Genomic DNA, 71,797 nt, shown 5'->3' on the forward strand with positions numbered 1-71,797 from the left:
AGGCAACAAAGCGCGGTTGATAGAGAAGAGATAGCAACTAGTGGCAGGAAAGCAAAAAGTACATTTTCCGCAAAAGATGGAAAGAAGGGAACCCAATCACTATGGTTACCTACGAGAGCCTTTCTGGAATCAAACTGTCCAATGACGCATACGAAGACGAACATCAGATTTATTCGTCTAACTTAGACTCACTTGCACCGGAAAAGTGCATTTTTCAAGAATTTAATGTCGCAAATCAGTGGTATATAAACAATGGCATGATTTTTAACGAGAAAAAGCACCAAGCTCTAATCCTGGGAAAAAACTGAGCACAATTTTTGTTTCCCAGTAAATAATTCGATAGATATATTTGGAATGACAATAGATAATAGGCTTTCTTCTAATAATCACGTATCAGTTATCTGTAAGAAAATAAATAATCAATTTAACGTAGTGCTTAGATTTCGGAAACTTATTAATAAGGAGACGCTATTGAAGCTTTATGAAGCCTTTATTTTGCCGCATTCTTACTACTGTTCTTCTGTTTGGCATTTCTGTGGTGTGCGCAATGCCGACAAAGTAGATAATCTAAATAAGTGCATTCTTAGGTTTATACTACAGGACTACAGCTCTCCATATGACATTTTACTATGCAAAGTTAACTTAAAATCTCTATTCATTAGACGCCTTCAGAACTTCACGATCACGATATATAATTAAGACTCTGATCTTTACGAATTATCCAGTTTAAAAGATATGTTCAACGTACGGTCTTCATCCTACAATTTGCGCGGAAATCATATCATGTCCCTTCCCAAACCAAAAACAACGACATACGGTCTGCACTCTTTTTCATACTTAGCTAGCAAAATATTGAACTCTCTCCCAAACACTTACAAAACATTAAATTTTCTATAATTCAAGCAGGAGATCTTTACATATGAAGCTTTTCCACAGCAGATCTACAAGTTATATTTCCCTCTGCATGCATAATGTTGCATATAGTTTATAAATAATATTGGAATTGTAAGATAGCATATTTTCATTTTATTTTAGCTTATTTTTCGAAGATATTAGCTCTACAGCTACACTGAATTTCGAGCATAAATAAAGTATATGTATGTAATGACCAGAGATTCAGAGAAAACTAAGAAAGCTGTAAGAGAATGGTTCAATAATATCATACGGGAAGCGAATAATAAATTGGCCAGAGAGCAAAAAAATCAGCAATTTGGAAAGCACTGACGACATTGAAAGGAAAAAATACTTTGATGGTGGAAAAAAAGAGCAAGTCACTCTCCGAGAGAGACAATAGCTTCCCTTCAGGAAAAGATCTCGAACGATGGTTCAAAACTTACGGAGCAACACCACGAAACCTCTTCCTCTCGCCTGGGGAAAAAAAACCAGGAGTCTTGGCAGACAGGAGCCCTTTAGAACAGCTGAACATACCACAAAATAATTTTTTGTTTCCCAAGCAAAACTTGGCAGCTAAACAGCATCCTATACAGCAGGATGAGGTAACCCCGGTTAGGAAAGACTCAAACCTGGCGACTTACAATTCACTTGACTCCTGTGTTGCATCATTTGATTTCCCCTTTTTTACCCATTTCGGCGTCGTAGACTTTTTAACCGCCGACCTTATTGACTGTGTTGAGTCATTTAGTGAAGATTATCTTCCGTGGTTAGATTGGATACCGGACAAACACGGAGGAATTACGGCGAAAAGTTAGGAGGGAGGGTCAACATTCTACACACAAAGTCAGTCTCAACAAATTCCTCTCATCAAGCGTTGCAAAGACACGAAGCTCAGGGAATTCAAAAATTGAACGGCCCATAGGTATGCCATATTAGAATCTTGATACGCGGACGAATTATGCTTTGTAACATCACAATCAAGCAGTGTTACTTTTTGTCTAGAATTTTTAAATTTCAGAGGTAAGCCATGCTCAAAGGGAAAGTCACAATATTTCTTTCGTTTTTACATTGTTCATTGTTCGCCAAAGGCGAAATGAATATTGATGAGTAATCCCCGGATGAATTCGACACTATTCACTGACCCTGAGACGAATAATTATTTTAGTATAATTGCTCAGGTGCTTTGAATTCTGTTGTAAATTTGTTTTGTGGTTGAAACCATTGTGTAATCGTTTTGATTACTGGAACCTATTTCATTCTAATTCCGTCAGAATTAAACAGGTTCATAATTTAATCTAATCCACCAAAACTTTGTGTCTCTTTTAAAAAGTGTTTGGAAAGTGTTAAGCTACACTTATGGCATCTTTTCTGCTCTTCAAAATTGAATGTTATTCTATCGCGTTTCTTACTCCTTGCGTAACATGAGAGTGAGTTAGCAAGGGGACGGGAACGGGAACGTTATTTCAGAACGGGAGAGCGCGCGGATAGTCTGGACAGGACACTTTTTGACTTCCGGTGTTAGCATTATCGTTCTAGTCAACAAATTCAGGGCATCATTTCGCTGGTTTTCCCGTCTCGATCGAAATGCGTGGGATTTGCGTAAATTGTGCACTTGTAAATAATAATGTTTGGAATTCATCTAAAACTCATTTCCAGGTAGGTCCCCTTCCTTCTCCTATTCAGTGTATTTGTGAAAATTTATCGCTAAATTTTTGCAGAGTGGCTCTAAAATTTGACAGATGAATAAACAGACGCGAGACTAGATTAGAATAATTTTGTAAAAAGTCCAATTGTCCATGAGGATTCCAATCAAAATCTTACTTTTATTATCAGTAATTATCCTCTGTTTTCGCTTGTTGCATAATTCTCAAAGAAGATAAATTCCTTGTCCCTAAAGCTGTCTATGAAACCGAAACTTTGTGATGGCGATCTTTAAAGAGCCGAGATTTGGATATTCAAGAACGAAGATAGCGCTGAAGTCTCGTCGCAACGACTGCTAAGTCACTTCTGAATCACAACGGGGCGACGTACCCGACCCAATTCCTTACCGGTCTTTTTACTGCGTGCGTCGTTGTTGTGGATGGCAAAATTAACAGCTAAAGTCATTGGAAGTTATCTCCTAGAAGAGATCCTTTTTGGATTTCCCGGAAAAACGCAAAACATAGAAATTAACGAGATCTGCAGCTGGAGTTGGATTTCTTAATTGAGATCCACTTTGAGGATGGATTTCTCAGCGATGAAAGTCGTTTTTGGATTTCATGTTTTACCGCAAAATCCGAATTCCCGATTTCAAAATCAAAATCCAGATTCGTATCAGTTAAGCACTCAGATTTCTTTGAACACGGCGTCTTCTTTCTGATTGGCCTAGACTAGGTCTCGACCCAGTTTCGTAGCAGCCACGTTCAAAATGGCGGACGAGCTGCGTGAATGTAGAACTGAAAGCACCGATGTCGCACTGAATAGTCGGTTTATTTCGACAGTTAAGTTACATTTGATGACGGATGATGATGACCTATGCTAAAAACTCGTCTCATCTTCACACTGTACATTGGATATGTTAAGTAACGTCTTTCTATCATGATGAAATTCTAATGTTTACCAGGAACCACTTGACAGGTGAGAGATCTTCAAAGAACTTTCAAACCGATTCAATGTCTATGGAATGTATCGTATCATAGGAACGACACTTATTCAACTTCTAACAAATGTTGCACTGATTACTCAGGAATGGGGTGATGGCAAAACAATGACCTTCAGTCCATGGACTTAACCCCGTTGGATAACTCAAATGAACTACCATAACACGCACTAATCCTTCGATGTTTTTTGTTATGTTTTCGTACGTCACAACAAACTCCCCGAAATGTAGGCGAGTATTTTAAACATTCAAAATCTTCTCTTCGAAATATAGCGTGATCCAAATGATGTTGCATTCAATATCGGACATGAAGTAAGGAGAGAAATCGATAATATTAAATTCCCTTTAGTATATAGATTGACGCAAATATAAAAATTAATGTATTTCCATGTACGTGAGTTGGCATGGCTGTGTCTGGAAGGAGGTTATATTTATAGGACTTGCACACCCATTTTAAGCCTCATTGTAAACACATTTATGGTCTAGAAGAGCAACACCTTTTTTTCTTTTCATTTTTTCTGATTTTCTTATTCTAAACGAATTTAAGATTCTATCATGGTGATTTATTGCAAGAAAGGTTGCTTATCATAAGCTCTTAAGCATAGAGCTATAAAACAATAGAAGGTTAATCCCTTTTACAAAATTCAAATTTTTTATTGGGTTCTTCAAAGTTGACCTCAATAGCATTTAAAAGTAAGTTGGCCAATTTGTCTCATCAGATTTGTAATTAAGCTAAGGTACAGACATTGAGAAACCTGAGTTTCAGTTGTGTTCTGCAGGCATCAAGTGGTCTCCCCTAGAATTTTAAAGTTAAATGCAGAAATTGTAATTTCTGTGGCTTTTAGAATATCTCACCAAATTAAAGTATCTTTTGCAACAAGTTTCATCATAATCAGTTACAGTGTCCCTTAGCGTGTTTCTGTCATCTGGAACACTTTCTCGTAGACAAAGAGACTTAAGAATGTTTTTTATTTATAAACTGTGTGGTGTAGAAAATGAATTTGAAAAGAAAGTAAATGAACCTTAATTTGTAAAACTTCTTTTAAAATGAAAAATTTGCGATAAATTAGAACAAGTTACAGAATGTCTCTGTTATTGAGTGCCTTTTAAACTATAACTGAAGCACTTTGCTTGAAGATTATAGTCACCTTTGCTTTTCTTTGCAAGATAACTTTAATGAATTGGCATGGTTTATTTTGTGTGAACAAATCAAATCTGAAAAAAAGAAGAGCATTCAGTATCTTTCTTTAAAAAAGACTAATTTAGTTAAGGTAATTCCTCTGAAAAAAAATTTATTGCACAATTTTCCTTAAACTTTCCTTAAATGTTCCTTGTAAATGTCTGTTTTGAAAAGTACATTAATTTTTAAAAAGATGAGTCACTGTGTTTGTTTAGAAGTTTAATGGGCCAAACATACCCCATTAAGTTATGCCTGCACTAATCATGTGTGTCATTTCATCGGTTCACGGGACATTTTGCTGCAGGTGGAAGCAAGGGTTTTTAAAGTAACCCTTTAAAAAACTTGATACAGTAGGTAGAAAGTTTGGAGGATATGGAACAATATCTGATGTATAATTTGTGGGAAAATCAGGCAAATTTAAATGACATAGACTCGAAATGTTCCTTGAGTCGTTTCTTTCAACATCTTAATTTGCATCCTCAAATAAAGGGCTATGTGCATGCTTTTAGCTTTATCTTTTTTCCCCTTTGAAGAATTTTTTAAATCCCTAATTTAAAGGAGAGAAATGGTACACCAAAATTATACAATAAACATTATAATTAGGTCACTGTGCTCATTCAAGATCTAAAGACCAGTGTACCTTTTTACCTGGTCCATGGATTGAAAAGCAATACCATGTTCTTGGAATGTGCACATCCTCATTCCCCCGATTACATGATTTTAATACACAATACAGGATGCGTGGTGATAAACTGAGGAATTACCTCAATATTTGCATGCATTTTAACTCTGAAGCAAGACATTAACAATTGGTTGAACTGCATGGAGTTTTTTATGGTCTCATTAAGGCAAGAAAGTGGGGGTTAGTTAATTTCCAAGTAGGCATGTTATTCACAATGTGCAAATTGTAGTTTGGTACAGTGTGGTTGAACTCACAGCAGCTGAGAACAAATCCTTTAAGTAAGAGAGTGAAGAGCTTGAAGTTGTGCCAAGGACTAGACAACACTGCTTCTTCCTTCATCTAAAACTGACATACATGTATGTAAAGGTTCCTTTGACAGAAACTCACTTTTTTCATGTCTTGCTCTCCTTTTAATTTTTAGTCCTTCAACAAGTTTTTGTTCAAAATGTTGAAGGAATGTTGGTCAATATGACTGATGCAGAGCAGGAAAACCTTTTTGAAAATTTTCAACAGGTGAGGAAAGTGTAAAGATGATAAAATCTGCATTCATCATTCAACCAGAATCAAATCAGGATTTTTATGTTAAATCAACATTTAAGTCCTGTTATTTTTTCCTCCCTTAACTGTTTTCATTTTATGAACATTTTTCTTAAGTTTGGTTGTTTTTTCCCTTGGTCCAATTGGCTATAAAAACCAGGTATATAATTATATATTATATAATTATATACCTGATTTTTATAGTTTTTACAGGGTAAGCAGTGGCCAAATTATTCTAGTCATTTGGGTGAATTTGTTTTCATGGCATAATATATTTATAATAATTATAATAATTAAATGCTGATTTTTTTAAAGGCAAATTGAAGTGATAATGATGCTGAGATGACTTAAGCAGCAAAAGTTTGGGTGCAATGGACAACATGCCAGGTTTGTTGGAACTTTTTTAAGGAAGCTACTTCATGAGGGCAAAAATAAAAAAAATTATTGGGTAATCTGTGCTAAATATTTTGGTAATATGATCTGTCTGTGATTAAGTAAAGCAAAATCACTGTTGAGAATGACAAGAGGAAACCATTCTTTTTTTTTTAATAAATGTAAAACTAGGAGAAGAACACAGCAATGAGAAAAGACAGAGTAAAATATGATCCATGTATCATGACTTTTCTGACACATTGATGGTCTCATTTTGAATGATAGGTGTTTTAATCCTAGTGCTCAATTAGACTCAGTTCAAGCCCAGTTGCTAAATAGTTTCAATGATCTTTATTGTTCTCCTTGGACGTTAATTTTACTACACCTTGTATCTTGAAATATGTTGAATATTATTGTACATGTGACATTCACATGAATTTTGCCAGCATTATTGGAGACATTGTGTTGGAGAGGTTAGGGTGCTGGTCTTGTACTCTTGCGGTCCTGGGTTCAACTCTTTACTCTGTTGTTCACTGGATTTGTTTTTGGTTGCCCCTAGTTTAACTCCTAGCCTTTGCTTTGTAAAAAGCTAACTGGCTAATGCCCTTGTCCAAAATATCGCAAGTTTTGGATAAGGATTCTCACTTTAGATAACCAAGGGCATCACTGGTAAACATAGCTAGCTCTGTGGTGACTGGTTTTTTTTTGTTTAATATTTCACAAATTACTGAGGTTCTACAGACAAGTTACAGAGCATAGTAAATAAGTACCATTGGAATCACTCACTATTCTGGAAAGTTGATTGATTAACACTGTGAGCTTGAAGAACCATAACAGACAGAATTACCCTTATGATACTTTCACAGAAGATGAAAAACAGTTGGATTCCCTTTAGGACATGTATAAATCAGCTCAGGACATGTTGCAGAAACAGGAAGAGCAAGAAATGGCCATTAAGAAATGTAGGAACAAAGTGGATGACTGATGAAATGACAATGTTTCAAAGAATTATTACAAAGGATGCTACACCTAAACAAGTAAGTAATACTTAAGCATGAACTTTTGAGTCAACTGTTAAAATCAATAGCTTTTCTTACTGTTTAAACAGGTACCACTGATCAGCACCATAATGATTTGATTTGATGCCCTCATGCCATTAACCCTTTCACTCCCACAAGTGACCAAGACAGAATTTCTCCTTACAGTGTCAATACAATATCAAGCAGGCAGGTGATGAGAATAGAGGAGAATATCAATCATGGGATTATTAGTTGATCCAATACCAAATTCTCTGAACTAACATCATAAGAATTGTATGGCAGATAGTAAGGAGAATTACTAATTAGATCTTGGGAGTGAAAGGGTTAAAGCACCCCCTTTCTAATAAGCATCCCCTCCAATAATCACCCCCTCTGATAATCACCCCCTCTAATAATCACCCCCTCTAATAAGCACCCCCTCTAGTAAGTACCCCTCTAGTAAGCGCCCTTCCTAATAAGCACCCTCTCTAATAAGCATCCCCTCTGATAATCACCCCCTCTAATAATCACCCCCTCTAATAAGCACCCCCTCTAATAAGTACCCCCTCTAGTAAGCACCCTTCCTAATAAGCACCCTCTCTAATAAGCACCTCCCTCCATATTATGTAAAGAGGCTGCTGGTTGTGACCTACCAATCCTATCATGGTTCAAATACAGAGGAACTGAATATTCTCCTCTCTAAGGCAAAACCCAATTACAGTTTAAGGAATTCTTTAAATATAGAAGTGCCAAGACCAAGATCTGAAATTGGCAGGTCCTCTTTTAAACACAGGGCTGCGTTGGCATGGAAACTTCTTCTGCATCATGTCAAAGACTGTGCAATTTTAAGATCTTTTAAGATTAAGCTGAATGCGAAGAAACATCTACTAAATAGCATAAATTTTGCCAGAGTTTCCTTCTGTGTTTCAATGAAAAATGATGATTTCCTATATTTTTAGATATTTATTTATTATTTATAATGATCACATCTAAATTTATCTAATCATTATTGTATTTAAGAAGAAATTTATATCTCGTTCACTTATATTTTTATCCTTACCTAATGTGACAATATTTAATTATCTGTAGTTAGGCAGGTCCACATCAGGACTTCGTTCTTGCCAATTTTCATAACCTGCATTGTTAAATAAAGATGTATGTATGTCTGTAAGCACCCCCTCTAATAAGCGCCTCCCTCGAATTCGTTTTTGTTAATGAGCGCCGCTGTTCTTATTATCACCCCTGTCGAGTGTGAAACACCCTCATTGCGATAAGTGCCCCTATACCAAGTAGCGGCACTATTCTGTTTCAGTGATAGTACTGTTAGTGTACCTGCACATTCAGATCGAAGGTGGTTCATCTTCCTTTAATTGCTTAATCACTTACTTCAAACCTTATAATACAAAAACAGTGGTCTTCGTCTCAGTCTCTCAACTATAATGATTTCTTAATTGAGATCCACTTTGAGGATGAAATTCCCAGCGTTGAAAGACGTGTGTTACCGCAAAATCCGAATTCGCGATTTCAAAATCAAAATCCGGATTCGTCGAAGTTGCACACAGATTTCTTTAAACGCGGAGTCTTCTCTCTGATTGGTCTAGACTACATGTAGCTCTCGACCACATGTAGCTCTCGACCCAGTTCCTAAAAGCCACATTCAAAATGGCGCATGAGTTGTCGTGAATTTAGAACTGAAAGAATCGATGTCGCACTGAATAGTCGGTTTATTTCGACAGGTGTGTTATGTTTGATAACGTATGATGGTGACCTGTTCTAAAAAACTTGTCTCACCTTCACTTTGTACATCGGATGTGTGAAGTAACGTCTTTCTACCAAGATGAAATTCTAATGTTTACCAGGAACCCCTCGACAGGTGAGAGATCTTCGAAGAACTTTCAACCGATTCAATGTCTATGAAATGTATCTTACTACAAAGGAGCATTACGTACCAATTTTTTAACATATTTTGAAAGCACCGATCACCGAGGAATGGGGTGATGGACAGAACAATGTCCTTCAGTCCATGGACAAAACCCCGTTGAACAACTCAAATGAACTACCCTAGCAATTTCACCAACCCTTCGATGTTTTTTCGTTTCGTTTTCGTTAGTCACAACGAACACCACGAAATTTAGGCGATTATTTTAGAAATTCAAAATCCTTCTTTCGAAATATAGCGTGGTCCAAGTGATTTTACATTCTTCAATATCGGTCACGAAGTAAGGCGAGAACGATTATATGAAATGTCCTCTAGTATTAATATAGATTGACGCTGATACAAAATGTATTTATAGGACTTGCACAGCCATTTTAAGCTGCATTGTATACATATTTATGGTCAAGAAGGGCAAACCCTTGTTTCTATTTTTTAGTGATTTTCTTTTTCTTAATGAGTTTAATATTTTATCATGGTGATTTATTGCAACAATGATTGCTTATCACAGGTTGTTAAGCATTAAAATAAGAGCTCAAAATTAATAGAAGGTTAATCCCTTTTACATTATTCAAATTTTTGATTGTGTTCTTCAAAGTTATTTTTAGTTGTGTTCTGCAGGCATTAAACTTTCTCCCCTCAAATTTTAAATTTAAAGGCTGAAATGTTAATTTCTCTGGCTTTTGGAATATCTCACCTCAGTATCTTTTTCAACAAGTTTCATCATAATCAGTTGAAAATCCCACAGCATGTTTCTGTTCTGGAACATTTTCTTGTGGACAAAGAGACTTATATGTAAGAATGTTTGTTATTCATAAACTGTGTGGTGTAGAAAATGAATTTGAGATAACACTAAATGAACCTTAATTTGTAAAACCTTCTTTCAAAATGAAGAATTTGCAATTATTTAGAGCAAATAACAGCCTTTCAAACAGAAACACTTTGCTTGAAGATTATAGTCACCTTTGCATTTTCATTCCAAGAGAACTTATGAATTGGCATGATTTATTTCATGTGAAAGAGATTAAACTGGAAAAAAGAAGAGCATTCAGTATCTTTCTTTTAAAGTCATTAATTTACTTAACATATTTTCATGCATATGAACTCTGAATCAGGACATTAAAAATTGGTTGAGCTGAATTAAGGTTTTTTCAGGGCTCAGTGTGAACTTAGTGAAGTTTCATCTTAGTTTTGTTTTAAACCTTTGGCACAAGCGGGACTGATGTGTGAGTACCTTTGTAAATTTGTTTTTTCTAATTTAGTTTTCCAGCATTGGGCGAAAGTATTCAAACAGATATTTTGTTATAATGACACATATTCAATTGATTTGAGATTTTAAAGGCCAGAATTGTTTCCAATGCATCAGCCACCATTTAGATAAGGACGATAGGCTGTTACCAGCTACCAAATTCTTGTAACTCTTTGTACTTTAATGTAGTTTGTATTCATTTGGTTTATTTGTATGGTTTATTATCATTTTAATCTCGTTATCGGCGTTAAGGCCCAGCTTTTTACACTCAATTTCTGTTTATATATTTTGCAACATTTTGTTAGATTGATAGAACTTTGTTGCATTATTGTTTCAGTTTACGATTGTTCAATTGATCGATTGACTGATTGTGAGATTGATTGTGATTTGTGGTTAGTGGATTGCTTGCAAGATTAAAGATTCATGTAAATAGTCAACTTTGGTTTGTTACATTCTCTCGATTTGTAAAATAGCCCCAAACACCTCGCTAACTGCATCTTGGAGCAACACCACTTGAAATCTTATGAATTAGATTTTTGGTTGCCACAAGCATTACAGATAGAACCTGCTTTCATCATCCAACCAGAATCATATCAGGATTTTTATGTTAAATCAACATTTAAGTCCTGTTATTTTTTTTCTCCTTTAACTGTTTTCATTTTATATTTTTTCTTAAGTTTGTTTGTATTTTCCCTTGGCCCAATTGGCTTTAAAAACCAGGTTGATAATTATATGACAGGGTAAGCAGTGGCCAAATTAATCAATTTACATTGCATGAGATAATTACATGTAAATGCTGATACTTTAAATGGTAGACTGAATTCATAATACTGCTGAGATGACTAAAGCAGCAAAATTTTGGATGCAATGGACAACATGCAAGATATTTTTGAACTTTTTTAAGGAAGCTGCTTCGTGCAGGTTAAAACAAAAATTCTTTAGCTGTAAACTGCTCCTTATTAGCTTAGGCCCTTGGTTATAGGTCTGTCTACCTGTGAACAAAAAATACATTTGATTGTAAGGCTCCCCTCCCCCTCTTGGATATAAGCACCTCTCTAGCTTTTCTTGTTTTAGTGATAAGCAGGAAGCCACTGTTGTAAATTAGACATTATTATTTTAATTAAAGAAGCAAAGACAAACTTCAAGGAAATCAAAGTCTGAACTTCCTTTTTGTTATGTTCTAGTTTTGTTTGTGTTGTTAGTTTTTTTTTTTTGTTCTAAATATATTGAAATTAGTTTGATTTATTAATGCAATACATATTTTGATCAGTGCTGCTATAGCTTGTGCTTTTTCTGTTCTGGTTAATTTAAACCATGTTAGATATACATTGTGTTTGTATTGCCCTCCATTTGTAAGCCTTCCGTTTATAAGCCCTCCATTTATAAGCCCTCCATTTATAAGCCCTCCATTTATAAGCCCTCCATTTATAAGCCCTCCATTTATAAGCCCTCCATTTATAAGCCCTCCATTTATAAGCCCTCCATTTATAAGCCCTCCATTTATAAGCCCTCCACTTATAAGCCCTCCATTTATAAGCCCTCCACTTATAAGCCCTCCATTTATAAGCCCTCCACTTATAAGCCCTCCATTTATAAGCCCTCCACTTATAAGCCCTCCATTTATAAGCCCTCCACTTATAAGCCCTCCATTTATAAGCCCTCCACTTATAAGCCCTCCATTTATAAGCCCTCCACTTATAAGCCCTCCATTTATAAGCCCTCCTAAAACCTCTTACAAAGTTGCACAAGCACAGGCATCAAATGTGTCAATTTATTGTATAGTATTTTTTTCTGCGTAATATGTGTCTACAGCTGTACATGTTACATTGTGTTGTGGTGGGTCACTAAAATGTGAATTACTATAACTACAGTAACTGTGAACTCTCAAAGTTACTGGGCAATGCATGGTTTTCAGTTGCACAAAACTAGAAAACCAGATGTCAATGCCAAGAAATAATTATTGTGAGTAAAATGTTTTGAGAAAGTGCATTCACAGGCTTAATATTATGCTGGCTTCACTTTTTAAAACGTGATTGCCTGAGGTTTGAAACCACTTTCTTCTCCCTCCCCTCCCTTATCAATTTTGTTGTGTTTAATTTTTCACTGTAAATTGTACATTGCGTTAACGCTAATGTTATCTGAAAAAAAAAAACAGTCATTAAACAGCATTGAAAAATGAATAAGGACTCAAAAACAGTATACTATGCATGAATATGCTTAGACAGATGCTTAGTTTATATTTAGCTCTGTTGTATTAAATTTTTGTCCATGATTTTAGATTGCCTTATTTTTAACATTGTATTTTCTGGTTTTACCAAATTCTCAGTGCAAAAATGATATGAAATGTATAGCACAAAGAGTGAAAATTTATATTTAGATCTCAGAATTTAGAAAAGATAGAAATTTTGTTTTCAAAATTTTCTAATTTTTGTTTTATTTATTGTCATTGCTTTTAGTTATGCTGGGGACTGAGACTTTGCGTTATCTGTCAAGGGTATCTGTGTTGGCATTGAAGATCTTCAGGTATATTGTATTTATTACAAACAGAACATTTTTACCTGCATGAGTTGTTTGAAACTGGAATTCTCATTTATTATCCTGCTGTTTTCTTATGGTTTTTTTTTTCATCCCATTCAGTTTCATGGAAGTCTGTGTGTGATTCTGTGCCCTCTCATTCCAGCTGTTCCTCTTGTGGGTGGGCCAGGTGTTAGTCTTCTTTCTTAACAGACTGGCAAGTCGAAAATTAATTGAAACAAATTTTTGATAAGAAAAGTTGTTTTTTAGGTTACCATAATTTATTACAAACTGAATCAGGTTGGATATTTAACAAATACATTCCATTTTGCAGTAGGTCTGTTCAGTTACAGACCTCAGATGTCAAACTGTGGTAAGAAAAAAAAAGTGGCTCTTAAGTTGCAGCCGAGTGTGTCTGAGTGTTTCAAGACTGTAACAAGGAATCCAATTGTTTTATGTTATAAGGAAGTAAAATGTTGTTCATAGTGATGTAATCTATGCCTCTGTCCTCAGATAGATTGAAAGTAAGATCCAATCAAAATGGGTGTATGATTCAGCTTATTGTAAATTTTGTTTTTGTTTTATTCTTTACAGGACATAGACTTTGACTTAACAAACATGGAAAATATTCTTGATATTCCTAGTCTGAGGTATGCTTCACCCTTCAGAAAACTTGCATGGGCAACAGTAGATGTACTTAATATATGATGAATCATTAGTTGTAGTAAAGAGATAAAGGAGATGGGGAAGACCTGGGAGGGCATCAAGTTCATGGCAAGGGATCGCCAGATGTGGAGGGAACACGTTGCTGCCCTACATGCCTGTTAGGCGTAAAGGGCATGAGTGAGTGAGTGAGTAATTAGTTGTGGTAAAGTAGACATGATTTATAAATTAAACTAATCTGGATTAGAGTGATGTGAGGTTCCGTAACTTCCCATCCCTTTTTAACTCGTGAATTGCGCGCATGCGCAAGAGCGAGTTATAGGTACGATGTGGAGAATGGCATTCGCTCGATTGGTCGATTCCTGTAAACTTTTTTTCGATTTTAGGCTTTTGAGTGCATTTGATAGTTTTGGGCGAGTAACAAACAAACGAAATAGGGACCTTTGTTGCTAAGAATAGTGGTGGGGTGAAAAAGAAGCCAATGATAATCTTAAAAGAGTTTAAAACTGTACGTTTTTCATCCGTGAATTAAAGTTTGCCTAATCTCCGAATACACTTTTGTCTTTCGCGGCGTATATTTCATTTATGGTGTCAATGCTTCTATTTTTCAATGTATATGTGCAGGAAAATGATAATTGTCCGAAAAAGAAAACAAAGAAAACAAAGAAAGGAAGTTAAGCAAAACGAAAAAATAACTGTCAAGCTAAGGATTTGATCCACCTACATCTACAAGGAATAGATTGTGAGACGGCGGCATTACCGCTAGACTATCAACGGTATGGCCCGACAGCAGGGGGATACTTTACGAATTAAAAAGTGTTGCATATAAAACGCTGACATTTCGGTTACTTCCACCGCGGGCTCTAAATAATCGAGTCGAGCTGCTCGCCGAGAATCCGATATTGAAGTGTCGATCGCGGCCAACTGCTCGTTAAGTGAGTTGGTGAAGGCTGTGTTTGCTATTCCTGGAGCTGTATCGATGTTGGAAAGTAATTCATAAAGTTTGAGCCCACGAATGGCTTAGTGAATGCTTCTGGACTGGAGTCGTTCATTGTTGTGAGGAAAAGCCTTCGTGCTATTGTTCAGGTAAGCACTTACAGTTTGTAGGTTAAACGATAAAAGGTTTTTCATGGATATCCTCGATCATGGTTTATTTTTTTCTAAAAAAAAATTGGAATTAATAGATCGCCCGTACTTCGGCTGTCCTCGGGAAGTGCTCGTAAAGTCACCTGACAGGTTGGGTAGAATGTTTGCGTTCGCCATTTTATAAATTATGGAGGGCTACTACGCAGTGGGCGCCTTCGTGAGTGAAGATGTTTGTAATCAGTCCCCGGTGTATCCAGGGACAGCAAAATCAGTAAAACCGTCGTCTAGCCAGGGTTACTCTGAAGGCGATGACAAGTACCAGGCGTGTTTTCAGTACGTCGATGTCCCCGCTCGCTGGGGTTACGCCATAACTATGGAAAGCGAGAAAGCCAAATACAAACAAATTAAAGCAAAGTACAAGCAAATCAAAGCCAAGTACGAGCAAATAAAAGCCAAATATGAGCAGGTAAATGCCAAATTTGAACAAATCTCCAGATCTGCCAACCAGACATGTGAATGCAACACTTTAGTGGTAACTGACCAGCATGCCAAAGATAAAAAATTTTTTTTTCAGAAAAACCAAAGTTTTTCGAAATGCAGCTAAATCATACCTTAAAAAAAGCATTCCGAGTTCATCTAAACTAAAACTTTTGCTGTCTGAGCGTAATCGTAGTTATTTCAGTGAACGGTCAGTCAGATCTAAATTTGTATTACCCTCAAAAAAGTTCTCTCTCAGCCAAAATGTGTACCTATCTGTTGTGCGACTGAGAACATTAAAGCATAAAAAGTTGCCCTTATTTTGCATGCGTGTTAACGGCAGAACGTTAAAGAAATTAAAACACATTCCATTCGAAACTTACTGTGTATCTCACAGAGTCATCTCTCTGAGTGGCGATGTTGAAGAGAATCCAGGGCCATCAAATCAATGCAGTGCAACCAATACTTGTAATTTAGCAGCATATCGTTCCTCAATGGCTAATTCAGTTTCATTATTGGAAACTAGGTTGTCTGAATTAAATAGAACTGCAGTTGATGTTGGGGGAGGTGGTGACTGCTTTTTTCGAGCTGTTTCACATCAGCTTTATGGCAATCCTAATAACCATTCTCATATACGTAGCCTTGGGGTCCAGTATTTACTGCAGAACCCTGAACAATTCATAGAGAGTAACACTGATCATTCTTGGCAAGACTATTTGAGCATTATGTCATGTCAGGGAACATGGGCTGATGCAATTATAATTCAAGCAGTGGCCAATTGTCTAAATCTGTCAATTCATATTGCCGAATCAATTGAAACTTTTGCTCCTGTTACTGTTGTTCAAGCAGTGAATGTGACAGGGGAATACACAGACATTTACATTGGACACATAAGTGAAACTCACTATGTTTCTACAGTAGAAAAGAGAAACTGTCGGGTTCCGAACAATAAAACGTGTGATCAAAGTATAGTTGAAAAAAAAAAAAATTGAGAAACATGAAAAGCGCAGAGCTGATCAAAGTTACATGAAAGAATACATGAGAAAGAGAAGAGCTAATGCAGATTTTAGAAAAAGAGAGAATCAACATTCTGTGCAAAGGTACAACAATACTGAAACAATTAGGGAGAAAAAGAACCAAACTGTCACAGAAAGGAAAATGACCAACCCAGAACGTGTAAGAGAAATTGACAAAAGGTCTAAAAGGAAACGGAAAGCAGAGAACCCAGATCACATAAAGGAAATTGCAAAAAAGTCATCAAGAAGACAAAAAGGTGAGAATTCAGAACAGGTCAGAGAAATTGACAGAAAGTCGTTCAGAAAACGTAAAGAAAAGAATCCAGAACATAGAAAAGAAGTTGATAAACAGAGTTTTAGGAAACGGAAAGCAAAAAATCCAGAACATAGAAAAGAAGTTGATACAGAGAGTTTTAGGAAACGGAAAGCAAAAGATCCAGAACATAGAAAAGAAGTTGATACAGAGAGTTTTAGGAAACGGAAAGCAAAAAATCCAGAACATAGAAAAGAAGTTGATAAACAGAGTTTTAGGAAACGGAAAGCAGATAACCCAGAACATAGAAAAGAAGTTGATAAACAGAGTTTTAGGAAACGGAAGGCAAAAAATCCAGAACATAGAAAAGAAGTTGATAAACAGAGTTTTAGGAAACGGAAAGCAGATAACCCAGAACATAGAAAAGAAGTTGATAAACAGAGTTTTAGGAAACGGAAGGCAAAAAATCCAGAACATAGAAAAAAAGTTGATAAACAGGGTTTTAGGAAACGGAAAGCAGATAACCCAGAACACAGAAAAGAAGTTGATAAACAGAGTTTTAGGAAACAGAAAGCAGATAACCCAGAACACAGTGAACAAGTAAACAGAAATGCTAAAGTCAGGAGAACTACTAAATTCAAACTATCAAATTATTCAAATATGGCTATACCAGCCAATGAAAATCAATTTGAAAATGCCCAAAAGTCATCACATGTATCAACTAATAATGATCAGTTGTTACAAACAGGGAAGAATGAAAGCAGTGTTATTTCTTTAATGAATTTGTTTCATGAAAAAATTAAATGTGGCCCAGAATACATATGTACCTGTTGCGACCAGTTGTGGTACAAGTCTTCAGTAGTGAAGTGTAATGCTAACAGGTACAAGGCATGTTCACAAGATCTTGTTGAGTCTTGTGTTACTGGGGTAAGAAGTGTAGAAAATACTGAATGGATTTGCAGAAATTGTGACTCAAATCTCACGAAAGGCAAGCTTCCCAGCCTCTCTAAAGCCAATAAAATGAGTTTCCCTAAAAAACCTGACCTGTTAAATTTAACACCATTAGAAGAACGGCTTATATCACCTCGTATTCCATTTATGCAAATTCGTGAGCTACCAAGAGGTGGCCAGTTGTCAATTCATGGAAACATTGTCAATGTACCAAGTGATGTAAATTTAACTGTTCACTGTCTGCCAAGGCCCATCAATGAATCACAAACCATTCCAATAAAACTTAAAAGGCGTCTGATCTATAAGCATCATTACCAGTTTCAGAATGTTAGACCTAAGAAAGTATTAGATGCAGCAAAATATCTTGTAGACACAAGTGATTTATTCAAGAGAGAAGGTATAGAAGTACAAAATGCTTGGTTAGATAACATAAGTTTGCAGTCTAGTGCCCATGAAGACTGGAGTGAATTTGTTGAAAACTCTGACACTTCGAGTAATAATGAGTTACATACACAAACAGATAAAGTTGTTCTGGAGGATAAAAGACAAGATTATCAAAAGAGCATTTCCAATGCAGATGATGAAAATCCAGGCTGTGAGAAAGAAGGTAGTGTTGACTGGTGTGAAGTTGATGAACGCCCATCAGGAGTTACAGATACACTATTACAGGAACCAGATGTAGTAGAAAATGTAGACAGAATAATTTCTTTTGCTCCAGGAGAAGGGAATAGACCATTAGGAATATTTATGGACAAAGATTCTGAGTATTTATCATTTCCCACAATATTCTGTGGAAAACGGAGACCTGCCAACAATGAAAGAAAGGTCCCTGTATCATACAGTACAATTTGCAAGTGGGAGCTAAGATGCCAGGATAGAAGAGTTGCAATGTCTGTACCAAACATTTTCTATAAGTTAAAAAAACTGCAAATCAAACAAATTCAAGATAGTGCTTGTATTTCTCTCCGAAAATGTAAGACAAAAGGGAAAAAGTACACTGCTGGTGAATTGAAGTCAGAGGATTATCTTAATAAGCTTATACATCTTGATGAAGGTTTCAGAGTTTTAAAAAATCTTAGAGGGTCACCTCCTTATTATGAAAAATGTAAAAAAGACTTGTTTGCTATGATCCGTCAACTAGGCAACCCAACATGGTTTTGCTCTTTTTCAGCTGCTGAAACAAGGTGGTCTCATCTTCTCAAAACTTTAGGTAGAATTGTTGAGAAAAAAAGAGTACACTGATGATGAAACTAAACAAATGACTTGGGAACAAAAATCAGATCTTATTCAAAAAGATCCTGTCACTTGTGCAAGGAACTTTGACCACATGGTGCAGTTATTTATTTACGATGTTTTAAAGAGCAATGTAATGCCAATAGGAGAAATAGCTGATTATTTTTACAGAGTTGAATTTCAACAAAGAGGAAGCCCACATATTCATGGTTTATTTTGGGTAAAGGAAGCCCCACAATATGAAAAAAGTTCTGATGAGGAAATTGTGAACTTTGTGGACAAGTATATCACTTGCTATAAACCAGACAGTTCAAGTGAAATGGAAGATCTTGTAAACTTACAATTGCACAGGCATGCCAAAACATGTAAGAAGGCAGGGCATAACATATGCAGGTTTAATTTTCCATTGCCACCAATGCCAAAGACAATAATTTTAACACCTCTTGAGAATTCCTGCTATGATGAAAAAAACCAGAAAAATATAAAAGAAAATGCTGAAAAAATAAAAGAAGTCCTTGACAACATGAAATGTGGTGAAGCGATCACATTCGAAGATTTTCTTAACAACTTACAATTAACTGAAGAAAGTTACATCTTAGCTATAAGACACACCCTAAAGAGGGCAACATTATGTTTGAAAAGGGCACCATCTGAAATAAGGATAAACAATTATAACAGTGTTTTACTCAATGCCTGGCAAGCAAACATGGACATTCAATATGTACTAGATCCTTATGCATGTGCTACATACATACTTTCTTACATTACAAAAGGACAGAGAGGTATGAGCAGGCTTCTAGAGAAGGCTTCTGAAGAAGCCCAATCAGGTAATAAAGATATTACAAATAGAGTGAGGCACATTGGAAACAAATTTCTAAATGCAGTTGAAATCAGTGCCCAAGAAGCTGTTTATCTTGTTTTACAAATGCCCATGAGAAGATCTTCCCGTGCTTTTCAGTTTATTAGTTCATCACCTCCAGATGACAGGACATTTTTGTTAAAGAAACTGGATAAGCTTAAGGAATTGCCAGACAGTTCACCTGACATAGAATCTGACAACATAATTAAGCGTTATCAAAGGAGACCAAAACAGCTAGAAAAGTTGTGTTTAGCTAACTTTGTTGCATGGTATAACTGTGTTAAAGATGAACATGCTAATCGGAGTGAAAATGGGTCATCAGTCACAGGTCTTGATGACTTCTTACCAGAAACAAGCTTTGATGACAATACTGATGATGACCCTATCAATATTAACGTCAATGAATGTCAATGTGAGCCACATGAATACAAACTTAAAGGAGGAATGAAACTAGTAAAACGAAAGAAGCCTAAAATCATACGATCTGTTAGGTACAATAAAGATAAGGATCCAGAAAATCATTTTCGAGAACAGCTTATGCTTTATACACCATGGCGAAATGAAACCACTGACTTAATGAAAGAATGTCAAACTTACCAAGAACGATTTGAACAGGTTAAGGATAAAGTTCTCAGCAATAGGCTTCAGTATGAATACCATTCAGAAATACTAGATAAAGCAATGGAAGATATGAATAATGCTGAATATGACAACTTTGACACTGTTGCTCCAAATGCAGAGCATATCAATAAGCAGGACTGTACTGTCAAAGAGAAGTGTAGTGAATTATTTGGTTGCTTTGATCCTGGAAAAAACAAGGAGCATAACCAGTATGATTTACTTGATGATATTGGAATCTTCCCTAGATGTGATGATGAGGAGGAACTTGTCGTAAAGCGGATGTCAGACAATAATTATTATGCACTTGTCCGCTCTTTGAATGAAAAACAGAGACAATTTTTTTATCATGTGTTACATTCTGTAAAAACTAGGGATGACCCTCTTAGATTGTTCTTAAGTGGAGGTGCTGGAGTTGGCAAAAGTACAGTCACCAATGCATTGTATGAAGCATTAATAAGATATCTAAATAGCATTGCAGGGGAAAATCCAGATGATGTTAAAGTTGTAAAAGTAGCTCCTACTGGTAAAGCAGCTTTTAACATTAAAGGCAATACATTACATTCTGCTTTTAAGATACCTGCCAATAGAGGTTTTGAGTATTGTACACTGGACAGCAACAGACTAAATACCATTAGAGCACGACTGAAGAAACTTAAGACAGTTTTTATTGATGAGATATCTATGGTAGGAAGTGGCATGTTTAACTTTTTGAATGCAAGACTGCAACAAATAATGGGAACAAAAGAGCTATTTGGTGGAATTAGTTTAATAACTGTTGGAGATCTTTTCCAGCTAAAACCAGTTTTTGATAAGTGGATCTTTGAAAATTCTGTGATAGGCTACAGTGCTTTAGCAAGTAACATTTGGACAGAGAATTTCACCCTCTTTGAACTGACGGAAATAATGAGACAAAAGGATGACAGAGAATTTGCTGAGCTACTCAATCGCTTGAGAGAAGGTAAACATTCTGAAGATGATGTAGCCATTTTAGAACAGAGACTTCTGAAAGTCAGGCCTCATGAAGATAATTACCCCATGAACATGACACATTTATTTACTACAAATGCATCCGTAGATGCTCACAACAACGCCCTGTATACTATCTCTAAAACTGATAAAGCTCAGATAAAGGCTGTGGACATTGTAGTTGGGGATATTAATGATGATCTGAAACAACAAATGAAAAACAAAATCCCAGAGGATCCTACAAAGACAATGGGTTTGTATTCACTTGTGTCTGTGGCAACTATGGCAAAATATGACTTGACAACTAATATTGATGTGACTGATGGACTCACTAATGGTGCAGAGTGTATGATAGAGAACATAGACTACAGAGTAGAAAATTCCACCAGGCCAAGTATTATTTGGGTATCATTTCCACATCCTGAAATAGGCAAAAAGCTGCGTAGAGAATATGCACATTTATACAAGAGAAGCATAAATAAAAACTGGACACCAGTTTTAGAAGTAACAAGACAATTCCGGATTAATAAAAAAAGTCAAGTGCAAATTCTTCGACGGCAATTTCCACTTAGACCTGCTGCTGCTAAGACTATTCATCGCTGTCAAGGTGACTCATTAGATGAAGCAGTTGTTGACTTTCCAGCATCCACAAGGGAGCATATGCATTATGTTGGTTTAAGCCGAGTAAGAAACAGTTCTGCACTACATGTTCTCAATTTGAATGAAAACAAAATCAAGGTTAGTGAGAAAGTTAAAGATGAAATGAGGAGACTTAGAACAGAAGCAAGTCTTCTGCCATTAGCAGTATTACAGAATGCAGATTCACCCAAAACAAAAACAATCTTATTTCAAAATGTCAGATCTCTCCACCTCCACATAGATGATGTCCGAAGTGATTACAATATTCAAAAGGCTGATATCAACATTTTTGTTGAAACAAAACTTTGCTTGTTAGATAGAGATGATGTGTATCAGCTCAGGGGATTTACACTTTACAGAAATGACTTCATTCACTCCAGTATCAGAACTTGTTACGGAACAGCTGTGTACATTAAGAATGATTTGAACTGCACTCACTTACCATACAGATTCAACATTAATAATGTTGAAATTACCATTATGGTTCTAAGCCAACCAATTCCAAATTTTCATGTTATTGGTATCTACCGCTCCAAAGCTAAGGTACCAATTTCACATTTTCTTGATGCTCTTACTCATCTGCATAACTCAGTGTTAACAGTCCCCACAATTCCCACTATACTGATGGGAGATTTCAATGTTAATCTAATGGAGGGGTCTGCAGAACAAAAGGCTCTCAAAAAATATCTGATAACAGACAGAGGATACACACAGTTGATTGAGCAGTACACTACTGACTACCGTACACAAATAGATCACATTTATACAAATGTATCACAGCTTATTCAATCTGCAGGTACCTTAGAGTCATACTACAGTGATCATAAGCCTATCTTTATTTCCTTACTAACTGTTCACAAGTGACTTAAAAGAGAAACATTATTGAAAGTATGTCCTGAAAAATACATTTGACCTATTTTTTTTTTAGAGTTTGTTGTTCACAATGATCAATCTTAGTAATAGCCACCATTGTTTGTTTTTGGTTTTTCATCACATCTTTGATTTTTTCTACCTGTATGAGAACAATTAAATATTCTCTTTATTAAATAAGATTTTCTTCAATTTTAAACCAAATTTTTATATCAGAAAATGACTTTAAATCTCATTATACATGGGCTGCTGTATGCACAGTGTCCAATTTTCTAGCTACAAGATACAAAGAAACATTGCTTAGTTTATATAAGAAAAACACACTTGGTACGAGTCTGACATCCCCCTCCAAAACAGAGTGATCAACCTGATACAGAGGTGGGTAACTTCTTTGATTATAATGTTTGATAAGAGGGTGGGGTGTGGGTGGGCCAACAGCTTTACTAAAACAATTGTTGTTAACACTAGTTATATCTTCTTGTAAAATTGCAGATCATTCTGAGCTTATATCATATACATTGGCAACTGGACTATGGAAACTACTAATACACTATAAGAATTGGAATGATATACAGTCATGTAGTTACTTGCACGTGGTAATTGACAGAGATGTACAGCACTGCAGCTGACTACATTCATTCTGGATTTAGCACCAGTTACTGTATCTGAAGCTACAAATAAATGAACAGTGTGAAAAATGCAAGCACAGCATCACTGGAGTTCATGCAGTTAATAACACAAATTATAAAGAAAGAAGTACATGTATTATATTTGTTGGAACTTTTTCTGTCTACTTCACTGAAAACAACGATGTGGTCTTGAGAACTTAACATCGAGTAATGTATTCAGCAGCTTCCATCCATTCATTGGTTATATTCATACTAGCACCATGAACTTCTATCATGACTATTTCAACTAGTAACAATAACGTTTTGTACAATAGTTGAATTGTAAACTGCACACTTTCAACTATTTGGACCCTGTGATTTCCTTCCTCAGAATTATTTGTTAAATAAACTGGCTTGTTAAGGCTTTGTATGAAGCACTGATACTGGTAAGTGCCAGTTTTATCTTATCGTAGTCATAATTACCACAACAAACCAGTTGATGTAAAACCACCATAAATGCAATCAATTTACTGCCAGACTGCTGGATAATCAAAGATTTGAGGAGAACATTTGATACTTTCAGTTAGCTTGAGTTCACCTGATTTCATAGTTTGACCCTCCTTCATAGTAAATATAGTAATTCCTTGTAAACTAATTTAATGCATAATGGCTTGAGTTGCCATTGGTAAATAACCAGTTTTACTGGCAGACATATTTTCAAAAAACCAAGTAGAAATATACATCTCATATTTATCTGCACCATTTCCTTGATTACACTCAAATCTGGGTGAGTCACTTGCAGCTGATTATAATCTATACTGTGTAATTTTACAATCAACCCTCCTTCACAGTGCAAATCTCACAAGCTCCTAAAGGTGCATTAATCTTTTAGGAAATATTTGGATGTCCTTTAGAACAGTTTGAAATTTTCACTAAGGAGCCACAAGTCCTTGGCTGATCGGAAGTTCCTGAATAATAAATTATCAAAAACATTCACTACTCTTAACTCACTTTCTCATTGCTTTTCCACACCCTGTTGGAGGGGACTCTCTCGTGAAAAGATCGGGGATGTTTTTTCACTTATCAAGGGTGCAAATCTCACTTAGGGTGCCTCTAATTTTAGTCATCAGTACCTTTTGGGGTTGCACACAAAAAATTAAAATATAAGGAGAAATGCTGTCATTGTAACCCATCTTTAAGTGATATTTCTTTTGAGTCAAATAAAGTTTAAGCTACAGCCAGATTGGTCTCATTTAAGAGTTGAATTCAAATATCCAACCTTTTTACTTTGGAGTACCCCACCCAGGTTATGTGCTCTACAAGCAAGGGTGTAGCTAGAGGGTTCTGCGGTGCCCATGACCCCCCCCCCCTTAAAAAGTCTTTTTTGGGCAAACAACCTACAAGAGGTGTGGAGGTCGACATCACCATCTGGTGACATAGAGTGACCTGACTCCACCTCTGAAAAGTTACTTACTTCACCTCTGCCACAGTCACGTTACACACCAAAGTAATCAGCCAAAATATTTTTCAACCTCCGAATGCATTCTGATGACAAACCCTAGGATTTCAAGTTTCCTTAAAATAGGCCTCTTTGGGTTAATATTACCCCATGCCGTTAAGCATCAAGTGCTTAAATTTGCTCCACTGTTTTCAGACCTGAACCGCCCGTGCCGCGTGGGAGACTTGCACGAGCGAACCTTTCCCCCCTATCTCCGCTACTAAGCAGAATGTTGCCTCCAAACTTCCTCTTTTGTTAGAGGATCTATAAACCAATCAGAATCCGTGTTTTGCGCAGTTATTTTGATAACTTTAGGGGGTAGTACAAAGGCGTCATTTTATGTGTTCACAAGAAATGATCAAATTTGAAAAAATGGCGTACGCGCGGCTGACTTTCAATATTTTCAAAATGGATTTTCCGTTTCTTTCCGACCATTTTAGACCTCCTGGAACACAAATGGAAAGAAAAAATACTATAGAATAATCTGCTCGAAAAATAATGGACATCAAGGTCTTATAAGCGACAAAATATGCTTTCGAGTCGACAATACTGCAATTCTCAAAGGTGATGCGAATTAGGGCCGCAAAGTGAAAACCAAACTATCGGACTTCAAACGAGGCCGAGGCCTAGCGACATCATGAAGATTCCACGGCACGGTAAATATCATGATTGAGTAATGGGAAGTTACTGTTCATTCTCTGCATGAGATCCACGAAACAGCTGTAGGTTATCGCCTCTGAGAAAAGAAGAGAAACACCTTTACAGTCGCGGAAACGACAAAAGTTAACTCACCAATAAACAAGGATGACATGAGAAGTGTTTACAGCTGTAGGTTATCGCCTCTGAGAAAAGAAGAGAAACACCTTTACAGTCGCGGAAACGACAAAAGATAACTCACCAATAAACAAGGATGACATGAGAAGTGTTTGCAGATGTCCAAAAATTATTGTTTAATGGAAGATTTTGTGTCAAAACGTAGAACTTTCAGTATTTTCAACATAACGCTGCGCAATATTCTTGCCGTGAAGTCAAGTAAACATGGATCTACGCATGATGAATTCTACTTCGTGGGTTTCGCACACGTAAGAAATTCGTACGTTCTAACAGAAAATCAAGAACTGTTTTGAATAAAGCTTTCTTCCCGAAACGTTCCCTGGTCACTTTCGTCTTTCTTCTCGTTTATAAATTCCATGTAATACGAGATCTCCCCACACACTGATAAATTTGCATATTCACTTTGAAATCCAATCTACATACTTGTTTGCACACGTGCGCAAAAGTTCATTGATTTTTATCTTTTATCTTGATTTTAGAGTAAAAACTTAGTATGCATCTATCGCTTTTTTCGTTGAAAGCAAGTTATTTAAATGGTCTTCTTTCACCTGAGCTTGTTTTTGGGAAAATATGATTTATAAAACTTTACTGCGCATTGTGTTTACTTTTCCGGTTTCTCTAAAATTTTAACTTTTGGATAGGCACATGTTACACGCACGTGTCAATGTGTTAAGGAAAGATGATTTATTATCACAGATTTCCTAACAAATTCAGTACAAAAAGTAAAGTGACACCAGAAAAACTCAGAGACTTCACAATGAACTGTTGTTTTTATTGTAACTTCATTTACAATTTCATACACCAAGACTCCTTATTCGTAAAGGAGGAATTGTAAAATCTGACTGGCCTCTAAATTAACAAAACCATAACAGGGAAATCCAAGGATAATGTAACAGTCGGAAAGATTCAGACTAGAAACTGACACTGAAATCAATCAATATGACCAGCTCTTTTAAATACTTTAACTTTTTAAACTTCGCTTGCCGTTGTTTCTTGTCATTTCTGCAGCCGATTTTAAGTTATTGACTGTACCATAAAAACCTAAAACCTAAAACGCTCAGATGATCTCGTTTAAACACTGTACAACAAAAATTAACAAGAAATGAGTATTAAGCCTTATCTTAAAGAGGAAAGTAGTAATACTCTAATCACTGAATTTACATCTGTTGATTTCGCTTCACTTCCTAATCTCCATGCAAACTCAAACACTGCACTTGAATCTCCCGTAAGCTAATATAGATTACAACAGCAGAAAAATCCATATAAAAAATTTAAACGATCAATCCTTCACAACATGAGACTTCCTGGAAGTATCAAAACAAATGGAACTGACAAATCTAAGACTGCGTGACACCACATGTTTATTTTCAAACTTCGAGTCCTCAATAAAAAAAAACAATTTTACTCTCTTTTACTGCGCTTTAGTACATATTGGAGCGGCTTAAACCTACATTTGACCATACCACTAAAGCACTGACAGAAATTTGGCATAAATTAATTTCTCTTTCACCGTTTCATTTCGTGAGAGAGATCAAAACGGATATTTGCATTGCAAGGAAATTGTTATCATTCAATGAACGATGATTCCCAGAGCCAGAAACTTAGCTTAGCAAAAAATAATATCTCGCAAAGACTGGTGCCAAGTATCAAGCGGCAAAACATAAAACAAACGCTTGCACGACCCGCCAAAATAATACAAAGCCACCCAAAAGTAAACATCCAGCGTCGCGCGGTCTCGTGCGCTTTTTATCAGTTGACTCAACGAAAATTAATTTAACGTTGCGCGAAATCCTTTAAGATCTGCCCTTGTCACTCTCCAACATGTAAAAATGAGCCTTAATTTATTCAGGAATGCTGACAAACTCTTTCAAAGGAAAAGACTCCAATAACTTCAAGGCCTTAACACCATTTGAAGCTAAGGCTAACAATTTGAAAAATATTAAACATTTGAGCTTCTGGCTGAAGTGATGTATAGTTCAAAACGACTGCAGTACCGTGACAACAACCAAAATAAAAATAAGATTACATTTGCCTCACGTCCTTTGAAATGTAAACGGCACGGAACAACAACAACACAGTTTGTTTATCCTAGGACTTACTTTCCAGCGACTGCATTTAGGACAATACATGTGTCATTGTTATACGTAATCGTAACGTTTTCCATTAACAGCAACATCTTTTCCACTTCACCATCAGTAAGATTCTTGCAGTCAGGGACCAGTTTTTCCAAAACATCGTTGAACACGGTAACGTGAACAGGACTGCCATCAGTAACCTCCATAACCACCGAAGCATAGCGACGAACGGGGCAGTCCACAGTTCTCATGGAATAGCCGCATCTGTCACATCGCACAACAGGGGTTCCCATTGCTTGAAGAATCTTTCTGGAACATTTTCTACATTGAAGATACGACTCTACTTTCTCAACACACTGAAAACTTCGGATCGTCAAGGTGCTTGAAGCAAATCCTCCTCGTATTTCTTCGTCCGTTGCCAGCGGGATTGCTGACAAACATTCATTCATCTCTTCCGCTCTGATAGTACTGCTCACCACTGTAGAGACTTTCTTCTTGCCCAACCACCGTCGAACTTGTACAGGAAATATAGTGTACACACGGCCAACTTCCACAGCGGAGATATGACCCTCCCATAAATCCAGCTCAATTTTACCCGTTTCGTCCGCAAACAAGGCGTTGGCAACTTTCAGCCCCCTGGATTTTGTCACTGTTGGCTCAGCTACACCAACTATTTTCCCGCGGATGGACATCAGGTCTCCCTCGTTGGAGTTGTCAGTGATTTCTCTTACCGCCATTCTCTGCTCCTCATCATTGCTCCCTACTTCCTCGAATTGAAACGAGTACTCTGTTGGTTGCGGTGAAGAAATTTTGGTCATATCATTGACGATGACTTTGGACCCATCCGACGTGTAAGTAAATCTCTGCAGCTTTACTGGCGTGCGCGACCGCTCACTATCAACCAAAAGCTTTCTCTTGGTCTTCGAGTATATCAGCTCGGGTAGCTGCGTATCACTTGAGGTCTGAAGAACCATTGTCGAATAATCCATAGTGTTCCGCTTATTCCTTCTGGACTCCGATACTTTGTGCACGTACGCTATTATGGCATCACGACATTCATCGCGCGCACTAGATGAACTCGCCATTGCATCATTACTTCTCTGTACGGAACCTTCGCCTTCCCCCATTTGCTTTCCACTGTTCGAGGTTTGTGCTGAACCTTCACCTTTCTGAGAAGTATTTGACGTTTCTTCTCTTCTGATCCAGTTCATCGCCGACGCAGGCTTAGCAGGTTTAAGTCTTCCACAGTCCTTGGTCTTCTTTCTTATACCGCTTTTGGAAGACATTCTTACAACATACCTTAAGCCTTATTGCGTCATATGAATTGCTGCTTGTGGCGAAGGTTTTGGCAACTTTCCACAACACCCTAAAGTCTAGTCCCCTCAACTTAGCTCCTAGGACCTCCCGTTCACGCCCCTATAGAAAGGGGCCTTTCATGTGCAAAACGTGGCTCCGAAAACACATAATTTGATTGGCTGGATTCTAGACTAACGTCTTAACTAATTTAACGCTGATTTTCTTCTCAAAAATTTCAGCTGCCTCACCTCTTACTAAAACCATTCGATCGCAGCAGCCGATTATTCTATTTACTCAGCACCCGCACCATCTATGTTATTTTTCTCTATAATTGAACGCAGTGTATTGGTGGTTTTAATATTTTATTGCAGAGATATGTTAGAAAAGATAACGATGCAAACAACCCAGCAATTCTTAACTTTTTTGTTGTTACCGAAAGAACCGTGTTAATTGCAGCGCATGCGTAGTAAGTAAAAAATTGGGATTGAATGAAAAATTGCTTTCTCGGAAATACGCCTATTTCTTGGTAACCACTCATTAGAATTTCACGAAATTTGGCGCGAAAATACTTAAGGAAATAAAAACAGGAGTATTGAGAAAAACTAAACTTTAACAAAGGAAATTCTAGATATTCCAGTGAACCTTCAACAAGGAATACTTGAACGTCTCTGTTAAATTATTAGCAAAATGGCATTAACATGTGATTATCGTTACAAGCTTGTTCATGCAAATTATGAGAGAATCTAATGACTCGATTTTCTATAAATAAACAAAACCAATTTTAAAGGCCTGTTTATATTTATTCATGTTGCCATGGCAACGGCACATACGTCAGCTTAACAATCTAAAAACTAACGTCTGTGTTGTTAACTTGCTTGATGCCATTTTTGGCGACCGAGGGATCAAGGGTTTTAGAGAAAAAGGAGAATGAAACGCAGGTATCAAAAACCGTTTTCAGCCACCTTAAGTATCAGCAAACACACATTCTGCCAGCATACACGATATACATTTATTCAGTACTGAGTTGGCAATGCATTACAGGGCAATTTCAAATATGGCTGCTTTTGGCTGTTTTGTGACCGGAGAGAGACTTTGTTGCCATGTTTTGACTCATATTTCTCCCGACAAAAGCGAAAAAAGACCAGATTAACAGTTGTTTTCACTTTAATTTATTGTGTGACAGATTTTATGACCGTTTCCATGAGAAACATCTCAGCCAGTTAGAATGACTGCGAGTCAGAAAAAACCTCAAATTTACTCAGTGGCATTGCCCCTGGACATGTCCACGATGACCGGCGATGGTCGCACAGACTTGTCAATGAAAATTTTTATTACTTTGTTTCTTTGCTACATTAGCGAACACTGTACTACTGCTCGTACTCTGAATATGACAATCAACCACAAAATTCCCTAAACCAGATAACATTAAACATAATCCAAAAAATCATATAAGTCATCTGTCAATTCACGAGTTTGCTTACAGAGCACTTTGATTTTCAGTGACATGATCCATTGAGTATTATATGATGTTGTGGTGGGATTTGTGGTTCTCCCAAACAGGATCACAGTTCCTTTGACTAACATTGATCCGTATGAACTGAAATACCCCTTGCCTGATGTGAGTGACTTGTACTTATCATTTAAATTTTCTTTCTGCAAATTGTCTTTTATTGTGCCTCAAGACATGTTTAAAATGATTATTTAAATTTAAATAACTCAGTAGTACTGAGTACAACAAGTGTACACATAAGTGAAGTTTTTAAAGGTTTTTGACAGTTGATTTTTCTTTCTCTTGTCACTCCAGGGCATCCTTTGCATTGGAGTCCTGGAAGCTAAATAGACTTAATCAAGAAAGACATTGTTACCATATCTAAAGGTTCTACCAAGATCCAAATGTCATTCTCAGAGGTATGTGTCAAAGCTTTGGAGATTACTGTATGAGCTAAAGACATGAAAGAGCCCTTACTGACCAGCAGTAATATGTATCCAAGTGTCTTTTGGTGCTTGTGTCACTGAAATTTTTTTACCTCAGTTTCATGGAAGGTGAATCATACTTAAAGTCTGAACTCCTCTGAAAATTCTACTTTTGTGTAAACTTTTTTGATTGTTTATTCTGAATTAAATAGAATCAGCAATCAGTGAGGCATAAATTTATTAATTATTATGTCATTTTTTGGATTTCTTATTTTCTTTGCCGCCATGAGGAGATAAATTCATTGGGACAAGATCATTGTTTCAGAACACCAATGAGTATCTTGCTGTATGTGCATCATAACTCATGATGATATTTCTTTCTGTTGCCAGTGGGAGCCAAGACATTCCACACAAAGACAAAGGACAACACAGGGAATCGGATATGGAATGAATATATGGAATATTTCATTTCTGATTGTTTATGTGAAGGCCTTTGCAGAAAACTCACATGGTCAGAAAATATAAATTGGTGTCCTTGATGAAGACTAAGTATCTGATGATGAATCTCTTGGAACATACAGTAAGTAATCATCCAAGTATGAATTAGTAGAAAGCAACTCATATCTCCAGATTTTACATGTATGTGACTGTTTTGATGTTGACAAATGATGTTTTATCTCCTTAGTGTTAAGGCTGACATTGGTACAGTTGTCCAAAAATGCAATGTTGAATTGGTAAGTTGCAAATCTTTCGCTTATTAAAGAGTTGTATGTCATATTCAATAACCAGTGTTAGGAACCTTTTTTAACACCGTGTGATTTGATATAGCATCTAGAGCAATTTTTAATTGATTGTTGAATTAAAGCAACCCAGGATTGCACTGGGTTTACTTGTTCTTATGGTCTGTGATTGGTCTTGAAAACATGTGCTACCCTCTGAGCCAAACGTATGCAAAGAGATAAAACTTATAGTGATTTGATCAGTGACACTTTCCTCTACTTTGGATACTTTACCTGTTTTTTCTTTCAACTGAGTTTACATTCACAGGTTCATTTTAATAATTCTCCCTGTCCTGATTGGCCATTGTGATGAATTATTGGTTTAAACACTCAGATTAAAACTCCTAGAAGTGATTACCATGTAACTTCTCTCTATAGTATCCATACATTATACAGCAAAGAGGTAATGAGAACACTCAAACTCATCAGGTACAATTTACAGTATTACCTTGATTGAAACCTAATTCTCATAATCAATTTACAAGGAAATGTGTAGTAGCCAGAGGGGAGAATTGATGATCAGATCTTGAGAGTTAAAGGGTTAAATTCACTCAGTTTATTCTAACCTGTAATTATGTAATTTTTGAATACAGTGGCTTCCACTAGAGAATGTGAAGAGTGGCCAGATCAACTTGAGATGCACATGGTTCACACTGACTGCCAAACCAGAGGATCTCTCACCAGTAAGTTCACAGTCAGCCTAACAAAAGGGTTGTTTTCATTTATGAGGACAAGTTGAATAGAAAAACCAAATCAGTGCAGTGCAGTCAAAGAATAGTAAATGGAAAGCAGAAGTTGTGGACCTGTACTTTTGAGAATGGGTGTGAGAGTTGGTTCCTTCTGTGTGTTTCAAGGCTCAGAAACAACTTTTCACCATTTTCTGTCTGTAATGTTCAGCACTTCTAACAACTTTGGCACACTTTGGAAGCACAGTAGTCAGTGGGAGAACTTATTTTTTTACTGACTGGCCATGCTCAAAAAAACAGGACCAGTTTAGCAAGAACTGCACCTTGGTCCTTTACATATGTAAGCAGGACCGACCATTTGTTTAGGCAGACCAAGAGGCAAAGATCTTGACTGTGTATTATTTGCTTGTTTATTAGTTTTGTTTTTTGTGTACAGCCTGACCAAGCCATTATTGGTGAGGAAATGTTAGCGACAGCAGCTCTTTTTGTTAAACTGGACTCAGCCAAGAATCTTCCGTAGAGTAAGTGTGTGATGTGGTCTCTTTTTTATTTGATAGAAAAGAAAATAAGAAAGCAAAATCTCTGCTTCTCAAAATACACTGCAAGACCACACAAAGTGTGAAAGGTCACTGTTGTTAAGTTTTAATGTAAATTATAATTTTTTTAGGTAACAAATGCTGCCTGTGGCACCACAAGTGCATTCTGCAAACTTACTGAAGGAAATATTACCTACCAGAGCAAGGCAGGTCACACTTTTGATTGATCATCCATAAGCTATTGTTTCCTGTGTATCATCACTGAATTGTCACAGATACAAGGTCCCAGGTTGGCACACTATGCTGTTGATCTACAGGATAAGGGAGTTTAGTTTCCAAAAAAACAACTATGCTTTGGTTTTGTTAACTCAGTTGATAAAACTAATGGTGGATGTTACCCATACCATTTACATGTCAGTGTTGGTGGTTGTCTTATTGAAGGAAACTCTTATTACTGTTGTTTCTTACTGTTACAAGTACATTTCTCTTGTGTTGGTGTAATGGAAACCACATATCATAGAGTACACAGTTGTTTTATGTAATTTGATCATTACCAGATCAAGCTTTCAGTAGTGATGCTGGGAACCACTATTTATAACCCCTGTCCAAATCTTTTCTTTTTAGCATTTGAAGACAAATGAGATTTCCCTAGTTTTTGTTTTGAATTTTGGCCTCATAGCTCAATTAGTGCTACTGCACTCAACCAGTATGTAGGAGGTGTTGCTGGCTTCTTTTCTGCAATTGCTTAAATTACAGTCCAACTGCAACGACCATTTTTTTGCCTGATTTTCATCTGCAGCTCAAATTAAATTAATTTTAAAAAAATTATGATTAGAATTGTTAATGGGAAAGGAGAAAGCCTTAAAACTTGCCTCTCAATGAGTGTCTCTGTACCTCAGTTGCTAGGAGTAGCCAACTAGTATCTTGAAGGCTATGCGGGTTTAAATTATTTCAAAGCCTGAATTTTTTCAGGTTTTTTTTCTGCAGTTTCTTATTAACAATAAATTACAGTCTACCTGTGAGGATTATTTCTTTGCTTGAATTTCATCTGAAATTTATTCCTTTCAAAATTATGACTTCTGAAATAACTGAACAACTAGTTAATGTCTCCATTTGCTAATAGGGATATAAACTGAGATCATTTCTCTCATGTAATTTTTGCTTTCTTTATAGCAACTGACACAATGTCAGTTGGTGAGAAATAGATTACTGACATGTATTTGGAACCAGCTGTAGAGGTTTGAAGTAGGTTTAACAACTCAGAGAAAAAGGTTATATCTTTGATTATTCCTTTTAAAATTGTGGAAATTCCTGAAATGGTCATGAGCATCAGACCTTGAATAACTCTCACTAAAATGGGGAAGAAAGAGTATAATCAGCTGTAGAAATAAATAATCAGATCTTGATCTCATATCTTACATGTACGTCATTTTTATCCCATAAAAGCGGACTCAGTACTCGTAAAAACGTAGAAGATGGATTCAAGCTGTTGTGTCCGAGGCGGCTCGTGTAAAGTTAACATGCCATCTTTCTTCACGTGTCCATTGACGAGAGTCGCCTAGAAAACTGATTCAAAATGGCCCTTTGAACGTTCCAGTTTCGTTTTATAACACGGAGGACTGCAGAATGCTGACCTCGCCTTTCAGTAAAAGACGAAGCCTGGCAAGCAGCGTGCTCTTGAGGCTCTGACTGCTCCACGTGATCGGCTGGGCCTGCAAAAACCACAACTGCAACGGCAACGGGAACATTACTAAACATAAGGTTTAATGAATAGAACAATGGCTTTGTCGGTGCGTTATAAATTTTTCTAAATTTCTCTGCGTCCTCTGCAAAACTACAACGTGAAATCACCAAACTCTGTGTTTTTTGGAGAACGTGACCGACGACGGCTAATTTTTTAATTTTCTATTTCTAATTTAACGCCCTGTTCCTTATTTAGTTTCAGATAGATTTGACAGTGAAAAACAAACTAAACGGCTTTAGAGTAACGCGAGATTCGTAGGTAAAATAAAGGTTCACTTTTTAACCGACGTTGTCCACGGCATCGCCGTCGTTTCTTAAACTCGCTATTGTTCATGTGTGGCATGCGATTTGAACAATAAATTAGCGAACTATGGCACAGGAAGCTAGTTTGTGGTGGTTTTTGTTATGGAATAGACACGTGTAAGTAGGTTGAGTGAGTCTGTGAGTTTTAGTCTTTCTAAGTGTGTCTTTCGGAATCAATCAATCAGTGTTCGTCAACAAAGTCAAAGTGTTTTTGAATAACATGTTATCTTCCAATATCCTCTGACTTATTTCGCCTCCAATTGTTCTAATAGTTCGTTATAGGTGCGCGGTGTGCGCTGCCTCCTAACCGTTATCCAGTTTCTTACACCGTTTCTTAACAGGATCTCAACTAAGAAATCCATCTCAGCCATTTGGATTCAAATCACACCTTCAAATCATCCCTTGTTCTGAATGCAGTATTTACGTCATGCTATAGAAATGCAGCCGATCGCTATGTATACCTTGGCGGCCGTTGCAAATACCGCGGTCGGTTGAACAGTGGTTTCTAGTAATGTTATCAGGAAGTCCTCACCGGTTCCAATTTCCCGCCGAAAACAAGATGCCCAGTGCGACGGTTCCCTAACTTCCTTTTCACTTTCTTTTTGTTTTTTGTTTTTGTTTGTTTGTTTGTTTTTGGGGGGTACGGCTACACGCAGATTAGGGTTTGTTATATCGAAAACCTCGATTTGACGAATTTGCGGAAAAACAACCAAAATGTTCGTCAAATCGAGGGATGGTTAAATTTTTTTTTCGGTGGTGTGACGTCGGGCATTTCGGGATCGGAACGATTACTGTAATAAACATTTGTGCGTTAATATCTACATGAAGCTACAGTACGCTGTACAGGACTGTACATAGCCACAGCACCTTGTTTTAAAAGCACGGAGGACAAATTTCAGTGGAAGTCACTGGCAAACAGAGAAACAAGGGTATTAAAGAGGTTATTCCTGCCTCTTACAAGTTTAACTACAAGAAGCCTTATTGTTACTAATAAGAGACAGAGAGGATAAAGCGGATCTGTAGATGTGTCAATAATGTCTGTCGGCATTCGTGGGATTTATGATAATCACAAATCTCGTTGTTTTGTCATTGCGTTACTGGCTATCTTAGAATTTTCTATTATACTGACGCAAATGTACGTAACGGCCATTAAGTAATAATATATACCATCCGACATACTTAGTGGCTTCAAGAAATTCTCGTATCTGTATACGAACGAAATTATTAACTGCGCCGTTACCTTACCGCCGTCGGCATTCATATTAGGGAGCTTAAGCAACCACGACGACGACGCCGGGTACGACGCCAAGTAAAAAATGAATTTATATTTTATGAGCGAAATTCACAGTTGTCTAGATCTGTTCGGTTCGTTAATGGCTCTAAAATCGTGCTCGAGCTAAATGTGCAATGGCGGCGTGTAATTCCAAATGGAAATACGAAATATTAGCCGTAGTCGTCCACGTTCCGTACAGGACGCAGAATTTGGTCATTTCACATTGTTGTTTTGCAGAGGATGGCAAAGAAATGTACAAAGATTTATAACGCACGTGCATAGCCATTGTTCTGCTCATTAAACCTTTTGTTGGATGACGTTCTCGTTGCCGTCGTCGTCGTGGTTTGCTTAAGCTCCCTAATGAGCTGTTAAATGTGACGTCCTATTGTTATAGAATTAAAGGATTTTGATTCTTGTTGGTCTGTTTTGCATTTGTCTTTTGTCACCTGTTGACATTTGTTCATTATATCGGGGTATATTATACGTTTGGGCTTTTGGATTGTTTTCGTTCTACAAGGATTTCCTTATATCGAGGTTCTTTCTTATACATTTTACTGTAACTTTGGTCGGGCTGAAGACTATCGTTCGTTTTATCGAGGACTTCGTTGTATCGAAGCTCGTTAAATCGAGGTTCCACTGCGCTTTAAGTTGCATCAGGCCTCGGAGACCAGTGGAATTCTGGTTGCATGGTTCTTCTGGCTCATACTAAATTTAACTGAGTGTAATTTTCAGGGGAGAGGGATATGTCTGATGGTATGAGCACATCCTCTCACTTTTACTTTACTTCCTTTTTTTTGAAGTGAAGTTGCAATTAATTTTTTCACAAAACAACCAAACTCCCACACAATAAATTATCTTGAAGACACTTTGTTTACATATATTGAAGTAGCTGAATTTTATCTTCCTTACACATAAAAATTAGAATAACAATGATACAGCAACTGTCCATTTTTTAATAATCTACTTTATAAGTATTGCTTGTTTACTGTGCAGGAATACCAGCTTCAGTTTTTGTTTCTTTGGTCTTGGAAATTTAATAGAATAAACCATTGAACTTTTTTTGCAGAAAGTAAATCAACAGAAAAGTAAAATAACATCGGCTTCGTTGACATCTTTCAATGGTTTCTCCCAAAGATAAGATTATGATGGAAAAGTACCTTTGTTATTCAAATTCTAACAAAACATATGGAAGTAAAAGATGATTGTTTAATTTTGTTTACTACAGTTTTGAATTTTTAATTCCAAGGATAACGGCCGCCTGATAGTATTAACAAACTTGGAGGATTAGTTAACAACAAACTGAACTGTTAAATCGTGAAAAATGAAAAATAGTTATATATCTGAGTTTTAATTAAGATTATGCTGAATGGAGATGTGCAATATATATCACAGCCACAGTAATTATTTACTGTGGCTACAAACTGATAACTGGGTTGAATTTTATTTTGAGTTCTTTGAAATGTTCACATGTTCAACTTTCTTAAAATTATTTTCTATGGCATCATGTAGGTATCTGACTATTTTAATCCTGGTCATATAGACTTAATTATTTAGCCCAAATAAGTAAATTTAAAAAGCGTTAGGGATGTATAAATTACCTCAAGTGAATTTAAAATGAGACAACCTCTACTTTTATTACTTGCGCGCGCAGCTTTAAACATCTGTGTGGGCTTTTTTTATAACAACTGATTTGAGAATAGAATGATTTTTGCGTTGGCAAATTTGGCGACGTTATATAAAAAGCATGCATCCCTCAATAGTAGGCCGGGAGACAATCGCATGATATTTTTAGCAGCAAACAGAAGTCCACTTTTATGAAATACGGTAGACTAATCAGGTTCTTTTTCTTTTGTCTAAATAACCAAGGAATTTTCGTTTTGTAATTGTATATTTATATGGTTTTGACTTAGGTTGACTTCAGCATTTTTAGAAATAAACCGGTCACTTGACCTGAAATTGGTTGTTAACAGGGAAAGATCCTTTAAGAGAACCTCTTGACTATACCTTTAGACCCCTACTCTCGTCAACTGTTATTTCCAAGTATTCTTTCGCCCCTCCCCCTCCCCCTCCCCCTCCCCCGTCCTCTATCAAATAAAATGATTGCTATTCAGCCAAAAAATTCACGGTTTTTTAGAGTCCAATTTTCCCTCGGAAAGTTCTGATTAGAATTCTCAAGTCTCGGCTGCTTATGGCAGAGCTTCTCTCACTTTCTTTGTATCTTTGAAGTATGTCCGCGCGTCCTCTCATGACTGAGACGGTCCTGTTTTGCAGATAACACTGGCATTTTGGGAAAGATTCACATTTTACTAATATACCTAATGAGTAAGGAGTAAAGAACAACTCGGAGAGCCTTGACACCAGTCAAACTAGGAGCAAAATAACCAGCTGAGACACAGTTCCCTCTAAAGTTTCTCGTTCACTTTCCTTGCGTTCCGCTGAACACAAACATAGGCGCATGCGTACACTTAAATGAATTTTTATAGATGAGTCAATTTTCAACAATCCTGATTTCTATATGAAATGTCCTTTTAAGCTAATAAAAAATGAGAAAGTTGGGCAAACAATAATAACTGAATTATGCGTCAAGTTCTTCGGTAGGAGAGGAAGTGCAACAAAATTTCAGAATATTTCAGTGACATCTTCCACGGCCTCCCAAAGTCTTCACGCAAATAAAAAATGAAAATTGACGATTCTCAATCAGATTTTTCTTTATTTATTTAACAGTTACTTTCAACTAAGTGATTTTAAATGTATTAAAAGTTCACGGGTACTTAATTTTGCGATTTTGGGGAGACGATATTTTACGGGGTTTTATTTTCGCGATTTCAAAAGGCAAATATGAATAAGGGGCATTAAATTTCACGACTCAAGCCTCTCAATTTCATTTCAATTTTCAATTTGCCAAATTTTGATTGCCGCACGAGATATATCCTTAGGAATTTATGCGAATTAAGAGAGCGATAAAAATGAAGATGAGAGCTGGATTCTCTGCACCATATGCGAAATCCTTGCAAATGAACGTCATTTCAGAAAAGAAGAAAAAAAACAGAAGTTACCGGTACGTAAGACCAGTTAATGATTTGTGTATTTATTAACACATCCTATAGATTTTGTTGCTTTTAAATGTTGATCACTTTTTTCTGTGATTTAAATTTTCTATAGGAAAATAATTAAATTGCGAGCGTTTAGATTCCGCGCGGGTTTTTAAGTGCAGATCTTCAATTACAACAAATGGTGCTCGGGTGCTTATTTTCTTCAATATAGATTTAGATAAGGTAGCCTAATAACAATTTTCAGCAAATTCACTGGGGACAACAGGACTTATAAACAGGGGTTAAAATACAGACGAGCGCGTGAATACACAGAGGCACTAAAGAATAATATATAACATTGTAAACATGCCTTTTCATTGTGTTATCTTTGAATTCGCTCTCGATAAGGTTAAAACGTTTTTTGTCGTCATAAGGTCACTTAGTTCGTTCCCTTTTCTTTTTCTCGTCAACTTTATTTATTTATTTTATCATTATTTATACCCGGTAAAAAGTTTCAATACAATGACTAATTTCCTAAGAGCCTAAAAGTCCTAATCCTAACATCATATTAACTTACAACAATGAGCCACTTAAAAACCTGATTTCCATGAATGCCGTGTTTAAAAACTATGATAGGGAAGGGGTTTAAATTAGTTTAATGAACCAGACTCTGTATAATGTTACAGGGTAAACTATTCCAAAGGGTTGCACCGCTATAACTAAAACTATTTTTCATGTTGTAAGTTCTGAGAAAGAGGACAACAAGTTTGTTTACCGAGCCTGTTTTTAATATAATATTACTGTTTCTTTAATATAACTTACAATTATATCACAGGTTAGTCTTGCATTTGAACAATGCTTAACTTAAAGACACCGAGTCTTGCAATCGATTTTCAGTTTGCAAAGTTGAAGGTATAAATGTTTTGATTCACAGATTAGGATGAAGTATTGGCGGGTTTTAAAACTTCCTTTTCAAAATAAGAATGAGACATTTGAAATGCTAATTATTAAACAAAGAGGAAATGACAAGAGGGGCCAGAGGCTGACTTCATTTTGTGAAAGATTTTCTCCTCTGAAAAAATGACTTACGTTATTATTTTGCCACAATTAGTGCGAACACTGTTTTTGCTTTTATCTTTTTTTTCCAGTTCAGATTTGTTAAGCACATTTAGAAACTCTTCTTCAGAGGCTACCTGAGATAAATATATGTCGAGCCTCCATTTTAGCAACTTACGTATAACCCCACCAGCTTGAAACATCTGTTAGGGTTTTATTGATGTATACGTGAATAAAATATTTGTTGTGTTGGTAAATACGACTGCAGCATAAAACACTCTAACGGAGAAAGGAAACAAACACTATTCAGGTACTCTTGTGGCTTTTTTGTGTTATAACTGTTGTAAAATTGTTTTAATTAGAGTCTTATGCTACAGGGCTGGAGAAAAATAAAAGGAAAAAAAAACGAGGAAAACAGAACATAACGCTTTGTGTCGTTATATGAGTAACTGACTTCTTAATAAAGTTGTGACGACGACGAATTTTTATTTCATATGCCAACGCAACTTTTTCGTAAAGCACACTGTATGGAATACTACTAGAATTGGGGTAGGTGTGACACAATGATAAAATAGCAGTCAATGGAAATATGCTGGATGTTGCTTTAAGTCTCTTAATGACAAGAAATGTTTGGAAACAGCGTTAAAAATTTGAACTGAACAATTTTTATTGCAGGAATATTAACTAACCTGCACGTTCAAATTTAAGGTAAATAAAATAGTAAAATAGTGCAAACATTCACCGTATGATATAGCCACAGTGGCCGGGAGAACGCTTAGTCGTTAAGGCATAAATATTCTGGTCCAATCACGCGACAAAGGAAATAAGGTGGAAGCCGATGATGATACTGAATCGTAACGTATACAACGTATAGATATGCTGAGGTGCCGAGTAGAGGCTTACATACAAGATAGCTTTAAATTTATTGTTATTCTCATTTGCTTTTCTTTCTAGCATTCTTTCTAAAATGTGGACTTTCACTTTTGTTTTGGGTAAGTCGGTTGGGCTTGTTTAAGACGTGTAGTTTTCACGAGCGAGCGTAAGACACACTATGGTAGTTTTGGTTGTGAGAAAATTTTAACGCAAAGATTATTCTGATTTGCTGAGGGTAAGTTTGGATCAATTCTATTGGCAGAATGGTAAAAAGTAAGCAATGTTCGAGGCGAGTATTCTGTCAGCAAGTTTACGTAAAAATATGGGCAAAACTAAGGGAAATCAGCAACATTATTTATGCGCAGAACAGTTGTAGGAAGTTTCAGTGAAATTCATTGGCTCTAAATAAAAATCTTTTATTGTATACGTTGATAATTTCTCGTTTTGTTTTACTCTGTTAATGCCTTTTAGCAGTCCTCCATTCTGATTATTACGACTCAGCAAAGAAATGTTATTGTGCTAAGTTTGAGGAATGTATATGCTCCATAAATTAGTTATAATTAGCGTTACATGTTAGGCCAAGGCTACCATCCATATTTATGAAAATACGTGCAATCTGAAGGAACGATGTTTTTTGGCTACTGAGGCTAATTAAGAGCGTAATTTAAGAGTTTTGGTAAAATTTTGAGTAAACTATACAATTTTAACGATGAGCACTGCAGTCTGGCAGTTTAAACTATTATGCGAACGGAAGCTATCCAAGCCTAACCAAGGGCCATTCGTAACAGTTCTTGACAAGAACATCGTTATTTGCGTAAAGTTTATGTGTGAAATCCATGCTTACCGCATAGATGACCAGGGACATTTGACTCTTGAGCACAGCATGACTACTGATCAGTTGTTAATTATTGACGTAGGAGTTTTGAGTTTACATTATCGTTAACGCACACGATAACGGAGGCTTAAAAAAACGAGATAGACAGTCATTAATGAACTAATACTGTAAAGTATGGTATACTTATTCCTCTGTGAAATTATGTTCTCTGTTACAGTTGCAATAATCGCGGAAGTATACTCCCGAGATATCCTAGACTTTGATACAACCCAGCGTCTTCAAGTTGAAAAAGGGCAATATGTGGAAATAGAATTGGAGCTTTATATGCCCCTTGACTCACCTGGAGCACCTTGTGCTGATGAGGAATATCTTGAGATCCGTGATGGGTATAATCAGTCAGGGAATCTTTTGGGTGTATTTTGTGGAAGACACGTTCCTCGCTTTAAACTACGTTCCAGTGGACAGAACATGTGGTTAAGTTTTTCATCTCACCATAAATACCGGCTATGGAATAGTTATCTTTATGGAAAAGCACTAAGTGTAACAGGTAAGTATTCTTAGGTTTAAATGTTTTGATTTTCTTATTGGTATAATTTACTCTGAATGACATGTCTTATCATTTCTGTGCTTAGTTTCCACCAACCTAAAAATGGTCGCAGAGACTCAGTTTGTCCTGCTCAACCATTCGTCATCTTTGTGGTGCCCGGCGGAAGGTGGACCAGCCCCTCGCATTGTTTGGAGAAAGAATGGCGCTGTTGTGCAAAACAGCACTAGTGTGCGACTTCAAATCAACGTCACTGAAGAAGAAAGAAATACAAGTTACAGCTGCGAAGTGGACGACCATGGCCAGTTGAAGAGGAAAAACATCAGTCTTGTTGTTGAGAGTAAGTATCAAGTTACTTCTTCACTTCAAGGGGATCTCAGTTGTTGTGTATGCTTTTGGTAAACCTTACTCTTTGTCTTGAGTCAATTTTAGGAGTTTTTGGTTTTAAAATAAAGCCTTCTACAATTTTATTCAAGGTTAACCTGAAAAGTCATATTTATGAAGTAAAACACAAAATAACTAAGTTTCTTTTTTTTAATTATTAAAAGGTTAGTTTTCATGCTTTTGCTTTTCAAAAAATTATTAATTGACTCGATTGACCGCTGCCCAAGAAAAAGCCCCACATATAAAAGCAAGGATATTGAAAATCGCTGTATCTAAGAGAGTGGCGTTCATTCAGTGTATCATAACAAAGAAACGACTTGTTTACAAGAATTACGTCTGTTTAATAGCCACTGTTTTGTCTTTCAACAAACAACGTGGATTCTCTTGTCTAAGGTGCCATCTTGTCACATATAGATTACGCTCGCCTTGCTCTGAGCAGAACATTTTTTTAATTCATTCTAGTGCAGTGTTTTTTCTCATAAACATTTGTGAAAGAAGTCTTAAGAAAACGAATTTGTAGCAGCCGTTGTATCTAACTTAGCAGCCATAGAAGGAATAGAAGGGGACTCGTGTTTGAAATTGTAGTGGAAGTCAGATATGCAATCTGTTTCTATTATGAGGGGGATTGATAGACTACTTGGGAAGAACTCCCTAGTGCGGCTTTGTTACGTTTAATATCTGTCAAAGAAATGTATCATACCTTGATCTTTCTTCGCGTTGGAAAGAATCAAACCAGGTCTCAAATAATGTATTGCTCATAACTTTCTTATTCTTTAGTTTTCATATTTTCTGACCATTATTAATTAATATTTATATAACTTGAAAAAAGGAAAAAAATTGGTTTGTTGTATATAAATTGTTTTTTATCGGTTGATCACGCTGAGAAACTAATCCAAATAACATCAAAAATGGCGAACTGACTTTCCCTTTCTCAAAGTGTGTTGAAAATAATACTGTCAGCAATCGATCTGCATTTAACAACTTTTGCTGTGATGCCATCAAAAACTGTGTTGTTCAAACTATTTAATAATCGCAAAATCGTTCAAATAAACAACTTGCAAAAGTCGAGTGACGTCAGTGCGGTTTTTCCCTGAGCTCAAATGTAGCGACCAGAAAGTGATGCAAACACCTGCTGTCAATTTTCATTTGAAAAATGATTAGTTGACGGTACCCATTGCTAACCTAATGGCATTTTCCATTACTTCGACCACGCAAGAGGCAATGCACGCAATAAAATCAGTGTATAGGAAAGTGAGAGCCGTTTTTCGGTTAGGATAGCCATCTTTAAGTCGTCTGCCGTATACGTCACATAAGGAAATAGAGGATAAGTAGGTCGGTTTATTTGAATCTATTTGAAATTGAGAATTAAAGGGCCGGGTCGCACTACAGCGAATTCAAATATTTGCGAATTTTTTGCAAACCAAACATTGGCAAAAATTTTTGCAATTTTCAATTTTTGGAGGCGGTCGCATCAAACTAGTATCCTTTGATCAAAACTTCATTGATTGACACATTCGTTAATCACGAACCCATCTCCCTGAACAAAAGGATAAAGATAAAATTCTCGCTCGAATTACTGGGCAGGAATGGATCGTCATCGAATGATTATCTTCGCAGCTTTCTTTCTCTGCAAAACAACGTTGCGTTTTTTATCTAGTTGGTACATTATCAGCGGGCTTCTATGCGGCTAGTATCAGTTCTTAGACGTAGAAGACTTCTATTAAATAGAGCTCGCTTCCAAAACCGTCCTTAGTCGAGGTCTCCGCGTGCGGTGGAGTCGGTCAACATTAGATTCCATCCCCCAAAACCACCTCGGTCGAGAGGGACTGAGATGGAATATTTAATGACTTGCAAAACATAACCGAAGATTCTCGGAAATCCGCAAGTGATGTAGCCGAACATCCGAAGCTGTAAATCCCATGATTCTTGAGGAACAAACAGAAACAGCATAGCGAGAATTTTAAGTCGCGAACCATTGATGGTAGATATGCAGATAATTTAGGATACGTAAATTCTGTTGATGAGGCGCTTAAACTTATTGCGGAATTTGAAACAGGATTGACGACGAAGTTTTCTTTCTTTAAAGCTGTCAAAGGTTTCGGGAACATATATTTATATATATTTGATATAGCTCTTTAGCATTACAAAGCTTTGCTATCGCTATTGTGCATTCTCACTAGTTTGTCTAGTTCAAGTCCTCTGGCATGGCTTGGATGGTACCACAATCGTGGAATCATTCGGGTTAATTTAATGCTTACACCTCCTTCCTCGGACAGAAGTCACAAAATACTGGGGGAAGATGCATGAGATATTTAAGGAGCAAAATTTCGTTTTTTACTGGTGTGCCTTTCCTAATTTTGGGAAGGAAAGTGTTCAATTGCCAGCACGGCATAGATTGAACAGCTGGAGAGAAAAGGAAACGAAAAGATACAGAAGAAGTACTGTATATAATAATTTCTTTTTATCCTCAACCTTTGTGTTTCTGTCAACTATGGCTTGCTAATTTGAAAGGTCAAATACATGAATGGGTCATATGACATTGATCTCAGAATACTTTTATGACAAACGTGATAACAGTTCAATCTTGGCTAAATTGAAGGTGGTTTGGAAGTTAATTGTAAGAACTTTTCACTAACATATGCTGCTGACAAAGGAGAAAATATATGCAATTCTGCATTTTTTGCATTCTATCCAGCAATCATATGTTTGCTCCTTATCACGCTATGACACTTCCGTTTTGTCACATTCCAAAAAATAACTTGAGAAATACACTGTCACTCATCTTACACTGTTATATTTACCTATTACAGAAGGCTGGAAACAAAGATTTTGTTTTCAAGAAAATAAGATTTCTTGTCCAAGACACAAGGAAGTTTGACTGCGAAGCACAGATAAAAATGCGAGAAATTTTATTTTTTTCAGAGAACAAGGTAGTTCTACTCATGTATAAACAGAACAAATGCGATTTAATAAATCAGATGTGCGGCATGACTCCTTTTCTTCCATCCCCACTCAAAACAAGCAAACACACCTATAGAGGTTCCAGTCTGGTCAGCAAATGAAAAGGAGGAAGGTGATCACTGCAAAATTAAGCATTAGGGTTCTTATTTATAACATATTGATTATTGTGTACTGATATCTAGAAATTAAGGTTGCAAGTAGCAGCCACCTGAGTTATAGTTTGAGTTTTATCAAGTCCATTACTTTATTAAATTTAGAGTAACCTTGACTTGAGAGAGGAAAATTGAGGAGCTGTAATATACTAATCATCAATTAGGGACCACAAAGAAAAATTTATTTATAGAGACTTTTGAAGGAGAGGGGTAAGACTTGTGACAAGCTGGCAGACATATAGATAAACTTCACTGCTAAATGGGTTACAATACAAAGTGCTCAGTATTTGGATCAGCTATGGCTCAACTTAAACTTTGCTTTAGCTTCAAGTTTAATCCTTTGTGGTTTCCTTTCTCTGTGTTTATTTTTCAAGTTATGTACACAGAAGAACACAAAAATGACAAGGAATGCTTTTGAATATCAAGAGACTGGAATAAGCAAGAAACCAAAACTGAATTTTAAACAGTACAAAGTTAATTTGATCTTCCAATGTTATTTAATTTTAACCATAGAATTTGCTATTTAAATTTATCCCCTCCATTTTTCTGGATATTGTGAGCAAAAACAAACAATTATCACAAAATGCATGGTATACAATGGTTTGATTCACCAATGTGGCAAAGGCCTTTCACTGTCTATCCATAAAAAGGGAAATAGTTTGTAAACTGTAAGACATTCTGCATGTTGAGTGTATACTTATTCATCCATGTGAAATTAAAGGTTACTTGAAATAAATGTGAAAGATTTATAGGATTTTCAGACCCCTGATAACAATTACTAATGTGCTGATTTGTTGTACTTAAAGGTTATGATTTTGGCGGAAATAGTGGAAGAAATTTCTGGACCTGGAATTTTGTTGCAAATGTTTGTTTAAATCAGTTTAAGTCAGTTAAAAACTCTTCTGTTTCAAGATTACATGATTACCACACCAGAACCTTTTGTATTCTATATTATGCACCATGTTATGATTATGGTTTCAATAATAAAAGGTGCTGACTCAAGAACTTTCCAAAATATCTCTACATACAAAGAAATAGATTGTGGTTATGTACTCCAAATAGCAGGTCACATCAGTCTTCTGTAAGGAAGTAGCAGAAATTTCTGTGGTGGTTTTGGTGGATGGAGAGAAACATCCACCAAAATCACTTTATTCTATGTGTTAAGAGTTATGATAATCATTATGAACGTTTGGTCGGTCAGCAATTGTGCACCATAAAAAATAATTAGCCAGGGCACTAACTGCTAATTAGTGGTATAAATATTTTGTCTCCCTGAACATCTAACAATGGCTATAGATAAGATTTAAAAAATATATTGTTCATGGTTTTGGTCAAAGTTTTGGTGGATGTTCCCTAATGACATCCACCAAAACTACATAACATCTAAGCACCTTTTAAATACGTGAAATATCTGCATAAAATTGCGTAAAATGTTTTATAATACTACAATCGAACAATAAATTTATACTTACCATTTCTTTAGTAAAAAGTTTTGACGCAATTTCCCAAACAAATAATACACTTGGGTCATCGGGATAAGTCGGCATGTTGTCGTAGCTTCGTAATTTTTTTCCATCATCCCATCTCAGTCCCTCTCGACAAAGGTGGTTTTGGTGGATGGAATCTAATGCTGACCGGTGGAGTCATGGTTCGAGCTTGGGACCATGTATCGTATTTCGCTTTCTTTTTTCCTGTCGATCTTTTTGGTTGCAGCTTGCACCACTTGTGCTGGCTTCGATGATTCCATTGAAAGGGGAATTACTCGTTAAAGCCGACTGTTCTCCAGATTGCCGCCAGTGACCTGGCCCAGGGTACGAGTCAGACATTCAAATAAAAACGTCGCTCAATTTCCTCGTTTCCTTCAAATGAAAACAGAGGGTCAGATTTCCTGCCATCGCGCGCGCCAGACTACACCAGCGGACCACAGTGTTCTTTCTCGCTTGAATTTTATCTAGACATGTCTTGCGTACGATGACAGCTTAATGGTTAAAAAACAAGATTGTTCGGTGTGCTAAAAATTGGAAGCCTGCAAGGCAGGACATCGGCTTTTTTGAAGATTGGCGAAATTTTGGCGATCCGCAAAAAGTTGGCAAGGTTTTAAAATGGGGGGTAGGACTTATTTTACACTACTTGTTGACAGATTTCTCGCTTAAACAAACAAAAAGCTCTAATGCGACCGTGGCCGTAGTAGGTTCGGTCTATTTGAATCTAAGTCGTAAACATGAAAAAATTTAACAAAATTTACACTGGACTGACTTTGCTACTCTCCTTATCTTCGAACAGATCAAACGGAAAATACCAAAGAACAACAAATCCCAATAATTAAGTATTTTAGATCATTTTCATACATGGCGGATAAAAATCATGTTCGTGACTATAAAGAGCTGTTTTTCACCAACGGCTGAATAGAAATTAAAAATGTGATGTGAAATATGTCTCCCATTTCGACGAGAGAGCATTTTAGTTTTGGATGATTTTGAACAATGCTTAGCTAAACGGATGGTATACTTTGTAACGTACCATCATTAATTTGATTCGAACAAACAGATATGATTCAAATATCGATTTTTCAGGGAAGCCTTTTTTTTTTGTCAGAGTGCCCTCAACAGTGCCAATGCAAAGTCCTTAAAGGTAACATGAAGAACTTAGTATCGGCCGACTGTGGAACGAAACAGCTTAAGTCAATTCCAGAGAAAATTCCCCGAGCTACAGGAAAACTGTAAGTTCTTAATACATCATATAAGTTTAGGTAACGACATGATTTCGAGTACAATTTGATGTTAATAAATACTAAAAATTTTAAAAGACAACAAAATTGCACGAGTCCGTCTTTGACAGATTTACAATTGCGCTTATTTGTACCAAATTGCATTCGAAATCATGTCGTTACTTGTTAGTCTTGTTAATGCTTACATATGAAAAACTCATCACAGAAGTATGTCAAGAAGGACGAAATTTTGGCAGCGCCAATAAGAATTTATATGAAAAATGCAATCGTTTTCAGCCAATCAGACATGCGTAATTTTTTCATGTAAACGATTAAGCCTGACATTTGGCCTTTGCTCGAATTTGGAAGTGGCACAATGATTGCCTAAAGTACGAGAAGGTTATACTAAAGACAAAATAATTTTATGGTCGTTTGTAATTTTATAAGAAATTTCATAAGAAATAAGAAGAATTACATTCCATAACTGTTCAACCAGATGCGTCGGGTGATTTTCCCTTTCTATCTGCATTCAGAGTGTTGAAATGAAAGAAGAGCCAACTGATTTACCTTAGAATGTAAAAAAAACCAGTGAAAGCATATTCAATGTATTTGAAAATGTTGTACAGGTTAATTTCAGTCAGATTTACGCAGGAGTTTAAGATATTGACTTTGTTTTACTTTCGATCAAGATTTTCTCTACTGGTTTCTTTTTTTGAACACTCATTCGGCAAAAACAGATGACGGTTTTTCTACTAGCTGCTGATTGTCCTTTCACAATTTGAGTTAAAACTGACTTTCTTTTTTGTTGCAGCACGCTCTCAAACAACAAATTGAAGCACTTGCCGAAGGAAGTTTTCAGCAGAAATTCTAATCTGATTAAACTGTAAGTCATATTGGCTTTGTCAACTTCTTTTTTATTTTGATGTATTGAAGATTAACGGATGGAAAATAATGTTTCATTCAGTGAGGTTCTTCGGGTGCGTTTCGCAAACCAAATTGCATAAATTTCGCAAATTAGCTAAATTCATGCATCATTGATTTACAAAATTTACTTTAAAAATTATTATGTCCGCTATTCCACGTAAAGGTCCACACATTGAGCTTGATCGTGAAAATATTAAGTTAGACCTTAGAGCCCACCTGCAAATGTTAAGTTGGTAGAAGGACAACAAAAACAACAACACCGGCAACTACAACCTGACAAAGAAAACCCGTTGAATCTAGTAACGAAATCAATGTCAATCTATCATTTCTCTTGGACATAACCGACGTATTTCCAGAGATAACCTCCATGTGATATGTAATTTCTGAGTGATGAGTAAACTTTGATAAGGTATCTATGTCGGACCATCAATATCAGAGTATTTATTCTTTTGCTCGATTCGAACGTAGAACATAAACACTGACGAGCGAAATGACCCTCACATGGGAAATAGATCATCCATGATAAACTTGGAAAAAATTCGTCCATCTTTACTATATTTTTAAAGCTCTCTTCCGGCTCTGTAAGACTTTTAGGTAGAAAAAACTTAATGCCTTAAGTAAAGCAGCTTGGAAAGTTACACGGCGAGATAAGTAAAAGAAAACGATATTGAGATCAGCTGAAAATTTGGACTTCAGTAAATTTCTTAAGTTCATTATTTCATATCGTACTCAAAGAACACTTACCATTGCAGTGTAAAAATACTCGAACTAAACAGAGAATCGTCGATATATCTTAGATCAGCTTTATACAAAGTGCTCTGCATGAGAAGCATATCAGTTTATTGCTAAGAGCCAAGTAGTAGATCGGACCCAGTTTAAGCCTTCGGAGCTAATCTCTATATTCATGGGAAAAAAGTCACTTAGAGCTGTTACACAAAGTGAGACAGAATTACTTCTGAGCGCAGCATTGAAATTACTATAAGAATATAAACACTTGCTTCTGATCCTTGCTGTGGAGGAAAAATTGATGTTACATGTATTTACTATCCTCTAAGATAGCCAAAAAAACATTTCGGGTGTTTCCGTGAGCATCATTACCATGGCATATTTATTTATTTTTTATTTGCTGGTTTTGGTAAACAGCAAAAGCGTTGGTCAAATTAAGCTCTGGTATTTTCGAAAATTATCTTTAGTATATAATTAATCTTTTCAAGTGTACACGCTCCCTTTGATCGAGGCCAAGTGAAAGAAAATCGTTTTTGGTCATCTCATTACGAAAACCCATGGCCGTTACGGAGGCTTTAAGAAAATTTCCTATTTTTAATAAACCCAAGATTTAATAAGGTCGGGCATTTTATTTCCGTGCCGCAGAAATTCACAATTTTAACTATGCGGTATTTTAAAAACAACCTTATGTTTAACTGTATGAGCTTGTCACTCAAAAGCGAGTTTATTGATCACACCTTTTCTTCATGCTAAACTACAATTAGCACATAAAGAGGTAGGTTTGTTTAAGTCTTTGAAAACAAAAAAAGCTTGTAAGGTAGTTTCAGCACTATCGTAGCTTTTCGATAATTTATGGTGGGTCCAAATTTATTCCACTGATATTTTTAAAAGTTTCTAAGAGCTAAGTCATGATATGCTGACTGTTAGTGAATAATCAAATCTTGCGTTCACCGAACTCGTTTTTGGGTGATATACACGGAAAGCTAGAACTGGATGACACTGTAGTAGACTGAAGTGTTGCTATGGTAATCGTTTGAGCCAAAAAAAACTGGTCAAAACTTGTTAAGCAATTGTTCGCTACGGATATTCCTCGTGGATGTGGAATTGGTTAAAACGTTCAAACCGAATTGTTGGAGGAGGTTTACTGATCTATTAGTTGATAAAAGTTATCTTGTTTAAATGGTCACTGCTTGATCGAAAAGGTGAATGGCAGAAGGATAATCCTGATGAATGTACATTTCATCAGATCTTTTCAGCCATTATGAGATCGGCAAATGGTTTGAAGTTAAAGGAAAAACTCATAGCTGATTCATTTGTACGTGAAGCTCAAATTAACAAGCACCATACGAACAGTGCGAGTCTCTTATATATTTATAATGAGTTGGAATCTGAACATCCCGTCAAAAAATATAAAACAGTACAATATTTCTTAGATTGGCAACTTCTCTTGTACAACTTAGTCCACTTACATTTCATATTTATTTGGAGTCCGGTAAGAGTCTTATCTACATCCCTTGGGGACTTAAGTGTACCATGGTAACTGGATAACAAAATGTCGTTTATCATGGTTAGATCCAGTTATGAAATTAATTCAAACAATACAATTCGATAATGCTCACTATGTGTCACCAACTCGTTCAACATGATGACATAACTGGTAAATAATCTTCGCTTTTTAACCCTCTTTAGCCCATTGAGTCGATAATAAGGTTTCATATTCCTGAGGTGGTGTGATTTTACCAAGGAATGTTTTGGCTTTAAAACATGCGTTATTTATTAGGATCATGGTGTGCCTGTGACATACCAGTTTCGATTCCGGGTACAAGTTTTTGTTTTTGTTTTGGAAAATTCTTATAGTTTTATCTTTAGACAGCTTATTCAAACATTGAGCTCTATCAGAACTTTCCTCGCAAAAGATATTAACTTTACGAATATCCTTTAGTTTCAAAGCTTAAACTTAAACATGAGTTCTGGAGATGGTCCAGGTGGTAGTCTCAGGCTGGGATATATTTGAAATGTTAACGTCTCTAGGACAGCCCCGGCCGAATTGAATTGGAGGAAAATAGTTTTTCATTGAAGTACTCTTGTCCCTTGATCTCTAGTTTAGTTTCCATGAAGGTACACGCATGAACAAGTAATCAAGATAATTGATTCAAATCCTCACCCCTCTTAAATGTTGTCTATGCTCCTCCTCATAAAAAAAACCGCACCAAAGTCAAATTTCCGCCCTCTCCAGCACGTCAGTAACCCAATCATGTTTCCTGGGATTAGCTTGAGGAAGATTTTAGTTGTTCGATTTTTTCTAGATTGACCTCTGTTTTTCATATCTTGATGTTGCTTATCAAATGGATGACACATGGGAGGGAGTTAAGAAAGTTCAATCTTCGCGCCGGCGTCCATCGGGCAAAATAAGTTTTTCGATCCACTATGCGCTTGAAAAACATTCTCCTTCGCACAGCTAACGCTCGAGCTTAGCTTCAAAAACTGGGCAAGGCAAAAAATTAAGACTCATTCCTTGTCTTTTTGAATACCACACTTTTTGCGCTTATGTGCTCCCATACAAGAGATGACAATTCTTTTTGCTCCCGCACCAGCCATAAAACTACCTCTGCTGCCTAAGAGCTGTGTTTATATGTTTATTTTTTTTTTGGAAATGTTCGGTCATAAAATGAACAAGTTAAAGTAGACGGTAAAGAAAGTGATATTAACATCCTAAACTTTGAAAACAGCGCGACGCTTTTCCAGTGGCAATTAATCACCTCTCTCTCTCTCTCCCCATACCACGTTGTTTTTGTCTTCCAATCTCTTATCGCGTAAATACCCAAGGATCCTAAACTTGGGCAAAATTTGTTGCACAGAAACAATATCGCCTGACGTGGTCACCTACAGGTGCATTTTCGACCATGCGATTGAATGGTCCTTAGGAAAAACGAGCAATAAGCAGTAGTACTTTAAGCGGTGAGGACGGCAACTCCGAGGAAGCCGTTCAAAAATGAATTTATTCATATTCGACTTTAACATTGGTCAGTTTGCGTTTTGAACATACGACCAGCGAGTTTAAAAGGATTCTAACAAAGGGAGATCTAAAAATATCTGCTTTATTTCTTTAAATTCGAGCGTTTTAATTTTCGTCAGGCAATGAGTCTGATTAAAGTATTTGCCTTCTTTAAAAAAGAACAGCTTCCCTAAGCTTCCCTCTGTGATGGGGGTGTTACTAAACAGAGTAACGGGGCAAGGAGTAACGGAGTAACAAGAAAACGAGTAACAGAACTATGCTCTTGTATATTAAGTGATTTCGGAGCAATCTGAGACAGAAAACACCTCAGGATTTACTTTAGTTTTTCCAATCGCTCCTCACCTTTAACACGCGAATTTTGTAACGTCAGTTAAAAAAATGAACTCACATTTTACCTACGAATTTCACAATACTCTAAAGTAATATAGTTTGTTTCTTGTTGTCAAAATTATCTCGAAACTGAATATGGAACACAGCGTTAAATTAGTAATGGAAATTTAAAAAATAAGCCGTTGTCGTTAAAGTTCTCCAGACAACGCAAAGTTTGGATATTTCACGTTGTTGTTTTGCGGAGGACGAAAATAAATTTACAAAGGTTTATAGCGGACGTGCACAGCCATTTTTTTGCTCATTAAACCTTTCGTTTAGTGACATTGCCGTTGCCTTTTCCGTCGTGATTTTCTTAAACTCCCTATTATCCGGGAACACCCACGGAGCGGCAGTGACCGTAGCTTTTGCCAATACACTCTTCATGACAAAAATAGAAAAAAAGTATTATCAATCAGAGCACAACTAAACCTCTTGTTTGGAAGAGGTACTATGACGACATTTTCTGCCGTGTGTAGGGCACAACCAAACACATAATAGAAGAATTTGCAAGACGGGCAAACATGTACCACCATCCACGATCAAATTTACGGCGGAAAGGTCAGACTCGGAAATTATATTCTTTGGCATAAGTCGTACTTGAGAAAGGTTTTAAACTTTTCTACGAAAAAAGACCATCGAAATGGGTAACTGCAACCGGAAAGGAAAACTATGTAGTCGAAGGAATATAGAGCCTCACTACTGAGAGGTAAATGTCGGTGTTTTGAGAAAATGAGAACTGAAGTAGAACAGAAATTAGAGTGCATGTTTACTGCTCAGAGAAATAGATATCACAATCATGTGTCCTGTTGCGGAGAGCTTCAATAATTTGCAAAAATATATCACATCAAATTGTGAGGGATACTAATAATTGAAGGCCATCCATGTCGAAAGCGCGAAGATCTAAGAAATTCCCTCGTGTTTTTCAAATTTATCGTGTTTCAAATCGACAAAGGTGTTAGAAGTAATTTCCTAACACTCATCGTTCAGTTGACTATTTCTTTTATTCTCTCTTTTATTACGCAAGTTCATACAACAGGGACTGGCTCTGATCTCTCGAGGAAAGTGTGGGTCACCGCTTATAAAGGTGACACTTACTGAGCTGTCAGTTTCTAGCCTTCGTCATGCTTTTACACTTAGCTAGCGAGTCACGCTAAACTACGCAGAACGGAGTTCGCATCCTTAGTAGATACCTTCGCGATGTTTATGCTTTACAAAATGTCTTTCTAATTTAAATTTCTTGGTCTTACGGCCAAGTTCGTGCAAAACAATAACAAGATTGACAATATAAAATTTATAATAAACTTACTGACAGAATTAAAATCATACTTGAAAAGATATCTTAAGAGAAAATAGTCCTTGAAGAGGGTCTGAATGGGGGTACTTCGATAACACTAAACACTTATTTTTTTGGCTATATAACATTAAACAGTTAATTTTTAGCCATTTAAACACTAACATTAAAAAATTCGTCGTAACATTATTTTTTTCTCATAAACAAACAAACTACTCCCTAAAAGGAGAAATATCTATGTTGGGCCTATGTTTATTGTATCAAAGAGGTTTTTTTGACCATTTTCTAACAATTCGGGATTATTTCAAGACTTCCGAAGAGTGAGGAAGATATCCGAAAGCTGCCGAAGATGTCCGAAAGCTGTCGAAGATGTCTGAAGGCTGCCGAAGATGTCCGAAGGCTGCCGAAGATGTCCAAAGACTGCCGAAGATGTCCACTGAGACTGCCAAAGATGTCCACAAACTTATTACAGACGATATTTGAAGACTACCGCAGTTTTGGCTTGTATAACTCATAACAGTTCTATTCTTAAAGCGCTTTTACAGCGAGGATACACCAAAATGAAATTTAACATAAATGAGTGTTTAAATTTGACTAGTAATGAATGCAATGACAGAATATTTCTTTTACCAATAAGATCGGCTATATTTCTCAGAATGTATAATGGTCAACAAAAATGACAGGCATGTCACTCCATCCTGGCCAAAAACATTTGATTATATTCCATACCTGAATAGTCCTGATTGTCCTGATAGTCCCAATTGTTTCTAGAGATCAAGGCGGAAATGAATGCGGGCGACGCGACCAAATCTGCTGAACGTTATGTCTGTATCATTATCCGCATCGCTCTCCGAGTCGGTGTCGAATTAATCCTCTTGCTCGGGGAGGTGTGTCACGTCACCAACTGCGACAACTCCGAGCATGCTTTCGTCAACAAAGGTGATTCTCGGTACTTCGTTTGTAGTTCGTGGAATATTTGTATCCTGGTCGACTGGTTCTTCATTGTCTGTCCCTGGATCATCTTAAACATCCTCTTGGAATGTTACTTTAGTACACGATGGCGTACTGGGATATAAAGCTAGCGGCAGGGCTCCTGCTTTGTCTTTTGTTGATTCGCTTCTTACCGTCCTTGACAGGTCGATACCTGTCAACCAATTCCTTCATGGCTGCCTCAATGTTGGGGTCAACGTTATCAGCTGAAGGAGGTTTCATCACATTTACGTCCCGTAACTCCACTCTGGATTTATGCACTGGATAATAGGACTTTTCAAGTGTGAAGTACTTCGCATCCCGCTTCGTTGTTCCCTTTAAAGATTCCTTTGAAATTGTTCCAAAGTCTTGAGCATACTGAAGAGCGGTGAAAGTCTCGTTTTTGAAGTGGGAGATTGCATGAAGGTTCTCCCTCTGAGTTGTTAGCAGCGTACGCAGGTCAATGTCACCAAGATAGTCCTCGTTTACATTCTTAACGTTATCTCGTAGCTGTTCCATACCTCTTTCGAGAAGCACCAATGACTCCTGTGTTTTTCTGGAAACAGTTCCTTCAGGGCCATTTATTGTTGCTGTTTCTTTCATTTTATAGTGCTGCCTTACTTCAGCGACTGTGTTTTTAATATAAGCATTTACAGATGAAACATTGCACACAGCATCTTGAAGAGATAATTGGACCGCGTCGATCGTATGTGCACCCAATCAAACTAGCATAGAGACATTCGAGGTTGCGAAGAAAGGACACTTTGCCAGTAAGCCCCGAAACTAGTTTGACTGTTTCAGCAGCTATATCAGAAAAAAAAAATTTTCTACAAGGAACAGATTGCATGAACTTGTGTAAATGAACAGCTTTCTTCAATTCCATCAACGGTTCCTTCATGGCCAGTACCCAACAAGGTCTCGAATGTTGCACTTAAGGGATTAAAGGTCTTAACCTTTTGATCTTTGTTCTCGGTGAAAACAATGTTGCCCTCGTAACCATACAGCCTCTTGATTTCCTTACAAGAATCTGAGGAATTCCGCAAGAGGAATTCCACAAGAGTCGCTCAACATTGACAGAATCGAGGTTACAACCATATAACCCCTCAGCTGCGCCAGTTGCTGCCAAGTATGCTGATTGCCGCAGAACATAAAGAGATTCAATACTTGTCACGTCATTGGAGTAGTTTATCTGTCTCAGCCTACTACTGATGATAGCCACTCCATTGTACTCTAACTCCAGCTGCATTATGCTTCTCTGCTCATCATCTGCACACAAGAGGATATCCTTACTTGCCGCACAGATGGAAGTTGGTTTACTTAAAGGTGGGTTGATCTGGATAATTTTTTTATTCTCGACTTGTGCAGCTAAAGATCTCAGCTGTGTCGTCAACCGCTTCTGTAGAACTGGACCTGTACCCTCAAGTGACAATCTGAAACGACTAAGCTGCGAAAGCAAAGCAGCTCGCGATTTTAGGCGTTCGGGTTTGAAAAGTACTTCGCCTTTCAATTCAATGAAACGGATTGCTGATGAGCCTCTCTCTGCAACGAAGACTACGCCATTGGTAAAACATAGGTCCCGCGCATTCTTGAATACTTCCCTCCGAACATTTACTTCGACTGGTCGGTGTAAATGCAGTTCTACGAGACTATCGAGAGTCGAAATCGTAGTCTAGCGCCAGCACTTTGCCTTGTGGCCCAATTTTAAGTGCAATTGGTCTTTCGCAAACACTACTTTGGTTGGATTTCCAGAAGCGATACTTTTCAGGAACTATTGTGTCGATTACCAAACGTATCCCCTTAAGTACATCTAGTACTGAGGGTCTAGTAAGGCGCATTATCAGTTCTAAGGACAAGAGCATTTTAGCTTTGGCTCACTGTTCGCGAGTGATTTTCTTGATTTTCTTGCAGAATTTAAAAGAGCAGATAAATTAGAAAATGCTTAAAAAAAACTTTGGGGTCTCCTTTCAAACACTAAACAGTATTTTTTTTAAGAACAGTAAACATGAAAAAAATGGCCAATTCAACAGTAAACACTAAAAGATATAGGCAAATAACACTAAACACTTAACCCCATTCAGACCCTCCTTGAAGACTGTTGCATAACAGCAGAATAAACACAAAATTCGGAGAAGAAAGGGCACACCCAAGGTACCGCCCCTAAAAGAGCTACGTGCCAGTCGTATAAGTTATCTGATTACAAATTCACTGCAGAAGATGAAAAGTACTACATGTTTACTCTTTAAGTCACCTCTAAGAAAAAGAGGTGTCGAACGTGCTGAATTAAAATTTAAAAACTATTTTCCGTTGGCGTTCGCTTGTTTAGTTACTATTTATTGTTTTTGTTATTATGACCCAAGAATAAATTTGTGTACGAATTTGCTGTCAAGTAGGAAGAACCACAGCACGATAAATTGATGAAAAAGATGACATCTGTGTTACATGTGAGGTAGACATAATAGTCCTTGGGTAATTTCGGGAAATTTTCACTCCAATTCGGGCAGCATATTTAGAGACAGAAGAACTAAAATTTCATTGTTCGGACAACCATTTTGAACTTGGTCTGGTAAAATAGCCTTCGGCTTTCTTTAAATTTGAAAATATGGGAAATGAACCATTTGTTAATATTATAATGATTGTATAGGTTAAAAATTCCGTAAACGAACAGGACACAAAGTGTGAAGAGTACGATAGCTGTGATATAAATTATTTAAGCGAGTCTGCTAAAGTTAAATCAGACTTTTTGACGAATAAGGACATTTTTCAGAAGAAAAAAGTTCTCAATTACTCATTGTATCCTCCACAAACAATCACATTTGATCTCTATTTGATAGTCTTGCTTGAACCAATTTCACTCAGTAATATAACTGACCTCGGGGTGCAAGAATGATATTCCCTTCAAACGGTGTACTCTGCAGGTTGGTCGCAGTGTGAAAGTCTTGAATGGTAAGGCCAAGTTCAGAACGAGAACGTTGTTTGCTTCTCCTAAGAAGCAAAGCAAGTCAGGAGTGGTCTCGTGTGGCCCTAAAACTGACATTGCAAGAGTAGCGAAGAGAATTCAAAGAAAACTAAGTTTCCCTTTTTTTTTTTGTTCTGTTTTTTTTCGTGTTTACGCAAACTTTCTGAGGAAGAAATAACGGCAAATTTCCATTTTTTTTGGTTATTATTCCAGTTGCTTCAAAGCTACAGTGTAATAAACCCTTCATCTCCGAAAGCTAGGTAGCGTATGGTATAAAAGTGAATTCCAAAGCTTGGAATTTGCTTAACTTTGCATCGTTATTTGGGCAGTCTTCATTTTCAGAGTCGCATGGAAGATTACAGTGCCTAAAACTCAGAATTTGATTTTGTTTCCCTCGGCGTGCGAAATCTTGGTAGCTCCGTAAAAATTCGTTTAAAACCCAAGTGTGGGAACCTGCGTTCATACCATTGATTGCCTTATACTCCTAAAAATTTTGCTTTTCATCACAGTTTTGAAAACGAAAATTCTTGCTAGGTGCCAATTTTGTCTTTTAACAAAGTTCACGACTGACGAGCGTTGACAATCACCCCGTGATTTCTTTTATTTAACTCGATTTTTTCCGAAATCTACCTGCCCCACCCGAGCACTTTACAGTGCTTTTGATGTTTTCGCTCATTGGAAAGGATTTTCTTTAATCGCAAAAGTCAGGGTAGTACTAAGAAATGTCCCCCGACGACAGATTTTATCCACTAAGAAAACACATCTCGGAAAATTTTTTCCAAGTGCAACTAACGCCTATGACACAAAAGTGTACAAAGGCAAGAGATTTAACCAGGAATCGACCCTTGACGTGCAAGTGCATAAAAATAACAAAGAGACAGAGACCTTCCAATGCAGGTGCCGAGAGGAGTTTTCTGATTAAATTTCCACTGAAATGCTGTATAGTATGGCCTCTGCAAACTCTCAGCTTGTTATCTTGCCAATCCTTAAGGCTTTCATTTCGTACAGGACGACCTCTTGTCGATGGCTTCGTTATCGCGAACATGGAATGATAAGGACAAAAAAAAACGAAGCAAATAGACGACAGATACTTAAATAAACTAAATGAGGTTATAAAAAACCGTTTCTCGGTCAAGATTGCAAAGATATATTTAGCCGAATAATATCACATATAAGTTGGCCTCCCTTTTTGTTATACAGAAAGTGTCGAGAATGGCCACTTCACAGCAGTGCATTCTGGTTGAGAGAGGTCGTTTAAAGAACGCTTGTGGTATACAAACACTGCAACACTGCTGATGAAACGCTTAAACGAAACGGTTTTAGCAAAAACGAAGACCCCCGAGAGCTAAGACACAAATTAAAAAATTCAACATTTCAAGACATCCTTTAGAAAATAAATAGTGAAGGACTGCATGTGGCTACTGGTATAGCACAAGTTTTAACACATTTTCTTATCTTATTGCAATTCCTTTTTTTGAGACTTGTTTCATACCAAAAGGCATTTCGCGATATAGAATATTCCGTCATTCCGTGTCTTAAGATATTCCACCATTCCTCGCATCGCAAATTTAGCGGCTCTTTCGGCATAAGCCGCTGATTCAAACAGAATAATGCTCTCTTTTTATGACGAAAAAAATTTTGCAAAGCCTTCATGATGTGCAGATCACATCTTTTGAGATATTTTTGCAAGGAAAAGTTTTGATTTCAATTATGCGTCGGTGGATGCTACTGTGAACTATTGTGAGATGTTTATCGTCTTTAGTAGTGTCACGGCAAGAGCTGAAAGATTATGTCTTCCGATCTGGGCATCTGATTTAAACGGTAAAACGCTCTCTCTTCACAGAAAAAAAATCTGCTTTGTTTCACGATGCGCCGATCACACCTATTTCTGAAAGGAAAACACTTTTTTTTTAATCGCGTGCAATCCTGAATTGATTGTGAGATGATTAACGTCTTCTATTGACTTCCGTAGTGTCACGGCAAGAACTGTAAAGTCGGTAAATATAATGTGCAAGTGGCTCTAAGCTAGAAATCACAAAAAGAGAGAACTTAACTGTGTATCGAATGCATATCGAATGCGAATGTCGAATCAATGAGACACACCGAAAAAATCAATAATTATGAGTAGCATCGGGAAACATCGGGTCGAAATTGGGTCAAGATCAGAATTCTATTGTTTCACTCACTCACTCACTCACTCACTAATTTCGACTACTCATGCGGCTTCGCCTCCTGTAGGAGGCAGTAGCCTCAAAAAAAACGGCTCAGAGGCGCATTCGCTGCGAGACCACCAGGAGGCAACAGCTGATAAACCGCTGAGGAACGGTTTAAGGCAAGCGCTTCAACAGCGGTGATGAAGGCCTGAAGACAACCGTTTGATAACTGTCTAAGGCAACCGCTTGAAGACATCGCTAGTGAGCTTTTAAATACAACCGCTATAATACCCCTGATGAATGCTCGACGTTAGTTGCCACAAAACCGCTCATAATGGCATGAAAACAGTCTCAACAATGAATATGGAAGCGATCCTCGAAGTAATGAACACTTCTTAAGCAGTAGTGAAAATATGGCCTGAAAAAAAAAATCAGACCTGAACGGGATTTTAACCCGTGACCTCTGCGATATCGGTGTAGCGCTTTACCAACTGAGCTAACAAGTCAACTGGGAGCTGATCATTATGTTGGTTCCAAATAAACCCGTGAAGTGATAAATAAATGACCGCAGAATATATGAAAATCATACAGGTGAACTGCAGATAAAGAAATGAATAGGAAAGCGATCCTCGCAGTAATGAATAATTCTTAAGCAGAAGTGAAAATAGGGCCTGAAAAAATTCAGGCCTGTACGGGATTTGAAACTTATTTTTACTACTGCTGAATTTTTTTCAGGCCCTGTTTTGACTACTGGTTAAGTAGTGTACATTACTACGAGGATCGCTTCCATATTCATTTCTTTTTCCGCTGTGCACATGTGTGATTTTCATATACTTACATTCATTTAGTCTTTACAATGTTACTCAGGACCACATAATAACAACCAGCACTAAAAACGCCCAGTAAAACCGCTATTCTTGAATAGATGTCACTCACTAGAAAATTAGTGCTCGTGGCTCAAATGAAAATTCAGTTAATATTTAGTGTGTTAATAAATCTTTTCTGAGAGTTCTGAAAGAATTTCACAATACATTCACGCGCTAATATCAACGTTACTCCTCATCGTTTCGACTGAAAGATTCTCTCTGGTCACTTGGCGTTTCAATAAACTATTCAGTCTTATCACCAGCGAGATTAAAGGAATATAACAACAGGTGATTTAAAATGAGTCCTCCAATTCTTTCAATATTCGAGTTTCGACAAGCGATTAATCTGATCAAAGTTTTCGCCATCTTTTAAAATTTGTACCGCTGCTTAGAAAACCAGATGGTGTGCCTTGAAATATTGGCAGATTAATTGAACGATGTTATTTTGCATCAGAATCTCTCGAGGGTAGAGTAACTTGATCTAATTATCCACTAGTGTGAGGTAAATACAAACATTATTATTTCGAAAAAGTATCAGGTGCTTTCAAGATGTAGCTAGGAAAACACACGTCGCAGACAGCACAGTTCACGCTTCGTTTAAATGACTGATTTATTCCAGGAACTTGTCCAACAACCAGTTACAGCATTTAACACGAGGAGTGTTCGCTGGCATCAAGGTTTTAACAATCTGTTCATTACTTCTTCAAATTTTTGAAGATAAGATTTTCATTCCAGCCAAGTAATTTAAATATTATGTGTCTCATGGTTTTGAAATCATTACCTCTACTCGGATTTGCAGATAGTATCAACCTCAGAAAATGCTTAATAAACAATGCTATTCGGCCTTAGAAGAATCGAATATTAGTAAGGCCAGGTTAAATTTTTAGCGAGATACATCCGATAACGTTAAAAATAGTTGCACATTATTGAAATCGTACCGAGAGTTTTTTCTATTATATACTTTGTCATGCACTATGCAGATATTCCTTTTAATCCGGATTATAATTCATTTAAATTACTACGGACTGACTCAACATTATTCTTTAACACAAGGTTGTTTTTGAGGAAGAGCCATCGTAACTTATTTTCGGTCGCTTCGAACATTTGCTTTTTTTTTCTTTTTTCAAAATACGTGAACAATCAGCACGTTGTATCAAGGTTTCTTTCAAACCGATAGAAAGTTTTTGCAAAATGCCGCGTACGAACGATTCCAATCGACAGAACACGTCTCTAGTGGAGCTTTTTATCTAAATTTTAAAATAGAAAAACTGCCCGAATCAGCTGTTGTGATATATTAATTTTAAAAACGAAGCGAGAAACCATCACTTTACAGTGTCAGCCACTGTTTCATCGATAGCTCAACTCAAGTTCGTTTATTAGCATATTTGAAGGGCATCTTTTTAGTATTTCCCCATCTTTTATTTTGGCTTGGTTCTCTTAACAGAAATAGAAAGTAAACGTTTTCTTCTTTGTGCATCGTTTACGGCGTCGAAGTTTCTCCTGCTCTGGCCCTTTAAACCCCTTTCCTGTACTGAGAAAGTACGGCTTGATTGTAAACACAAGAAACTTCTTCAGTTGCGTGGATTATTTGAGCTGTGGTACTGTCGCACTGGATTAAATGATATGGGAGTTTTTCTACCCAAAACTGACGTTCCTTCCCGAATTGGAAAGACACTCTAGGGCCCTCGGTAGCAAGTGGAATTTACACAAAGGCAACACAGTTTATTCAGTCCAGCGGATTTGACATCATATCAAGAAAAAAGTCAATAATCGTCTTTACCTTGTACCACTACTCGATTCGAAGATGGCAGGAAGCGATTGTGGCTCGGGGTATTGCTCCTTCTTTAGTGGATAGCATTCATACATGAGCGAGGCAACACTCACTCCTGAAATATCTAATTAACAAAGCTACATCTTAACAATTATAAGACTGGGGCATTTTTAACGATGATAATGATAATAACAATAATAATAATGATGATGATGAATCTAGATGCGCAAATTTCATAACATTTTCAACTGCGCATCACAAGAGTTAAAATATTACAATCAACTAAAGCTATGAAGAGAAGTGAATACGAGTGAATGGTTACCAAAAAGACTACATTATGATTAAAAGAGAAATTTGAACTGCAATAAAACGCCCCGATTAAAAATGCCCATCTAAAAAAGCGTGATTTCGATTGTATTTGCACCCCCTATATTCAGAGGAAGCGCATTCAAGAATTTAAATAGAACAGTAAAAATTGTTCACCTATAGGCTAGCTTCAGACTAAAAACAGGTATAACTTAAAGATAATCTGTCATTGGAAATTCTGAGATCATAATTAGATAAGAGGGAGCTTAAAATTTAATGAATCATAAAAGTAGTTGGAATCATTTCAAACTCCATTCTGTTTCTTATCGGTAGCCAACGTAACTAAAAAATAGGCGATGTTACATGGCAAAATTTTTGTTCTCTGAAAATCAGTCTAGCCCAAGCATTCTTTATCCGCTACAGTTTAGGTATTAAAAAAAAACTGGTGATACATACAGGAGGCTGATGCAGTAGTCTATTCGGGTTTTAATGAACGCACCAATGAGGGCCTCAGTTGATTATTGTGAGAGATATTTTCTAATGTGGTAAATAATGTCCACGTGAAATGAAAAGCTGCATATATTTGTGACGTTTGTTGGCATAGACAGCCTGGAATAAAACCAGACACAGATATTTTACTGCTAATGATGGGCACAGGTTCGATGTTCCACTCAACAACACGTTATTCAATTTTCCCAGTAATTATTGTGGTGTCCCAATAATAAGGAATTCGGTCTTGTTGCTGTTCAGTTTAAGATTATCGTTCAACATCCATAAACGGATGTTCCTTACACAGTGTTCGATACTTTTCATCGCAAGAAATGCGTCCATATCAAATGATCGCAGCTTCCTAAATGAGACAAGGTTAACTTTTAGGGTGGTCAAGCTGTTTTCAGTTTGAATAGCAGTGTCAGATTATCCGAAAACAGGATGTCAGACATACGTTGACCACTGATAAAGTTATCTGAGTTCCGCGTAATTATCAGATCCAGTACATGGCCCAGTTCATGTGTTGATTCCGACGCACGTCGATTTAATGATATCAACTCCAATAAATCAAAGAAATGACAAGTCGCCATGTGATTGTGATCATCAACACGGATATCGAAATCACCAGTAAAGAAAAGAGGATCACGAGATAAAATGATAGGTTCCAAGAAGTCTTAAAATTCCTCAATAAAACTGATGATGGTCTCAGGATTGATTCTTAGAGAACAGTCGACGATATATTAAGGCCAGTAAATTTCGAAGATTTGATGGAGACGAGATAGTCAGAACATTCAAAAGGCGTTCTTGAACGAAATGAGAGTTTGCGTAAAACCGACCAAAAAGCAGCTCATTATTTTTTTGATTCTTGCTTTCTTTTTTAAATGTCATTTGTCCTCGTTTTCTTGTTCAAATGTCTGAATGGTGCAACCGATCTCAATGTTCATGATTTTGTTTCCTTTCTTATCTTATGGGCGTCGCCTCGCAAAGGTTCTTGTGTACAATTCGCATCAGGCTTTACTTTGCTCTTTTTTAATAATTGTTCTTGCTGTGTCTTGTACTTTCGATTTTTATCGAGTGTTGTATTATTGTACTATTATTATATGAGTCATACCCAATAAAGCTGTTGAAAAAAAAAATTAAAAGTAAACAGAAGAAGCGTACCCCAACCTTAACGAGTACTTTTGGAGAAACTAAATAGCTTGAAGTCAGGAGAAGCTTTCGCATTGCAAATTACAGGGTCGTTATCCGATAACAAGGTTTCAGTTTTTAAAAATAAGTCAGCATTACATCAATAGATGTAATCAACAAATAATGCAGATTTATTAACAATAGAGCGAGCATTTAACGTGCACCTAGTCAGATGAGTATAGCCGTTATTGTCTGATGAAGATCGGACACACAATTAATCTGCGCAAGACTGGAATGATTGTGATGGTTCCGTCGTCTACGTTTGAAAGTACAACTATTTGTTGCTAAAGTCGTATTAATTGGACCAGCAACTAGTGTCGCCACTAGTTGCTGAGCGAAGGCGAGTGAGGTTAAAAGCGGAGAATGGTGCCGGTGTAAGATCTCCGACGAGTAAAGTCACCATGCCTTCCTGTAGAAGATGAAATTTCAAGATGGTGGGTCGAACTCAACGCTGACTGATAGCTTGCATGATACATATCTACTCTATCCGAGATCTCCGTGCCTTCATCGATGTTTAGGACACGGCATACTCAGGAAATGAAATTATCCGGATAAAATAGGGAGTGATTTAAACAAAAGCGCAGAGCAAATAGGAAACGGACGAAAATTGAGCCGGTGATACAATGACGACTACACGCCACTGCGCAAACTGATCTGTCTCTATATGTTGCATACACACATGCTCCTTTGCCACTGTGATTAGTAGCCGTTTCTCGATTCTCTGGTTCAGCCGTCTCCAAATTTATAAAAAAAAGATTGATTTCGCAGTCTTCAGTGAGCGTTCACACATACTTCTTTGCCACTGGGATTACTAGACTTTTCTCGATTTTCTGGTTCAGCTGTCTCCAGAGTAAAAAAAAACCATTCAATTTCGTAGTCTTAATCTGTGCTTCGGCGAGCATTTTCCTTTCCAGCCTCACACCGCTCGTCAGTCAAACTCAAAAGTTTTAAAAATAACTTTCATATTCTCGATACATTAAGACCAAGAATAATCCAGCCGATCACGCCCTAGGGAGATGCCGAGGAAATGACGAGGGACTAATCAAATCTTATAATCTCAGAGGGCCTGTGTTCTTACGAGGGAACAATTTCTATTTTTAGGAGGAGACATTTTCGATAATCAGATATGAGAACCTCAAATTAAGGTTATCGTGCGCACGACTACAGTCAAGAAGAAGTTTAGCCGCATCAACGGTATGTTAAGGTTCCCCGACTGGGAAAAGACAGTCAGATTGATAAATTATATGAGAGGAACTTTCATGAAGATCAAGTTGAAAATAGTTACCACCTCAATAACCGAACTACGAGAAACTGAAAAGCTTATCTTAAAAGAGTAAAAACAGACAACAGTCATGAATGAAGTCTAAGCCGTAAGGAATTGAATATTAAAATCCAAAGTAAAAGTTCCCAATAAGGTTTGATCCGATGATCAAGGATCGATGATCGATCGATGATCAAGGAACGTTGAGAATTGGTGGGAGGCTTGAAAATTAATTCCGCTTTACCATTAAGTCGTTTCCGGTCAAAGACTGATCGCAAAGCTAAATGCCCCCGCGATATGTTTTAATGGCTCTTCTTTGCTGTTTGCTTGCCATACAAAACTTGATCGTGGCTAGTCAACAATTACTTCTGGTTTTGTTGGGAAGGATTCGGCTTTTATGGATCATGAAGAATTTTACCTAGCTACTCAACAGTCGTCGACGCCGCCGTCGTTTTCACCCGTATTGGACATTTCCTCGACCTGTAGAATCCTGGTTTGAAATCCGCATGCACCAGCGTAACTTCCCTGCAGCCCTTTTCCGTAGACATTTGAAAGTGGAGAGAGAATCATTCGACAACTTATTTACGCTCTTAAGAGGCTACGTTCAGAGAGAGGCCAATCTTACATGAAACAATTTAGTCTGGTATCAATTACGAAATAGGATGACCAGTTGAAGGGTATCCGTCAAGAAACAATAGATTTTCTCGCCTGACAAAAAATTGCAGGCCTCCAAAGCTAGTTGATAGTATCTTTGAAGTTTGGTGGCACTTGCGAAAATTTTGGCGGGTCAAACAAATCTTTTGCATTGACAACAGTTTCGCGTTGAGAGATTTTTTTGCAAAACGAACAAAATTTCGCGTAGTGCGGACTGGCCCTAAGAATAATCCAGCCAATCACGCCCCAGGGAGGTGCCGGGGAAATGACGAGGAACTAATCAAATCTAATTGTCTCAGAGGGCCTGCATTCCTTTATGAGAGAATATTTCATTTTAAGGAGGAGAAATTTTCGATATTCAGATATGAGATCCTTGAGTCAAGGCTATTGTGCGCACGACCACAGTCAAGAAGAAGTTTAGCCACATCGACAGCGTGTCAAGGTTCTCCGACTGGGAAAGGGCAGTCAGACTGATAAATTATATGACAGGAACTTTCATTGAGAACAAGTTGAAAATAGTCACCACCACAGTAGCCGAAATACGAGAAGCTGAAAAGCTAATCTTTTTATAAAGAGTAACAACAGACAAGATTCAAGAGTTATGTATAAGCCGTAAGCAATGGAACGCTAAAAAACAAAAGTAAAAGTTCCCTATTTAGGTTGGATCGGATGATCAAAATCAATGATCGATCGATGATCAAAGAACGGTGAGAGTCGGTGGGAGGCTTGAAATTCCGCCTTACCATTCAGCGTTAGACATTCGATAATCTTAACGGAGCGTTTTCAATTAACATCTTATTAAAAACCAAGGAAAAGCAATGAGCATGAACGAGTTTCGCGCTCATCTCGTGTCGAAAATCTACGTTGTTGTAATGAATATATGTTTTCGCAAAATTGACTTATCTAATCACATACGGTAATGGCGCCCTGAACACGATTTCGTGCGAGGTATTATGGACGGGGAGAGGAGAGAGCTGGGCGGACAACTACGCACTCAGTGAGAATCAGCCAATGGGTGTTTGAACTGGGCGCGCGAATATCTTCATTTGCGTTAATTGTAGGACAGCAGTTTTTAGAATTCACGCGTCCACTTGTGAGGCATGCAGAGAATACAGCCAGGGGTTTTCACTTGAAGGAGGATGAATCACTTTGCCAATGGCTGCAAACCTGCTAATAACCAGCTGCGACCAGCAAAGATGTTGTCTGGCTCGGAGCTGATTTGCGACACTTTCGCGTAACGCTTCTGCGTTAGTCACTATTGCGCTACGATATCGTGATTGACTTTTAGACCGATAATGCGTATTTTTACTGTCTTCTCAAACTATTGCTACGTTATGTTAAGTAAATCAGATCGAAGGTTTTATTTTTGCTTGACAGTTTTTTTTTTGTTCAATTCGCCTGTAAAATCGCCCGTGATAGATGGGATATGTATAAAGCTTTTCACGCAGCACTAGTATCAAGTACGTTATAAAATTATCGCAAAATTAAAAAAAGTAAAAAAAAAAACAAAAAAAAAAAAACATGCGCGTTGCATGCGATCCATTGGGAACCATTGAAATCTTGAGTTAAAATTCCGGCAACATAAACTTAAAAAAAGGAAGGCAGAGGGATATTGCACAAACACGTTCAGACTAATGATCATATGACGCAGAACTACATTAAGACGCTTTACAAACAAACAAAGTCCAAGTGAGGAGTCAGCTCCTGAAACATTCATTGGCATGAAGGATGATAAACGTGATCATCAAGATTCAAAGTTTTGAGCATGTGTTTCAGAATTTGAATGAGCGTCGCCCATCCAGTCTATCGATGGAAGACTTAACAGAACTCCATAGTGTTTGCTCATCAATTTAATATAAAGTAAAATCATCTATGTAATTAAGTAAAAAAGGCCTGAAAAAAATTCAGGCCTGTACGGGATTTGAACCTTAATTTCACTACCGCTTGAGTAGTGTTCATTAATGCGAGGATCGCTTCCATATTCATTTGTTTATTCGCAGTTCACATCTATAATTTTCATATGTTTACAGTCATTTAGTCTCTACATTACTGCTCAAGACCACATAAATACAAGCGGCACTGAAAACGCCCAGTGCAACCGTTATTCTTGTATGGATGGCACTAAATAAAAAATTAGTGCTCGTGGCTCAAATAAAAATTCAGTTAATATTAGGTATGATAATAAATCTTTGTTCAGATTTCCGAAAGAATTTCACATCACAGGCATGTGCTAATATCAACGTTACTCTTCATTGTTTTGACTGAAAGATTCTTTCTGGTCACTTAGCGTTCCAATAAACTATTCGGTCTTATCTCCAGCGAGATAAAAGGAATATAACAACAGGTGATTTAAAATGTGTCCTCCATTTCTTTCAATTCGCGATCGAGTTTTAACTATCGACAAGCAATTGATCTGATCGAAGTATTCGCCATCTTTAAAATTTGTACCACTGCTCAGAAAACCAGATGGTGTGAAACGTTACCAGATTAATCGAACAATGTTATTTTGCATTAGGATCTAAGGGTAGAGTAACTTGATCTAATTATCCACTTATGTGAGGTAAATACAAATGTCAATGTTATTATTTTGAAAAAGTATCGGGAGCTTTCAAGATGTAGGAAAACACACACGTCGCATACAGCAAAGTTAACACTTTGTTAAAATGACTTATTTATTCCAGGGACTTGTCCAACAACCAGTTACAAGATTTACCGGCAGGAGTGTTCGCTGGCATCAAGGTTTCCGAATGGGGGAGGTTGACGCTGTAAGTAAGGCTCCTATATACTACAAATAAACGTCAATAAAGAGCAAAACAAAATATCAGAAATCAATAAATTGAAATTAAATGTGGTTAACTATGAAGCCAAACATCCAATAGCTCGAGCCACCGCTTTCTGACCGTCTATAACTGCTTAATAAGATCACGTAAAGTCTCTTGTTTCACAAAGTTTTTATTATAGCTGACGGTAACGAAATAGTTTTTTCGCCGTGTTGTTGCTGTTTAATCAGAAAAAATGATTGCCCCTAAGGGTTCCTCAAAGTAAGTGTTGAAATGTGTGTCCCGAGGGGTTTAGAGGATACATCTTTTTAAGATGATTTTAAATATTTCGTTAAGTTTATCAATTCAATTCAATAAATGAGGCTGAATAAACAATGAATCGATTGTAGTCATGAGATATTTGAATGATGGACCATGCAGGGTCAAAGGATGGCACATAAAGTTTATCATAACAATCTGATTATTACTTCTTCAAATTTCAGATTTCATTTTCATTCCAGCCAAGTAATCGAAAAATTGTGTCTCATGGTTTTGAAATCATTACCTCTACTTGGGTGTGCAGATAGTATAGATCTCAAAAAATGCTAAATAAACAATGCTATTCGGCCTTAGGATGATGAAATATTAATTAAGCCACTACGTTAATTTCAATGAGGCCAATGAAGATATATCCGATAATGTTAAAAATAGTTGCACATTATTTATATCGTATCAGGAGTTTTTTTTAATTATATACTTTGTCACGCACCATGCAGATATTCCTTTTAATCTGGGTTATAACTCATATAAATTTCTACGAACTGACTCAACATTTTTCTTTAACACGAGGTTGTTTTTGAGGAAGAGCCATCGTGACTTATTTTCGGTCGCTTCGAACACTTGCTTTTTTTGCAAAATACGTGAATCAATCAGCACGTTGTATCAAGGTTTCTTTCAAACCGATAGAAAGTGTTTGCGAAATGCCGCGTACGAACGATTACAGTCGACAGAACATGTCTGTGGTGGAGCTTCTCATCGAAATTTTCAAAAAGAAAAACTGTCCGAATCAGCTGTTGTAATACATAGATTTTGAAACGAAGTACGAAACCATCTTTTTACAGTGTCAGCCACTGTTTCATCGATAGCTCAACTCTAGCTCGTTCATCAGCATGTTTGAAGGGTATCTTTTGAATATTTCCCCATCTTTTATTTTGGCTTGGTTCTCTTAACAGAAATAGAGAGCGAAAATGTTTTCTTCTTTGTGCATTGTTTACGGCGTCGAAGTTTCTCCTGCTCTGACCCTTTAAACCCCTTTCCTGTACTGCGAAACCACGGCTTGATTGTAAGCACAAGAAACT

General features: G+C 36.9%; 5 protein-coding genes and 3 long non-coding RNA genes across 11 annotated transcripts in view; 6 read left to right on the forward strand and 2 right to left on the reverse strand.

Annotated features, from left to right (window-relative positions):
- Positions 1–3,269: 3,269 nt before the first annotated feature.
- LOC149050732 (uncharacterized) lies at positions 3,270–7,792 on the forward strand. 2 transcript variants are annotated; one of them, XR_016183535.1, is made up of 5 exons: positions 3,270–3,510; positions 5,816–5,907; positions 6,247–6,318; positions 7,170–7,340; positions 7,412–7,791. It is a non-coding gene; the product is annotated as an uncharacterized LOC149050732 (long non-coding RNA). The 2 variants fall into 2 exon arrangements; XR_016183536.1 differs by lacking the exon at positions 3,270–3,510 and adding an exon at positions 4,400–5,062 and having other exon boundaries at positions 7,412–7,792.
- Positions 7,793–13,965: 6,173 nt separating this feature from the next.
- On the forward strand, positions 13,966–15,245 carry LOC149050733 (uncharacterized). Its single transcript, XR_016184381.1, has 2 exons — positions 13,966–14,767; positions 14,866–15,245. It is a non-coding gene; the product is annotated as an uncharacterized LOC149050733 (long non-coding RNA).
- Positions 15,246–15,312: 67 nt separating this feature from the next.
- On the forward strand, positions 15,313–16,244 carry LOC149050734 (uncharacterized). The gene has a single exon (XM_089193155.1). The coding sequence runs from the start codon at positions 15,313–15,315 to the stop codon at positions 16,234–16,236; it is 924 nt and encodes a 307-aa protein (XP_089049281.1). The 3' UTR covers positions 16,237–16,244.
- A 1,837-nt stretch (positions 16,245–18,081) lies between these two features.
- Positions 18,082–23,699, forward strand: LOC149050735 (uncharacterized). Of its 2 annotated transcripts, none has more exons than XM_089198287.1 (2): positions 18,082–21,881; positions 23,145–23,699. In XM_089198287.1, exons 1-2 carry the CDS (start codon positions 18,723–18,725, stop codon positions 23,196–23,198), a joined length of 3,213 nt encoding a protein of 1,070 aa, XP_089054413.1. In that variant the 5' UTR covers positions 18,082–18,722; the 3' UTR covers positions 23,199–23,699. The 2 variants fall into 2 exon arrangements, 1 of the variants encoding a protein (XP_089054413.1); XR_016184379.1 differs by lacking the exon at positions 18,082–21,881 and adding an exon at positions 21,888–23,030 and having other exon boundaries at positions 23,145–23,355.
- LOC149050736 (uncharacterized) lies at positions 22,600–26,117 on the reverse strand. The gene is made up of 2 exons (XR_016184382.1): positions 25,657–26,117; positions 22,600–25,494 (listed from the first exon to the last, which is right to left on the reverse strand). It is a non-coding gene; the product is annotated as an uncharacterized LOC149050736 (long non-coding RNA).
- A 5,425-nt stretch (positions 26,118–31,542) lies between these two features.
- Positions 31,543–35,003, forward strand: LOC149050737 (uncharacterized). Its single transcript, XM_089193162.1, has 4 exons — positions 31,543–31,611; positions 32,035–32,085; positions 32,250–32,339; positions 33,010–35,003. The coding sequence occupies exons 1-4, from the start codon at positions 31,543–31,545 to the stop codon at positions 33,103–33,105; spliced, it is 306 nt and encodes a 101-aa protein (XP_089049288.1). The 3' UTR covers positions 33,106–35,003.
- A 4,776-nt stretch (positions 35,004–39,779) lies between these two features.
- Positions 39,780–71,797, forward strand: part of LOC149050738 (uncharacterized) — an 85,515-nt gene continuing 53,497 nt past the window's right edge. Inside the window, exons 1-6 of one of the 2 annotated variants that reach the window (XM_089198306.1) lie at positions 39,780–40,595; positions 41,240–41,277; positions 42,211–42,540; positions 42,626–42,877; positions 48,630–48,753; positions 49,553–49,624. In XM_089198306.1, the coding sequence (XP_089054432.1) occupies positions 41,253–41,277; positions 42,211–42,540; positions 42,626–42,877; positions 48,630–48,753; positions 49,553–49,624 (803 nt within the window). In that variant the 5' untranslated portion in view covers positions 39,780–40,595; positions 41,240–41,252. Of the gene's footprint in view, positions 40,596–41,239; positions 41,278–41,660; positions 42,541–42,625; positions 42,878–48,629; positions 48,754–49,552; positions 49,625–71,797 lie in introns of those variants that run through there. The other variant, XM_089198304.1, reaches the window with a different exon arrangement.
- LOC149050739 (uncharacterized) lies at positions 55,623–56,791 on the reverse strand. Its single transcript, XM_089195974.1, has one exon. It carries the CDS (start codon positions 56,637–56,639, stop codon positions 56,115–56,117), a length of 525 nt encoding a protein of 174 aa, XP_089052100.1. The 5' UTR covers positions 56,640–56,791; the 3' UTR covers positions 55,623–56,114.

This window comes from Pocillopora damicornis, chromosome 2 (genome assembly GCF_964200805.1).
Source record: "Pocillopora damicornis chromosome 2, jaPocDami1.2, whole genome shotgun sequence".
Classification (NCBI taxonomy): Eukaryota; Metazoa; Cnidaria; class Anthozoa; order Scleractinia; family Pocilloporidae; genus Pocillopora; species Pocillopora damicornis.

Excerpts from the sequence above, each read along its gene's own strand:
- LOC149050734 (XM_089193155.1), top strand. The coding sequence starts at position 15,313 with ATGCCAAAGATAAAAAATTTTTTTTTCAGAAAAACCAAAGTTTTTCGA.
- LOC149050735 (XM_089198287.1), top strand. The coding sequence starts at position 18,723 with ATGACTTGGGAACAAAAATCAGATCTTATTCAAAAAGATCCTGTCACT. Across the intron at positions 21,882-23,144 it reads TGAATGAAAACAAAATCAAG|ATCATTCTGAGCTTATATCA; the intron begins GTTAGTGAGAAA and ends GTAAAATTGCAG.
- LOC149050737 (XM_089193162.1), top strand. The coding sequence starts at position 31,543 with ATGATGTTTTATCTCCTTAGTGTTAAGGCTGACATTGGTACAGTTGTC. Across the intron at positions 31,612-32,034 it reads AAAAATGCAATGTTGAATTG|TATCCATACATTATACAGCA; the intron begins GTAAGTTGCAAA and ends TTCTCTCTATAG. Across the intron at positions 32,340-33,009 it reads AACCAGAGGATCTCTCACCA|GTAACAAATGCTGCCTGTGG; the intron begins GTAAGTTCACAG and ends TAATTTTTTTAG.
- LOC149050739 (XM_089195974.1), bottom strand. The coding sequence starts at position 56,639 with ATGAAAGAAACAGCAACAATAAATGGCCCTGAAGGAACTGTTTCCAGA.